This window comes from Haliotis rubra, unplaced genomic scaffold (assembly GCF_003918875.1).
Source record: "Haliotis rubra isolate DU_JTF1 unplaced genomic scaffold, ASM391887v1 Scf239, whole genome shotgun sequence".
In the NCBI taxonomy this organism is placed as follows: domain Eukaryota; kingdom Metazoa; phylum Mollusca; class Gastropoda; order Lepetellida; family Haliotidae; genus Haliotis; species Haliotis rubra.
In genome coordinates, this window is record NW_025766436.1 from 41001 (window position 1) to 113089 (window position 72089).

General features: G+C 40.0%; 1 protein-coding gene across 1 annotated transcript; it reads right to left on the reverse strand.

Annotated features, from left to right (window-relative positions):
• Positions 1-27813: 27813 nt before the first annotated feature.
• Positions 27814-45341, reverse strand: LOC124278510. Its single transcript, XM_046714212.1, has 4 exons — positions 45200-45341; positions 30250-30314; positions 29696-29914; positions 27814-29451 (listed from the first exon to the last, which is right to left on the reverse strand). Exons 2-4 carry the CDS (start codon positions 30305-30307, stop codon positions 28541-28543), a joined length of 1188 nt encoding a protein of 395 aa, XP_046570168.1. The 5' UTR covers positions 30308-30314; positions 45200-45341; the 3' UTR covers positions 27814-28540.
• Positions 45342-72089: the final 26748 nt, after the last annotated feature.

The window sequence follows — 72089 nt, forward strand, 5'->3', positions numbered from 1 at the left end:
GACATTACACTAGGTTGTATGGACATTACACAAAACAGTATAGACATAACACAAGACTGTTTGGACATTACACAAGACAGGATCGACAATACACAAGGCTGTATGGACATTACACAAGGCTGTATGGACATTACACAAGGTTGTATGGACATTACACACGGCTGTATGGACATGACACAAGGCTGTATGGACATTACACAGGGCTGTATGGACATTACACAAGACTGTATGGACATTACACAAGATAGTATGGACATTACACAAAACATTATGGACATTACATAAGGCTGTATGGACATTACACAAAACAGTATGGACATTACACAAGGCTGTATGGACATTACACAAGACTGTATGGACATTACACAAGACAGTATGAACATTACATAAGTCTGTATGGACATTAGTAGTATATACAATGATAGTCCTGGACCAAGTCCAACAAAAGCCTCTGCAAAGCCTTATTTCACAAATAAGGCTTTTGTCGGGCCCTTAGATATTGCTACCATTGTATCTACTACTTTTGAGTCCCCGTTGATTTCCCGCCCACACGTGGCACTATTGTGACACTATGCCACGTTGGCAGGAGGTAACATTGTGCCGTACGGTACGATCAATAATTCCTCTCTAACGAGCCCTCTCCCTGGCCCATCTCTCAAGTAGTACAAGTTCGGCTCGTCGGCTTTCATGTCCACTTTATCTATGTTGTAAGTTTTGACTGACCATATTGGGTCAGTGGCTCGCTTACGGCTATCACCCTCGTGTTCCCCCGGCTGGTATAGGTACCTCACTAGGGCCCTATCTGGTATCTGTTTCGCTTTCCCACGCAATGGTGCAGCCGACTCTGCCACTATTGATTTTAGTTTGATAACGTCTGCCGGCTTCTTACCAGTGAGACGGGTGATTTCATGGTTTATGGCAGACACCACCTTTGGTAGCCGCACTACCCATTCAGTCGATCGTTTTCCCTTGTTGGCCATGTCCCTCGCATACTGATGGCTGAATAAGCACTCAGCCAAAGTCCTATTGAATCTCTCAACTATGGCTTTGCTGCGATGGGCTCCGGCCGTGCCACGCCTGATCTTGGTATCGTGTTTATCAAGCAGGTGTGACACGACACCCATGAACTCCCGCCCGGGGTCAACTTGCAGCTCTGTTGGCCACGTCAGCGGACTGCGTTTGTATATGCGTTCGAATCCGCGGGCTACCTGGGCCGAGTCTTTCGTGGTCAAGGGTTCGGCTTCCTTGTAGCGACTGGCCACATCCACGACGGTTAAGGCATACTTGTACCTCTTGTCGTGGGGTAGGAATAGGAGGTCGGCCTGGTGAACGCTATTGGGTATGTTAATACCGAACTTCCTTCTAGGCACGTAGCGTGGTGCCGGTAAATAGATCTGCCACAGGGCTTGTTTTTCAAGCCACGCTTTGGCTTCCTCCGGGGGTACTCGCGCCATTTTAGCCAGCTTATGTACAGCGCTAGCTCCTTTCCAGTACCCACGCGGACTGTAGTAAATAGCCTCAAACTTTCTCTGGTTCCGTGACATCCCGATATATACACCTATGTTCTTGGTTCAATTTTCTCATGCCCGTACGCGTATGTGTTCATCCCATCAATAGCTATCCAACGTTTAGTGTCCATCGGTGACAGGGACGTCTTGTTTATAGTCAGTCCGTATATCCTATGCCCATCACTTCTCAGCGTGTTCATTTTATGCCTGAAGGTACGGGTCTTGAACAGGGCTCCCTTGAATCTGGCGTGTTTGATGTGTTGTTTCACCACGTACTTCTTACCACCTTTCGCCTTCCGGATCTCACCATTGTCGGCCTTCAGGATGGAGTACATCTTAGGCCTCAAACCTATGTACTCGGCTATGGGCGTGCCAGCACACTCGTCCTTCATCTTACCTAGGACCTTTTTATTTACCGTGCTGTGTATGGCATGGTCCTTGGGGTAGTCACTGGTGTCATACAAATCGAGGCGTTTTTTCATGTCCTCGTACACGTCCTCGGTTCGAATCTCCATCAGCAGGGAATCCGTGTCAGTGTACAGCACTTCACACCTGTCATCGTACTGTTTCTTAAGCTCGTTGTAGTAAAAGTCGTACATCAGGTGTTTGGATAAATCGAGGATGCTCATCCCCACGTAAACAGGCCGGTTGAATTTTATGTGGCTTTACTTCATGTGTAGGGCAACCAGGTCGTTGGTGAATATTTTGCTACAGGTGAATGCCGGACTGGCTATCAGTCTCCTGAGCTTGTCTTCCTCATTCGACCGAACCAGCTTCACGGTCACGCGTTTCCTCAGGTTCTCCATAGTCTTACCAAACACCGAGTTGTTCATGAGCTTGTAGAGGTTTTTCTCAAAGTCACTGGTGGCAAGCTTTCGGAGGTCTGTGTTCATTCTGATGTATGGCTCCATCCAAGGGCTTTGGTTGAACACGAGCACCCTGTGTATTTTGGTCAGCCTCATACCCAACGACAGGTACAGCTGTAGGTTGCGATAGTGAACTATGTACTTGGTCTTATTCATTAAGTTGGGCACGAGTTTTTCAACGTCTGTCACCTGCCCACCTAACAAGTTATGTTGGTACTCGGACATCCAGTCTGGGTTAACCCTCATACGTTCGAGGGCCAGGGGGGTAGCTGTTGTGTGATGTGTGTAATGCCTTAGGGTATTCCAAGTCAACCTCGAGGATATAACCTTTGTTCGAATCTGGTGCGATGCTCATAACATCGACCTCATGCGATGCCCATTCGAATCCCCCTGTGGGTAGATACTGGCTCATGGCCCAGCCGTACAGGTTGTTGGCGTCGAGGTAGAGAATATGATTGGTTGGCTTGTTCGAGTCGTAGCCCTTCACGTATTGATTATTTGCTTTCGCGTATCGTTTGGTTGCCATGGAAATCGCGCCTCGCAAGCCTTTCTCAATGAATAGGTGCATGTCGTAATCTGTGAGCAATTCCTACTTAACTCCGGTCTTTTTTCAGCAAGGCATCCCACGACACCTGGGCTGGTGTAGTACCATGCGGGGTCGAGTTGATACTGCTTGAAACATGTCCGCCTAAACGTCTCAAACACGTCGGCTAACAGCAGTACATCTGTCCTCAAGTACAGATCGTGATAGTCACCCAGATTCTTACAGCCCAGTTTATTCCATACGTTAATAGCGTGCGAGTAATCGTCTTGGGATATTGCCGAGTCGGTCAGATTGCTGTAAAATTCTCTGATGGGGGGTAGTCTGGTCTCGGCGAACTTGGCCCAGCCATCCATGTACTCATAGGGGTACACACCATTCCTCATCAGCAGGGGTCTAGTCTCAGCGTCGGTGTATCGATCGGTGATGGGGAAGGTATCGTTGGCCTTGACAAGACTGTCGAGTGACGACAGGAGGAACTGAACCGAGTCGATGAACCTCAGGCCGTTTAAGCTGAAGGAGATGTATCTCTCCATGTTGTTGGGGATGCACGTCAGGTTGCCGTCAACCCTCGCGATGGCCTGCATGAACAAGTGAGAGTCGTACCCTCTCAATTTGTGAAAGACCACGGGGATGTTTATTGTCTTGGGGTTGATTCTAAGCTTGAGGTTACACGCGCTGTGAGCGGCGCCTCTATACGTGGCAGTGATCTCTCACCGAATCACCGTTCAGTGGTGAGTCACACACGTGGCATTTAATGCTACAGGCGTGAGCTAGCCGGTCGGCTTGGGTCATACGCATTGGAGCGACTGTATACAGTGCATTCCTGATAATTTTTTCTTCCTCCTGCAAACACTTTAGAAACTTTTCAGCCGCGTCGGGACCCCTGTACACTACGGGAGCTTTCGTTTTCCCATCACAACGGACGACCACGTATCCAAACCCACAGGCCTCATGCTCCTGTGTTTTGTGTGTGAAGCTCTCGCCTGTGGGGATACCCCCGGCAACCTCAACTGGTTTGACCAAGGCTTCGAAGTCGGCGTAGATGATATAAGGCACAGACATTTGGTTCTTGTGGTTGTCGAATTTTAGGATATTGTCACCTTCCTTAGGCATGTCGACTCGTATGGCCGTCTGCCCCACACCTTGGCAATCCTCCCGGTGGGATTCTAATAAATCAGCTCGGCTGAAACCATGCAGGCATCGTACACAAAAGTGTTTTTTTCCCAACGTGTTTCGACTGGTCGTGCAATAGCCTGCTGAGATGTTTTATCCGCATGTAGTGATACTTTTCACCTCGCTGGGTCATGAATATATTGGTAACGTGGCGACCCTCCTCCCCCAACACTGGGCTGACCCTGTGCACTATTGTTGTGTTACCTTCGTGCCCAAAGACGTTTATGGCTATATTATTCTGTTTTTCTACTTTGGTGATCTGGGATATGGGGGTTGGTTCATCTATACCATCCCAATTGAGTCCATCGTCTTGGGGATAGCTAGAAAGCCTGTCTGAATGAGTGTCAACTGGATACAAGTCTGCCCTGATAGCTACCCTCAGGCAATCGTGTCCTCTATTCTTGACGTTGACCATGGCATGTTTTTTCTTATAGTAGGGGGGGCAAGTCTAGGTATGACCCGCCTCTGAACGGCACGTAGTTAGCTATGTCTAGATAGACATTATCGATTTTATCAACAACCCACCCGGACCCCATGTGTGTGTAGCGTTCTAGGTATTCTCGTATCTGCTGAAAACTGGTATCGATTGATGCGTCTATGGTCTCTGTGTGAGTCACAATTTCTTGTTTACCTCGGAAGTAAGGCTGAACGTACTCAGTGACCCCAGCAGTGGGGGTTCCCCCCCCACGTTCTTATCGAGTGACATTTTCACTGTGATCTGAAACTTTATACTTCCCAGATTGTTTAGTTCCTGGTTGACTTTATCAGCTATCAGATGCTTGATATCTGTGATGTCCATGTTCCTATCAACATGCATGCGCCAGCCTCTCAAATAGTTGCCTACAGCGCGCTCAGTGGGTATGAACTGTAGGTCAATAGCTCTATTCTGCCGTAATAGTTCTACAAGCTGTGGCTTCCTCATACGGGAATATCCGCCTAACACCAAATCGCGTACCGTGGGAGGGGCTTCTAGGCCTAGTAACCTCAACAAGGCTGATTTCCTCATCCTAGAGTAACCAATCACACCCCTCTGCCTCGCGATCTGCTTGAGCTCACGAATAGTAGTCATAGTTGCGTGCACACCTAAGTATATCAATCTCTAACTGGCTGCCGGCAACCTTGATAAAAAAAATAGTGAGGCGCTCAGAGGGTTATATCCTCTCCATCGCCCCAATCAGCTATACTTAGATGAACCGTTTCGATCCAGTACTTACACTGGTGGATATAGTATTCCTTGAAGTTGTGCAGGTATTCCTGTATACTTGTAAAACAATTTATCTGGTATTGAGTCGTGATGCCCCGCCCGCATGTGAAGGGGAGAGTATACTTAACACCCTCCTTAATCCATACCACTTCCAATATGACCTGAAATCTGAAGCGTCCCCATAAGTTCAGTTCCTCTTTGAGTATGTTTTTGACCAGAGATTCGATGTCCCTGGGCTCAATTTCCACAAACATAGTTATACCTAGGTGTTCACAGTCTCTAATTGGGGACTTATCCTGAGGAGGCGCCTACGTTCTTTTATGTAGGCCTTTTTATTCTCGTAGATGAGATGATGTCTGACTACGTTTGCTCCGTGAGCTTTGCATAGGCAGTAGTGCCCTTTAACCCCTATACCACACAGAACACTTGTAGTTAGGGCTTCCCATGTGGAAACAACAGTACCCCTCAGTCCTGCGTCTCCTACCACAGGCTTCTTTCTTCCCCATAAGTATGTATTCGCATCGGTACGGAGCAGGTCTCATCTTTAGCGTACTTATATGAGTACTTAGTCTAATTGTTTTGCAACCAACGCAGTCGCTGCTATACCCAGTGCGATGAAGACCAGTTCACGGTCCATTTGCCCCTTGGATGGTGTGTAGTACTGAGCGAGTGTGGGTTTATTGAGTGGTTCCAGCTGTTTACCTGTTAGTAGGTAGTATTCTCTCGCCTGAGTTGTTCGTTAATGTAATCGATCCTCTGGACACGTCTCTTCGCGTACTCGGATTGCGCTGCTTGTAATTGCTCAACCGCGAAGTCATGGCACTTCCTCTCTGCCTGAATCTCAGCCGCGTGTGACTCTCGTAGTTTCGAGAAGAGGAAATTACTCCCGGGAAAATGCCCGGGCATTTACTAACGCCCCACCGACCATCATGGCGATCGTAGCCATCCTATATTTACTTCATAATATTTTCAGGTAGTATCCCTTGTTTTACTAGGATGTCTTTTGTAGCCATCGCCATACCAAGGCTCATTATGAGCATACCCATATCCTGCAGGTTGAAATCTAGCTTGATAGTCGGTTGTTTAAGCACCATTTTGGTCAACCGAGCGTATCCTACGGCTAGACTGGCGGTGGCGTGGTATGCGTCGTTGACGAAAGTTTTCCCCTCAGACATTATGTATATGATATAAAAATATATATTTTATTGCATGATATGTGGGTTGACCTCTAGTTGCGGGGGTTTCTCCCTGGGAGGGTTTCCCTCCCTGGGCCGTGTATATAACCATGAGATAGCCACGGCAGCAGTTACGCCTACAACCAACAAGAGTCGAGTCTGGTTCACCGTGATACTTTTATGTTGGTGACACCACCTTTTTTTTTACCGGCAGCTACTCTCTTAGGGTTCTTCTGCCTGGTGACTGTAGGGGGTTGGGGTGGGTTCACCTCGGGAGGGTTCATCTCCCTGGGGGTCTCCCCCAAAGTGGGGGTCTCCTCCCAGGGGTTTGGGTCTCCTCCTGTGCAGTATCCATCTATACTATTATTATTATTTTTCCCCTCCTTAAATTGGCAATGCTTTGCCGTGATAATCGCTGCCGTCACCGGGGCTAACAACATACCGTATTTGTGGTACAGCACGCAGCTGATAGAGCCCAAGGCGTGTTCAATAAAAGGGTCTTTCTCAAGGTCTTCCCACAGGTAAAGTCGGCGTTCCTTGGGGAATTGGAAGAAAGTACGACGCTATACCAGTGTATATCTGGGTCATAGCCGATCCTATAGTTTTCGTCATCTCTGCCCCGAGTCTAACCTCGTATCTAGCGTACAGCTTATCGATTTCTTCGGCTGACATTTTGTGAATTTTATCGGGAGTGTAGTCCCCAAAGTAATGTTTGGCTTTGCCACCAACAGCCAATGCCACCAGTCTCTCTCGCCTGTCGTCACTCACCTGTGGTGATTGTGGCACCAACAGTTGTTCTAGCAGTTCATCACACTCCATCTTATAATGTAACAAGTAAGTTTTAGTTTTAACAATATAATACCCGATGCAGACACAACACAGCCAAATAAAGGTTAAGTTGCACACGACGAACACTTCAAAAACCATAGCTTAGCTTTGCTTAGCATTTGCTTAGCATTTGCTAAGCTTTGCTTAGCTTTTACTTAGCATTGCTAAGCTAAAATACCCTATAGGCCACGGGTTGATCGGTCTTGAGCACGAGCTTAGCGTGTTTAGTTTCAGCGAGCTGTTTCTTCACCCGTTCCGTTCTAATTTGCTCATCACATCGTTCTCTCTCAAACACTCCTCGAACGAATCCTTGTCCTTGCAGTGAAATAAGGCCACCCATCGCGTCTGCTCCCTGAGGTCTTTCAACACCGAGTTGAACTTCTGCGTTAGCACCCAGATGCTGTGCTTTGCGTGTCGGCCAGAGAAGGCCAGGTACGATAGCATGTCTCTCTTTTTTGTTATCTCACGATTAGCGCTGCAGTCGTCCAGTATGAACAGCGTCGACTCCCCTTTAAATTTCCCGTGATAAGCTTTCAACCAGTCCTGCAGACGTGTCCCCGGGTCGACTCTGTGTATGTCCGGGTCCGTCATCACCCAAGGTCTTTCCGTGTACATTTTATTCATTTGCAGAGTAGGGCACATGATAATGATGTTGTCGAACACATCCCTGTAGTACCCCTCCAACATATCCAACACGAAAACGGTCTTCCCACAACCAGTCTGCCCGCACACTATGGCGCAGTGTGGGTCGCGGGGCGCAAAATCAGCAGGCAGTGGCCTGCACCCATAAGATGGCTTGCTGCCATCAATATATGGCCTGCACGAATCTCCCATTGTCTATATATTAAGTTGCGCGTCCATAATCACTTACAGATATAATTTCAACTTGCCAGCGGGTTGAGCCTTCTTGGTGATCTGGATTGTTATCCCCCTCGCTGCCGTTGTCTATGCGGGATCGCATGTCCAACCATAGCGCGTACTTGGTGGTCAGATATTCACCGATCTGCACGGAGGATAGGTCCAGGTCCTTGATGACGTGTTGGTGCCGGGTCGGTAGTTTCATTATCTCATCCCACTGCTGGTGCGCCCTCATACCGGCACTGAACAGCTGATTGGGCACGCCCTCGATGGTCACTTCCACCTTTTCAATCTCGGGGTTGAAAAACTTCTCGCTGTCCCTTCGGAACGGCTCATAATCCTTCCCGGGGGACGACCAGGATACCTTTCATCGATCGCGCCGGCACGTTTAGGTTTATGTTCCACAGCGTGTCGCTCTTATCCCGATTGATCGCTCTATGCCTCAGGACCCTATCGTACAGGATGGCCACCTTCCCCGAGTACTGGCTTCGAACCTGCCTGGCCAGCTCCGGGCTAGTGACCATGTCGAACTCCAGAGAGATGTTGTCTATGGTGTAACTGGCCTCATCACCGTTCAGCGTATGCACTACTTTGCTGTAGTCGTTAAACGTGAGCTCGTATTCAAGCCTATCACCCAGCGCGGCCTGGTAAAACGGCGCGTGTCCCGTGAGCAACTCGAAGTCGAGCAGCACGCAGAACCTGTTCCCGTACGCTTGGGTGATGGCCTTTTCACCGTCCGTGATCTTGTCTAGCTGGTCTTGCGTGAAGCCGTGTCCCACGCGCAACCGGGTTGATTTGCTGATACTTTGATACACGTCATTGACACGTTCTCCCTCGCTTTTCCAGAGGTCCCTGTAGCAGTGAAAGACGTCGCTGTCGTCGATGCTCAGCACCTCGTTACCGCTGATCTTGATGGTGGTTTTCTTGATGATGGCCCGACCTACGTTCCGCACTAGCTTGCGTTTGTCGTTGTTGGAGGTTAGCGTGAGGTTGAGCGCCAGTCGAACCGTGCCTGGTACAATGAGGTCATTCTCGCCAAGGTTTGGGAATCTAACAAGCAGCGTTTGGTTCTGGTCTATCTTGCTGCGATTGTTGGTGATGGTCACCGACTGGCGCACGGCTCTTACGCCTAGAGGCTCTCTTGATCTTCTGAAAGGATCTAGTTTTCTACCATACATTGTTTTTTTAAATGAAATATATAAGTTTTAATACTAAATAATGGCTGAGTACATCCCTATGGATGATATGTGGGATGATAGTGCCCAGGCATTCGGAGAGGATGACACCACATTCACGAACAACCCCTTAAGTGCTGAACTTGTACAGCCGGCCGTCGATGATTATTACGACGCAGTTGAAAATAGAGACAACATCAAGCCGTTGGTACAAGACTATACCAAGTTTACCGTCGATAAGAAGGGCACGCTGCGATTGAAGGCTCACCCGGGGGTCGATATCATGAAAAAAGACGGGAAAGGACCACATGCTTTGTCAACAATAACCAGTCGCCCTGGTGGGAGTCAACTGGTCCGTGATGAACTAGGCTTCATAGATTAAGTTTCCCCCAAAGGTCGTCCAAGATCTGCAAGAAGCCAGGACCAATACTGGGGATGCTAAAGAAACGTCGGACAGTATCGAAAAAATATTGGCCACGTACCATGACAAACCCTTGCCGGGGCTCGAATTTCCCCTGAGGGAACTGCGAGGCCTAGACGAAGCCTTGAAACATGTACGCGGAGAGCTCGTTAACAACATGGGGAAACTGAACGAAGTCGACGAGCACATCGCTCGCGAGAAAATAAAACTCACCGAAACAGAGGACGATGATATGAAACGTCGTATCGAGGAGAGAATAAAAAACTGTTGGAATCCGCTTCCTCGAACCGGCAAGCCCTCCGATCCCAGATCAGTCGTGTACGGGAAACCATCGATCGAGTCCTAAATGAGGACACCACGCTAGCTGACAGGATCCGAATCCTCTTCCGAGAGCAAGGGATTACTATCGCCAGCATTTTGACTGCATTGGGCTTCATCATATCAACCCTGGTGGTGTCATTGAGTGGGGGTACCCCCACGCCTGCCGGCGGCACACCAACACCCACAGGTGGCGTCAAAGACTGGATAAAAAAACACCTGAAATCCCTCGGGGAGGCCCTGGCTAAACTGGCTGGTAAGGCCGCCGAAGCCCTGCCTGGCATCCTGGGTAGCATCGTCTCGTGGCTGCTGAGCGCTCTGGCTAAAACTGCCACATGGCTCAGTCAAAACCTGTGGGCAGCCATCGTCGCTGTGGCTGGTTTGGTGTACGTAGCGGCTAAGGAATTTTTAACCAAATGAGCCCCAACCCGACCATGACCCCGCCAACCACTAGGGCTGTTTTACGATCGATGTGCTGCTGCAGGTGTGGGGGTGTGGGTTGAACCCTAGGCTCTGGGGGTGGCGCCACTATACCCGTTTCACCGGTCGTAGGTGGTGGGACGTGGGGGACGTTGACATCAAAATTGACTCCCAACTTTTGGTCCGCCGTGGCTATGACTTTTTCGTTGTTGTAGCCCACAACTTTTTTTACTCTCAGTTGCATATCGCTCGGAGCCATGTACAGTCCCACGTCGAAGACGTAGTCGACTTTCGACCTGGCGTATTCCAACACGTCTTGGTAGCGTTTGATGGCACTCGGGAGATCAACTGGAGAATTGATAGCATCCTCAACGTTAACAACGAACTGTTTCTGAGTGTCGTAAGCAGTCACCTTACCGAGGATGTTGGAACGCGTTTGCGTCTGCGCACCCAACAGCGCCCACACGTACGTTCGAATCGAGTCGTTCAATCTGGTGACACCGGCACGAGTAAACCCTTTTGACGTGTCCAGCATGAACTTTTTCCAGTCATCCGCTGCCCCCTGCTCGAACCTCCAGACTCGGTAATCCTTGCTGTTGTCGAAAGCCATGTAACGGTCATCCCACTCGTTTGTTTCGATATGATACGACTTGAAACCCAAATCTTTCACCAGCTGTTTGCTGGCTTCCCCGATAGGCATATTGTGAGCGATGGGGATACCCAACCCGTGGTTCGGTCCCGGCAAACGCCAATCCGTCTTCGGGTTTAGTTCGAATTCGTTGCAAATACGTTCGTAGGCCCGTCTATCGTACTGGTTGTTTACTGCGTTCCATGCTTTGTCCTGTGGGACCGGAGCGCTGATCTCTTTAAGGATACGTCTGACCTGGTAGTACACGTGGAACGTGAACACAGACTGACTCAGAGGTCCACGCCGAGTGTCGGCCAATGTCACACCACACCCCGTTGTAGCGCACCACACGGCGAAGTTGAGTTGATTCTGCCAGAACTGTATTGGGTTGTTGAACCAAGCATGAACTACCTTAGCGTTAGTCACCGAAAACCTATACAGGTCGAAACAATCTATGAACTGGGCGTTGAAATACATCCCATCAGCGACCCACGATCTTGTGTGGGAAATCTATGTCCAGTTTAGGGTAAAACAATCCAGGGGAGTACATTTTAAAACTATTATATAATGAGCATATATACTCCAACATGTACATAACACTTCCAGGAATAACGAGCGGCGAGGCCGTTCAGCTGATGCACACGATCGATAACACGTCGGGTCAACTCGAAGTCGCACTCTGCGATATCACCTACCTACCGCGATGGACTAACATCAACGTCAACAACAACAAGCTGTTCGTCAGTGGCACCCGAAATCAGATAACTGACGGCTACTACAGCGTGTGCCCGCTAAGCGATGAGGTCTTCAAGCCCCTGGGAGCCGAACTCAAGATGAACGACTCAAACAGCACAGTTGTGTTAATCAACAACGGAAGAAACTCCTTGAGGCTCGGTCGGCCATTGGCTAGGACACCTGGTATGCCGCCGGACGAGATAAAACCAGCAACTACCGTCACAGGCACGAAGTTACCCGACCTAGTACCGTACCGGGAGCTGTGCATTCACCTCGGCCAGCTGAGCACAACAGACAACATTCAAGGGGGTCAGCCTTCCACGATACTGAGAGCCGTACCGGTGAAAACAGAGAAATACAACGACGGCAGAACCGAGTCGTTTTCACCGAGGCAGTATAAGAGGTTAACCCAGGGCAACATCCCTGAGCTGATAATATCGGTGTTAGATATAAATCATAATCCCGTGAATATAGGATACCTCAGAATAACGCTGCACATAAAATGACCAGCGCACAAGGCCCCGGAATGAAGTTGAAAAAATGTGTCAATGCGGGGATCTCCGACCTCGGGGACATACGCGGATTCGACGACCCCGCAGTAGATGGTAAATTGTACGCCTTGCAACTGAAAAACAACATTTACAAACGCGTTGAAGTCCCCTCCGGTGGAGCCCTAGGTGATATAGTAGATACCTCAAGAGCGGTCGTCAACACTCGGTACACCCTAGTCAACACCGGTGATGATAAATGGATAATATACCCATCGTTCGGGGGCAAACTGTTCGACTTAGACGATGTTGAGAGCACTACCGTCGCCCGAAACAACCCATATACGCTCGTCTTCACCGTAGATGACAATTGGGTGTTGTTACCCGATAAAGGCGACTGGTTTCTCAATATTAAGCTCGGCACCCCCTACGTGTTCACGGAGAACAAAGACAACTACCTAAACAAAGTCGTGAACAACGGAACACTGCTCGTGGCTTACGTCCCAGCTCAGAGGCGTAGCGTAATCATCAGCCCAGTCGCCAGTATGGCAGTCCACATGCTATCGAGTAAACCAGGAGTGCAAGACGTGACATTGCAGTTGGTGTCTGAATTCGAAGGCGTGGTCAACATCCTGACGAGCCTACCAGATAACGCCACTCTGATCATCAAAGTCTACCTAGGGGAATCATCGCGGGATGATGTCGAAATCGTGAAGGGGATCAAACTCAGGTGGGCGAAACAGCACCAGTATCACGTTTGCACCGTTTACGTGCAGGTGGGTGTCGACTCCAAAACCAGTCTGCAGGGAGTCACCGTGATCGTGGAAGACACGATATCACTAACCAAGATCTTCCTACCCGACAACATACACTTCATGGGGGTGAAGTGCACCCCTGAACTATTATCAGAAAACCAGTTGGAAATTATCTCGTAATAGTATTATAACAATGTCTTGGCTTCACCCCAACGCTACGCTTAACGACCTAGGGGACACGGAGGGATTCGATCAGCCTGGTGAGGAAGACACCGTATACATCCTGCACTTGAAAGACAACGTGTATAGGCGGGTGTCGTTATCAGATTTTAAAGAGCCTGAATGGTTAGTCAACTTAACCCTCACCTCACCTTATATCTCCTTGAAACAAAATAATACTATCTCCGAGATTAGGAACAACGGCATGATTATAGGATCGTTCGTTCCGGAATCTAGCGTACAAGTCATACCAATACCAGACCACTCAGGCAACATGTTAGCTTCCAGTGGGGAGGTGAAGACAGAGATCAAATTACTCGATTACCAAGAGGTTTTTAGAGATGTCGCGGAAAACTTCACATTCATCATAGACGTCTATCTCGGAGATATAAGTTTGACTGAGCCTTATTTTCGCATTATAGATGATATGATGATAGGTTGGAAAGACAGGTGTAATAACCAACGTTGCCGTATTATTAAGGTATCGGGAAACAGACCTTTAGCAAGCCATGATGTAGTTCGTCTCTTTAATGGAAGTAGACCTAAGACCCCACTTTTTATACGCAAGTTAATCTAAGTATTATCAGCTTTTAGTACATTAATCGAAGGTTAAATGAAACCAAATTAAAATATATATTATAGGATGGGGCTATACCCAGTCGTAGAGGAAGTAGCGAAGATCTTCCTACACTTCATGGGGGTGAAGTGCACCCCTGAACTATTATCAGAAAACCAGTTGGAAACTATATCGTAATAATATTATAGCAATGACCAGTCATCGTCCCAACACTACACTTAACGACCTAGGGGACACGGAGGGATTCGATCAGCCTGGTGAGGAAGGTGGCTCATACATCCTACACTTGAAAGACAACGTGTATAGGGGGGCGGCAATAGCCGATCATCTACCCAAAATCACACTCAGGGACCTAGGAGACACAAGGTGGTTCGATCAACCTGGTGAGGACGGTGCCTTGTACGTCCTGTCCTTAAGAAAAGGTGTGTACGTGCGGCCGCGTCTGCCAGACGACTTTATAGAGCCCAAATGGTTGATCAACATGACCCTCACCGCACCTTATATCTCGTTAAACAAAGATAGAGAGGTCTCCGAAATTAGGAACAATGGCCTCTTGTTTGGGGTTTTCTTTCCGAACCATAGGATAAGTACTCGGCTAACAGATGATCACACGAGTAACATGTTAGTTGTTTCAGGCCAGGAGGGCGAGTTAAGGTTTGACGCCCCCGATACCTCATTGGCCTTTATGACTGTGAGCTCAAGCTCCACACTCGCCATAGAAGTCTACCTCGGATCGGTTCGTAATAATACAGAACGGCAACTTTTACCTGGGGTGACAATACGCTGGGGCATCATGGGCAGGCACCAATGTTGCCGTATCATCATACGGCCGGACCCCTCAACGGGTTCTATAGTCCCCTCAGTAAGATGCCCCGATGATGTTCGTGTGGACGCAAAGTTACCTATTAGCCTCTTGCCTATTTCCTTGTACGATGATCTACACCTTATAAGCCTCAAATATACTTTGCAAGAATTCAATATCGGGCGAAATAAAGATCTTTTTTAGAATATATCATATACACAGGATGGGACTGTACCCAGTCGTAGAGGAAGTCGTGAAGACCCTGGAAACCATAGACGGGTTCCGCTTGAGACAGTTATGTGATGTAAAACACCAACTAGAACAAGACCGCGACACGCAGAAAGCACTATGTAAGAAGTACCATAGAGCTTTCAATGCCGTGGATGGGGCTGATACTGCCCTGATGGTAACCAGCATGGGACTAGGGGCGGTTACACAAGACTGTATGGACATTACACAAGACAGTATGGACATTACACAAGGCTGTATGGACATTACACAAGAGCAGTATGGACATTACACAAGACTGTATGGACATTACACAAGGCTGTATGGACATTACACAAGACTGTATGGACATTACACAAGACTGTATGGACATTACACAAGACTGTATATACATGGACATTACACAAGACTGTATGGACATTACACAAGGCTGTATGGACATTATGGACATTACACAAGGCTGTATGGACATTACACAAGACTGTATGGACAAGGCTGTATGGACATTACACAAGACTGTATGGACATTACACAAGACTGTATGGACATTACACAAGGCTGTATGGACATTACACAAGGCTGTATGGACATTACACAAGGCTGTATGGACATTACACAAGACTGTATGGACATTACACAAGGCTGTATGGACATTACACAAGACTGTATGGACATTACACAAGGACTGTATGGACATTACACAAGACTGTATGGACATTACACAAGACTGTATGGACATTACACAAGGCTGTATGGACATTACACAAGGCTGTATGGACATTACACAAGGCTGTATGGACATTACACAAGACTGTATGGACATTACACAAGACTGTATGGACATTACACAAGGCTGTATGGACATTACACACTGTATGGACATTACACAAGGCTGTATGGACATTACACAAGGCTGTATGGACATTACACAAGACTGTATGGACATTACACAAGACTGTATGGACATTACACAAGACTGTATGGACATTACACAAGACTGTATGGACATTACACAACTGTATGGACATTACACAAGGCAGTATGGACATTACACAAGGCTGTATGGACATTACACAAGACATTACTGTATGGACATTACACAAGACTGTATGGGACTGTATGGACATTACACAAGACAGTATGGACATTACACAAGGCTGTATGGACATTACACAAGACTGTATGGACATTACACACACTATGGACATTATACATGGACATTACACAAGACAGTATACACAAGACAGTATGGACATTACACAAGACTGTATGGACATTACACAAGGCTGTATGGACATTACACAAGACTGTATGGACACTGTATGGACATTACACAAGGCTGTATGGACATTACACAAGACTGTATGGACATTACACAAGGCTGTATGGACATTACACAAGACAGTATGGACATTACACAAGACTGTATGGACATTACACAAGACTGTATGGACATTACACAAGACTGTATGGACATTACACATGGACATTACACAAGACTGTATGGACATTACATGGACATTACACAAGACTGTATGGACATTACACAAGACTGTATGGACATTACACAAGGCTGTATGGACATTACACAAGGCTGTATGGACATTACACAAGACTGTATGGACATTACACAAGACTGTATGGACATTACACAAGACTGTATGGACATTACACAAGACTGTATGGACATTACACAAGACTGTATGGACATTACACAAGACTGTATGGACATTACACAAGACAGTATGGACATTACACAAGACAGTATGGCTGTATGGACATTACACAAGGCTGTATGGACATTACACAAGACTGTATGGACATTACACAACTGTATGGACATTACACAAGACTGTATGGACATTACACAAGACTGTATGGACATTACTGTATGGTCATCATTCTAGAAGATGAAGGACTTGATGAAAGTATGGACATTACACAAGACGACGAGTATGGACATTACACAAGACATTGTTAGAAAGAATGATATCAATATTTCACCGCTACGTTTTTATGCGATTCGGCGGTGTTCCAATGACGCCAGGTCTCATTTGAAGAGCATTCGGGACGTTCGGACTGTATTCGATGTACATTCGAATTGTATTCAAAGTGCAATCGAAATAGTCCGACACGTTTGAAGAATATTCCACCTAAATTCCAGCAGCAAGCGAAGTACATTCGAATCGTATTCGGGACATTCTTGCAGGATTTGATGTGGTTTGCCTTTTCGATTCTCCCTCGAATACGTTCAGAATACTTAGAATGCCGTTAGAATGCAGTTAGAATACTTAGAATGCCGTTAGAATGCAGTTAGAATACTTAGAATGCCGTTAGAATGCAGTTAGAATACTTAGAATGCAGTTAGAATGCACTTCAAATGCTGTTCGATATTTTTCCACTTCGAATGTACCGCGAAAGTTTTGGACATGTTCAAAACATTCGGGTATGTTACAAAAATTGACACAAATAGTTGGAGAGCATTCGGAACGGAGTAAGAAGTTTTACAATGCATTTGGAATTTCCAGGAATCTCCAGGAATTTTCATTCCGACAGCATTCCGGCTCATTCCGCCTCAAGTGTGAAGGGGTTACGGCAGATGGCAGAATATACCGAGAGAAGAAAGATTATGTAAACTACGTAACTGTAATTTAGTTGGTGACGAATTCCATTATCTTTTTAAATGTACGTCACTTAATTCCTACAGAAAATCATTCATCCCCCAAAAATATCACAATTGGGCAAATTTTTCAACATTTAACAAGGTCATGTCGCCTGTCGATTTTAAACTTAGCAAATGTTTATCACTTTTATCTCTCACTTGTATAAATTGTTACGTAAATAACTCATCATCATGACGCATGTTTATGTTTATGTACATTTGAAAATATTGTATATACTTTGCTCTTGTACCACCGACGGTGGTTTTATGAGAATAAAGAAGTTGAAGTTGAAGGTTATAAAGAGCTCTCCAAGGGACATAACTCTATGGCGTTCGCTTGAAATAATGTTCGGCCGGTAGAGGGCGCAAGAGTCGATTTTATACGAACATAATTTAATTTGGACTGAATTATATGGTAGCTTCCCAGAGGGCTGACACTTAACATTATTGAGGGAAATGCATTATTTATGGGAAGTGTAGTGTGCCTTTAAACAGTGGAATAACTACAAACTGGTCATGGAAACACGTCATTGATAGGCGTTTCTTTCTCTGTGCTCTATCTTTTCGCCAGCATTCTCATCATAGAAGAAACAGTCGCTTTGGATATTGAGTCAATACATGGTGATCATTAGCCCGACAACATCTCAAGAGACAAGGTAAAGGTTAGAGTGCTGTAGATATTGATATGATTTGAGCCGATAATTACCACAGGTAATCTGCCCTTGGCGTCTAGGAAACGATCGTTTAGCTTAAGCATCTGGATATCTACATTTCATGCGACGTTTGAGTTAAATGGTTGACTTACTAACTACACGGTAAAATTTACAGGTGACCCATTTTGTGACATTATGTTCATCTTCTGAGGGAATCATGGAAATATCAAAACAAGACTATGTAATTATTGTACAGGAACAAATGCACCAATGGGCCTGTATGAGCTCAAAATTACAAATGTACATGTATGTAATGAGTGTAGCGGTAGAATTATCTTATTATGGGATCATCTGAGACCTTTGTTAAGATGTAGCGAGTACTGGGAACTAATTGTTATAATAATGGGCATTGCAAAAAGATGATGAGGTGATTTAAGGATCGATCATGTTGCATACAGTATTGGCATCACGTGCATTCAAGGTTTGGCTCCCAGCCAACTATACTTCAGGATCCTTGATATGGTTGATGGCGCGTCTTCCTATGTTGACATTGCCCATAATATCAATTGCGGATTTTCCTGGCAAAGAAAAGGGCCCGTCATTAAGCGGGAATAATGTTGCTAGTGGTGTTACACGGTTAGTTACTAGCTCACTACCCAGTTCACACATACACATGTCGGAATAAGACACAAGATTTTATAATTCTAATTTAAACTCTGTGCAGGTTAAATATTATGAGGAAGTGTGTGTAACGTTAATTGTAGCAATAGACCGATCCAGTCTGTCAATCAAACCTGGCGCATGCGTCAATTTTGGCCAATCAGCAGGCCGGGCGCGCTGTGTGGATTTGTCAGACTTATTTCCGGGGTCAAGCGATGCTTCCGAAGCGATGTGCTTCGAATTATGCCATTTACACTCGCTATATTTATTACATATTGCTGCGATTTGATGTGTACCTTTAACAAAACCATTACGGTCAAGACAACAAATATGGAGGCGGATCAAGAAACGCGACAGGCCTAACGATCAGTTAAATGTCTGCACCATTGTTCAGGAAACCTACGTCTGCCTGCTGATGAGAATTTGCACGAATTTCCACACTTTTGCACATGTGCAAAATCATTACCAATTGATGACAACAAATAACAGTTTAAGACTTTGCAAGTGTTATAAACACGGACAATTCTTGTAACTACAAAATTGTTTTTGCTTAACGTTTTTAGTCACTACTAGGCATGGAGTTGGTACGCCATAAAGCTCAAATGAGACAGACGAGAAAGCCGAGACACAATGTAAACAAATCTCCATTTCGGTTAGGGTCAACCGAAATAGCAAAACTTGTTACATGAAAGAACAATGTGGCGGATATTGTCCCCTTCGCTCTTAGATATTCTTCAATTTGTCACACATTTTAGGATGTTTTAAGTTTCATAAGTACAATCTGAAGGCCTACATTATCTTGTTAACAGAGCAAAATATTCGAGGAGTAATATTTTTTATTCAAACGGAAATATTGCAGTGTCAGCAGTTGCCTATCATGCAATATCCAAGTATCAAAATTAGTTCATATGAGTGCCTATCAAACCATGCTTTAAATATTTCAGATTGTTTATAAAGAGTTGCATGGGACTTTGAATTGAATTACCTTCCTCCATGTTGATCGAATACGAAAACTATGTGAGAAGAATATAGTGACTTTCTGGAGTATTGGACGGAGTGAAATAAAGTGTATATCTTAATTATGAGAACATTTTGTTACCACATAAATTATTCACATATATTGATACATTTTAGGAGTAATATTACAACTGTAATTTTGATTAATTCACTGGAAAGGATAGCAAGGTATGTTTTAAGAATCTTGCTTTTTTTAGTAAACGTGGAAGGGTAATAAAATTAATAATAGGTTTGTTGATGGTTATTTGGAAAATGAGCTTCATATTAAATTGCACACTGGTTTGTAGGAGGTGAACGCTTCAAGACATTTCTGTTTTCCTAAATCTTTGTTATGACTTTTACCAAATTTTGAATCAACTTTACTATAGTATTTATGACACCAGTAAGTATCTCAGAAAAGGAAATAGATCAAAATCAGTGTTATGTCCTCTAGGGATATGGTCTCAGATCTAATAAAACAAAGATTATCATTGTTTAATTAAGAAGCAATAATGTCAATATGTAATTGTATTGACAAAAAGCTTTGAACATAGGATATATTCTTTGCACCTTATTTACACTAGTAGTTAGCAGTTAAACATCTCTGATGAAAAAACAATAGATCTACATTTGTATTTTGTGTAACATTCTATTTCAATGATAGTTAATTGTTCGATAACTGTGGATCCTCTGTTCCAAGATTTTGCATCACGTTTCCTATTTCTGGAAGATGGCTCAGCTAGTGTACAGGTGCAGACTGTATCTTGGATCTTTTTTGTGTTCTGGTGCTGTGACATACCTGTACATAAACGCTGGCAGTTCATGAAGTCCAGTATTGTGGAAGTTTGTATGTAAATTAGGATTCCACAACAAAGTACATATAGCAAAATAAAAAGGAAATGATGATTAAAAAAATGATTTCCATATATTCAGTGTCATTTTATCATGGTGTACAGATTTTGAAGAGAGAAACTTTACTGAGAATTGCTGCAGATCAGCTGTTGAATATTTGCTTCTGGGTATGTCCAGATACGTCCATGGAAAAATACTGTTTACAAGCCCAATTACCTTTTCCAGATTTCCAAATAAGATCAAATAGGTTATGCTGTGATTGATTTGTTTACATTAATTATATACAGACAAATAAGGTGCATGAAGTAGTAGACGGAAATATTTTCTGCTTTTTATTTACCATTCTCTTAATTCATTAAAAGATAGAAACCCATGTTTTCAGATTATTGAACTAAATTTGAACAACGCCAACGGATAAGTAAAGGCGCCACGCGCAGTGTTGATAATCTATTTGTAGATACCGAAACGATCTGCAACATGAACATGTGGTTGTGTTCACGAGTTTTATAAAATTATAAACCCAAACAACAAAATTCAGTTACTCTTCCCCTGCTAATATCTGTGACGGAGGTGAATTGCCAGGTAGATTAATAGACTAGACAAATTTCTCAGAAATGTGGAGTTTAAGGATGCATTTTTGAGAAAAAGCAAGCAAACAACATTTTCTGGGGTAGTTTTTCGTGCTGAATACGAATCTGTTGTTTGCTAAGCTCAAAAATGCCTAATTAGGTCACAAATTGGGTTCAAAGGTCAATGAGTGCAAAATTCAATTTAAAAAAAAAGTGTTTTATTTATCATTCTCCATCCATACAATGAACTCAGTTTACAATATATTGATTAATAATGGTACCACAGGATTTCAAAATGTTGGATTTCATGGAAATGCTGAAGGAAAAATTTCGTATTTTTGCAAATATCTCCCTTATGGAGCGACTTTTAGTTTTTGCGTGAAGAGCTACTTTTTACAAGCATTTTTGCTCAAAATGCAAAGCAAGGCTGAATCTTTTCCTTTTGTTGACAGAATTATATTCCAGGCAAACTGTTTAGATCACAAAATTTGCATATTAAGCGCATAATTACTTCAAAGGTTAATTAGTGTGACAGGATGCGATAGGCATTTTTACATGTATGTCACACGAATGCTTTTATACTGCTTCACATGCATGTCAAATGAAACTGCTTTCATTCATGCAGTGAGTTTGATTAATGATTTTAGCAACATAATTACCCACAGAACAGTTCAGGAAATCACAGGAACAGGTGGGAACCCTATCTGATAATGGCATTGATGGCACAGCTCTATGCTGGTTCAAGTCTTATCTGTCGTCCCGTCACCAGCAAGTACTGATAGAGGATCATTACTCTAATCCAGCTCATCTATTTTGTAGTGTCCCACAAGGATCGGTCTTAGGTCCGGTCTTGTTCAGTCTTTACATCAAAGATCTTGGGAAAATCATGGAAGCCCACCATGTTGATCGCCATCACTTTGCTGATGATTCCTAAAATGTACAAAGTCTTCTTACCCACTATGGATCAAGCAACACCCGCCTTGAACGACCTACAACAGTGCTGTAAGGAAACCAAGAGCTGGATGTTTGACAACATGTTGAACTTGAACAGTTCAAAAACAGAGTGCATTCTACTGGGTCCTGCAAAAGGTTGCTCCCAGTGCTCATTGAATGCTCTTGATTTTGATGGAGAAAGTATTCCATTCTCACAGAAAGTAAGAGATCTTGGTGTCATCCTTGACTCCGACCTCTCTTTGGATGATCACATACCACATCTCTCTAGGATCTGTTTTGCAGCTCTACGCAATATCAGTTCCATTAGGCAATACCTGACTATAGATTCGGCAAAAACTCTCACCTTATGCCATGTAATGACCTGCCTGGACTGTTGTAACTCTCTCCTAGCCGGTGCAAACAAATCACAAATCCAGAGACTTCAACGAATCCAAAATGCTGCGGCACGTGTCGTGACTAGATCGAAGAAGTTTGACCACATCTCTCCCATTCTTCAATCTCTTCATTGGCTTCCAGTCGAGAACCGGATCCGCTTTAAACTCCTCTACCTCACCTACCGCTGCCTGTCTGGATGCGCTCCTGCTTATCTCTCCAATCTTCTTATGCCATATAAACCAGCTAGATCCCTTTGTTCTCAGGACAAAAACCTTCTGCTTGTTCCTAGAGCAGATCATTCGCCTACGCAGCTTCAACAGCCTGGAATGATCTTCCCCTCTCTCTCCGGGACACCAGTGACTTCTCTAGCTTCCGATCAAAACTGAAAACTCACCTTTTCCTGATGTCTTTCCAACTTTGCTGAACTCTGAGCATACTTCAGTATGGATATATGCACGTTAGAAATGCCCTATTATTACTATTATTATTATAATGTGTCAAATACATAGTGTGAAGATGAAGGCGAAAGTGGAACATAAATGCATACAAGCCATGTGCTATGACTGAAGGATTGGCTGTACTAAAAGACTTTGATATCACATGTTTGGTTTTAGGAATCTTTGTGCCGGAGGATTTTGTTAGTTGATGCACTGCTTGTACTTTTTTTTATTAAAATGGTGCAGTGTGTGTGTACCAGGAGAGGTCATCAGTGGCGGTATATACGTAGCACTGGTGTAAGTTTGTTTCTATTCACGGGCCAAGGTTTATCATTTGAGCTTTGTATCATATGTCAGGAAACCAGTCGGTCTAAAAATACCTTCTACAACCAGACAGAACTGGGCATCTAATCCATCTTTGAGGCCACCCAGCTCAGGCACAAATTGAAACATTGCAAAGTTCGGTTATCTGTAGACAGGCTTTCGTTCCTCTTTGAAGAATCTCCTGACGGCAACCCTAATCTAAAATGGCACAAACTCTGTTATTCAGCATACACACATTAGGGAAAAATAAATGTAAGGCTTGCCAAGGAACAGTCCAATGCTTCACAAGGAAATGAACAGACTGGTGTTTCAGATGAAGGATACCGCTTTTTACGCAGGGGTACTTCAACAGTGGATTTGTACACAAATGCAAAATATGTACACAAGGCCTTTGTACGTATTGTAGACGTGAATGATTTAATAGCAGCCGAAGCATGCTGTCACATCTAAGTTAATTTCTGTGGGATGCCAAAAGGGCAGAAACTGACAGCAAATGAGCTGATATGGCCATGGCTGTGTAATGGTTGTGTAAGGAGTTATGTCACCGTGCAGAGAATGGACACATATTTGAATTGTCTGCTGTGTTCATGAGGTACAAAGAATTAGCCAGTGAGTCAGACTCTATTATCCCATCATCATATTTCAGTAGACAGGGGACTTCAAGGGACCTTTATCAAAGTGAAGTGGGGTCACTTATGAATTTGTTGCTCATGTCACTGGAGCACGTTGCTCTGAGACTCTGCAGTGATATGTCAGATCCGGGATTCAAATGTTGTGACGTGAGTGAAGAAGTAGAGTTGGCCAGTGTACCTCCTTCTGAAGAAGGTGAAATAGGCGTGTATCTGATGTTGAACGGATTAAGAACACAGGTGTTCGTAGTATGGGGCAAGACATGGTCTACAGTGTTTGCGGGGACAAGGAAGCACCACCTAAACATGTTGGTATGGGTATGACCCTTCATCAATCAACATGCACAGTCAAGAAAACTAATTGAGCTATACCATATAGAATGCTTGGCACATCATCAGTTACACCCGGGTTCTCCAAGCACTAGATCCACAAACTGGGGCAGTGTTTTCAAGGAACTTGGTCTTTGGGAGATTTTCTTTTTCTTTTTTTCTTGGGGGCAGGACACACTTTTTGTGAGAACATCAAACAAGATGGACTTGGTACCTTGGTGCGAAGTGCCCTGTACTTCTAACCCTTGTGTTCTTAACCCGTTCAACATCAGATGCGCCTATTTCACCTTCTTCAAACTCATTATAAACATAACTTTGGCCACCAAGTAAGATGTTCAGTGGCATGTACACTGGCCTACTCTGCTTCTTCACTCACGTCACAACATGTGACATGATATCACTGTGGAGTCTCAGAGCAACGTGCACCTGGGACAAGAGTCCACAATGCACTTGTTTCCTTTATCAAATGATAGGATGATAGAGTCACTGGCTAATTCTTTGTACCTCATGAACACAGCAGACAATTTAAATTCGTGTCCATTCTCTGCATTGTGACATAACTCCTTACACAACCAAGCCATGGCTATATCAGCTTATTTGCTGTCAGTTTCTGCCCTTTTGGCATCCCACAGAAATTTACTTAGACAGTCAATATGATAGCATGCTTCGGCTGCTATTAAATCATTCACGTCTACAATACGTACAAAGGCCTTGTGTACATATTTTGCATTTGTGTACAAATCCACTGTTGAAGTACCCCTGCGTAAAAAGCGGTATCCTTCATCTGAAACACCAGTCTGTTCATTTCCTTGTGAAGCATTGGACTGTTCCTTGGCAAGCCTTACATTTATTTTTCCCTAATGTGTGTATGCTGAATAACAGAGTTTGTGCCATTTTAGATTAGGGTTGCCGTCAGGAGATTCTTCAAAGAGGAACGAAAGCCTGTCTACAGATAACCGAACTTTGCAATGTTTCAATTTGTGCCTGAACTGGGTGGCCTCAAAAATGGATTAGATGCCCAGTTCTGTCTGGTTGTAGAGGGTATTTTTAGACTGACTGGTTTCCTGACATATGATACAAAGCTCAAATGATAAACCTTGGCCCGTGAATAGAAACAAACTTACACCAGTGCTACGTATATACCGCCATTGATGACCTCTCCTGGTACACACACACTGCACCTTTTGAATAAAAAAGTACCAGTGCAGTGCGTCAACTAACAAAATCCTCCGGCACAAAGATTCCAAAAACCAAACATGTGATAGCAAAGTCTTTTAGTACAGCCTCGATCCTTCAGTCATAGCACATAAAATGGCTTGTATGCATTTATGTTCCACTTTCGCCTTCATCTTCATACTATGTATTTGACACATTATCGGATAGGGTTCCCACCTGTTCCTGTGATTTCCTGAACTGTTCTGAGGGTAATTATGTTGCTAAAATCATAAATCAAACTCACTGCATGAATGAAAGCAGTTTTATTTGACATGCATGTGAAGCAGTATAAAAGCATTCGTGTGGCATACATGTAAAAATGCCTATCGCATCCTGTCACACTCATTAACCTTTGAAGTAATTATGCGCTTAATATGCAATTTTTGTGACCTAAACAGTTTGCCTGGAATATAATTCTGTCAACAAAAGGAAAAGATTCAGCCTTGCTTTGCATTTTGAGCAAAAATGCTTGTAAAAAGTAGCTCTTCACGCAAAAACTAAAAGTCGCTCCATAAGGGAGATATTTGCAAAAATACGAAATTTTTCCTTCAGCATTTCCATGAAATCCAACATTTGAAATCCTGTGGTACCATTATTAATCAATATATTGTAAACTGAATTGATTGTATGGATGGAGAATGATAAATAAAAAACTTTTTAAAAAATTTGAATTTTGCACTCATTGACCTTTGAACCCAATTTGTCACCTAATTAGGCATTTTTGAGCTTAGCAAACAACAGATTCGTATTCAGCACGAAAAACTACCCCAGAAAATGTTATTTGCTTGCTTTTACTCAAAAATGCCTCATGCATTCACATTTCTGAGAAATTTGACTAGTCTAATTGATTCGCAAGAAATTACGCTTCCTACAGTCTCAGCAGCTAGTCGAGACGATTTTTCATCGGGCATGTAACTCATTTTCACTCGCCAGTTGCAATCTGCCAGCTAAAATAAATTAAAAACCACATACGTATAACTTGCCTCTTTAAATAACATTCAAAACGACGGATACCAAAGTATCACAAGCAGAATTCATCAACAACATTCGCAATCACGTAACGTTTCGCCGGCGGTGACGCCATTGTGATTTGTCAGTGGTTGTCCCCCCTAACGTCAAAAACGAAGTGGGCGGGGCTTATCGGCCGGGACTGGATCGGTCTATTAGAATGAAGGTGAACTGCAGTTACTGAAATGAAATAATTTTCAAATTCTTGATTGATAGCCATCAACAACACTTGCCACAGCATTTACGCGTTTTAATGCGACACGTCTAGAGGTTGAATATATTTTAAAAATATAACAACAGCAGCTCAAATACGTCTTTAACTGTTATTGGATAAGTAAATATGTATCCTAAAAATAAAAATAAAACTAAGGCATGACCTATTTCGAATATTTTCCTGATACATATGAATGGAAAATCTTTTAATTAGAATAAAACTCATATAAAATATATAAACAATCCATAAAGGTTGGATGCTCAGCGCCAAGATTAGGTATTTCCGTATTGCTGGTTGTACAAAGTATACATATATCCACAAGCCCTACCCTTCCCCTCTTCCCCGTGTTGCTAGTTGTACAAAGTATACATATATCCACAAGCCCTACACTTCCCCTCTTCCCTGTGTTGCTGGTTGTACAAAGTATACATATATCCACAAGCCCTACCCTTCCCCTCTTCCCTGTGTTGCTAGTTGTACAAAGTATACACATATACACGGGCCCACCCCTTCCCGTCTATTGTCTATGTGTTGTTTATATTACAAAGTGTACACATATACACGGGCCCACCCCTTCCCGTCTATTGTCTATGTGTATTTTATGTTACAAAGTGTACACATATACACGGGCTCACCACTTCCCGTCTATTGTGTATGTGTTGTTTATGTTACAAAGTGTACACGTATACACGAGCCCACCCCTTCCCGTCTATTGTCTATGTGTTGTTTATATTACAAAGTGTACACATATACACGGGCCCACCCCTTCCCGTCTATTGTCTATGTGTTGTTTATGTTACAAAGTGTACACATATACAAGGGCCCACCCCTTCCCGTCTATCGTCTATGTGTTGTTTATATTACAAAGTGTACACATATACACGGGCCCACCCCTTCCCGTCTATTGTCTATATGTTGTTTATGTTAGAAAGTGTACACATATACACGGGCTCACCCCTTCCCGTCTATTGTCTATGTGTTGTTTATGTTACAAAGTGTACACGTATACACGAGCCCACCCCTTCCCGTCTATTGTCTATGTGTTGTTTATGTTACAAAGTGTACACATATACACGGGCCCACCCCTTCCCGTCTATTGTCTATGTGTTGTTTATGTTACAAAGTGTACACATATACACGGGCCAACCCCTTCCCGTCTATTGTCCATGTGTTGTTTATGTTACAAAATGTACACATATACACGGCCACACCTCTTCCCGTCTATTGTGTATGTGTTGTTTATGTTACAAAGTGTACACATATACACGGGCCCACCCCTTCCCGTCTATTGTCTATGTGTTGTTTATGTTACAAAGTGTACACGTATACACGGGCTCACCCCTTCCCGTCTATTGTCTATGTGTTGTTTATGTTACAAAGTGTACACATATACACGGGCCCACCCCTTCCCGTCTATTGTCTATGTGTTGTTTATATTACAAAGTGTACACATATACACGGGCCCACCCCTTCCCGTCTATTGTCTATGTGTTGTTTATGTTACAAAGTGTACACATATACACGGGCCCTCCCGTTCCCGTCTATTGTCTATGTGTTGTTTATGTTACAAAGTGTACACATATACACGGGCCCACCCCTTCCCGTCTATTGTCTATGTGTTGTTTATATTACAAAGTGTACACATATACACGGGCCCGTCCCTTCCCGTCTATTGTCTATGTGTTGTTTATGTTACAAAGTGTACACATATACACGGGCCCACCCCTTCCCGTCTATTGTCTATGTGTTGTTTATATTACAAAGTGTACATACATCCGGGAGAACTATCAGCAGGGCTGTTAACCCCAGGAACACAATCCCCACATAGCCCATGGTCACTGACGAAGGACGATCGTCTTTCGCACTCGTCTTCTTTCGTACTGTCTTAGATAATGTCGCCACATTGACTTGTAATTTCTCCACTATCTGTTTGATGTAATCATTGCGGTCGACTACACGCTCTGTTTGAACCCGCTTCCTACAGAAACAGGTGCGAGTTGATTTCGCTAAAACGACAGAATCGGTGTGGTCGACTTTGTTCAGCGGCGTAGAGGAACTGATTGCCTGTGTCGGAGACAGTGATGTCGTGGTATTCACGTCTGACCACGCTGCTGACGCAAGAGGCGCTACAGATGCAGTTTGTGACAGAAAACCTGTTGAGCTAGATCCATCATGAAGGGAAAGGGTAGCAGAAAGGTTGTACGATGAGGACAATACACCATAAGGCGATGAGACGTCTAGAGTCCATGGTGAGGCAGTGTGTGTTTGCGTCAGCCTGTCTTGTGATGATGGTGTGATGTCCTCCAGCGACGACATCGTCCACGTTAATGATGATACTCCCTGTCCATAAGACGAAAACAGCTCGAGTCCTCGTGAGGAAGGAGACTGCTCTACTGTCGACGTTTCCAAATCTGTACTTATCACAACGTTGCTAGATGTGACGCTGGTGCTGTCTTGTGATGATGGTGTGATGTCCTCCAGCGACGACATCGACCACGTTGATGATAATACTCCCTGACCATAAGACGAAAACAGCTCGAGTCCTCGTGAGGAAGGAGACTGTTCTACTGTCGACGTTTCCAAATCTGTACTTATCACAACGTTGCTAGATGTGACGCTGGTGCTGTCTTGTGGTGAAGATGATGGCTGAACTGAAGATAGAACATACGGCAGAATGTAAAACCAATGTCAATAAAATTGTCTTTGAATTTAATCCGAAATTAAGATACCCACAATGTGCAATGCTATGCATCTCATTTGATCGGGACAGCAGTTATGGGTTGTCAAAAATGGTACCTAAGTTTGTACATAGTTAACGACGGTCATGATGACCTTGTCATCAAAGCCTCAAGGTTGCGTCTTGGGACGAAATGTGATGAAGATGATGTTATGTACCTATTCCAAACTGTACGTAGAACTCTGCCCTGCATCCGTCCGACACCCAAATCTTTGTTTCAGTGTAACCGAAACTAACTGTCCGAATGCATTCTGAACTAGACAGCTGCTTCTTCTTCGTGACGCCAATCACTCGGCTGTTGTTGTCAAGATCCGGAATGTTGCACTCGGAGTAGGCGAAACCGTTAGACGAGCACGTCACATCAACCGTCTTGCACTCTTGACAGGAACAAAATCATCAGTTTGAATATGCACCACAATGCTTACGTACACATCATCTTGCATTCTGCACTAGTTTCTCAGTTAGCCAGTGTCGCAAGTTAAGTATATATTATTCTTTTTACTTATTCTGCTTCACAACAAATGCATTTTCCGTCTCTCTCTGTCTCTATCTCTGTCTCTCTCTCTCTCTCTCTCTCTCTCTCTCTCTCTCTCTCTCTCTCTCTCTCTCTCTCTCTCTCTCTCTCTCTCTCTCTCTCTCTCTCTCTCTCTGTGCCAAATTTGTGAATCAAGAAACACAATAACCAAGGTCCCAACAGAACCTGTTTACATACCAGCAACATGTAGCCAGAGGAGGGACACCACCAGGATCCGCTGACAGATCATACTCATGACCTCCCTGAAAGGACATAAATAATCTAATTAGAGCGTGTTTCTTTTAACGTCACTATTTTACCTATGAACGTTTTGTGAATAATCAATACAGGCCACACTAAGCAGAGTGTTTTGATATGTCTATAATACATTGCAGAATACCTGAATACAGCACTAATTATTCATGTTATGTGTTAAATGTTCACCGCCATGAACTTTACTCGTGGGACTTGCCTTGCATACATTAATATCGCTTTAAACCTTTTATAGCACCAGGACCTAAGCCACTTTGACTACTCCGAAGAGATAAGGCATTAAACGTACATTAACTGGTCTCAGTTATATTGGTAGAGCAACAGTAGATAAAAGAAATATATGGAAAGTAAATTATAGTCTAAAGGAACCCGTTTTATGAACTACTAAACACAGTAAACTATTAATCTGGCTAACGACATCATGCTGGGGGCCTTCTGTTATTGAACCATTTTGCTGTTTTAATCACCCTCTGTTCCCCACTTTAAATATGCTCTAATTAACAAAAGCTTTTTGGACTGCTGTAAACTGAAAGATAAAATACCCATTTAATGCACTCAGAAATGAAACATATGTTATATTTGGGATTACAGGTTTGGTAACTGACCCAGAACTGCGTGTTACATCTCTGACGGGGACAAGAACATAGTAGGGGAGATATTCTGGAACGGTTCTCAGACTCTGTCACACGGTGTTATGGTTTGGCATGTGTTTGAATATGTAAGGGTTGAAGGATACTGTTTTGATCTAGTACTATATTTTGTTTATAGCATGTGTTTGAACATGTAAGGGTTGAAGGATACTGTTTTGATCTAGTACTATATTTTGTTTATAGCATGTGTTTGAACATGTAAGGGTTGAAGGATACTGTTTTGATCTAGTGCTATAATTTTGTTTATAGCATGTGTTTGAATATCTAAGGGTTGAAGGGTACTGTTTTGATCTAGTACTATAATTTTGTTTATAGCATGTGTTTGAATATGTAAGGGTTGAAGGGTACTGTTTTGATCTAGTACTATATTTTGTTTATAGCATGTGTTTGAATATGTTAGGGTTGAAGGGTACTGTTTTGATCTAGTACTATATTTTGTTTATAGCATGTGTTTGAATACGTAAGGGTTGAATGATACTGTTTTGATCTAGTACTATATTTTGCTTATAGCATGTGTTTGAATATGTTAGGGTTGAAGGGTACTGTTTTGATCTAGTACTATAATTTTGTTTATAGCATGTGTTTGAACAGGTAAGGGTTGAATTATACTGTTTTGATCTAGTACTATAATTTTGTTCATAGCATGTGTTTGAATATGTAAGGGTTGAAGGGTACTGTTTTGATCTAGTACTATATTTTGTTTATAGCATGTGTTTGAATATGTTAGGTTTGAAGGGTACTGTTTTGATCTAGTACTATATTTTGTTTAAAGCATGTGATTGAATATGTAAGGGTTGAATGATACTGTTTTGATCTAGTACTATATTGTGTTTATAGCATGTGTTTGAATATTTAGGGTTGAAGGGTACTGTTTTGATCTAGTACTATAATTTTCTTTATAGCATGTGTTTGAATATGTAAGGGTTGAAGTATACTCTTTTGATCTAGTACTATAATTTTGTTTATAGCATATGTTTGAATATGTAAGGATTGAAGGATACTGTTTTGATCTAGTACTATAATTTTGTTTATAGCATGTGTTTGAATATCTAAGGGTTGAAGGGGACTGTTTTGATCTAGTACTATAATTTTGTTTATAGCATATGTTTGAATATGTAAGGGTTGAATGATACTGTTTTGATCTAGTACTATAATTTTGTTCATAGCATGTGTTTGAATATCTAAGGGTTGAAGGATACTGTTTTGATCTAGTACTATAATTTTGTTTATAGCATGTGTTTGAATATGTAAGGGTTGAAGGGTACTGTTTTGATCTAGTACTATATTTTGTTTATAGCATGTGTTTGAATATGTTAGGGTTGAAGGGTACTGTTTTGATCTAGTACTATATTTTGTTTATAGCATGTGTTTGAATACGTAAGGGTTGAATGATACTGTTTTGATCTAGTACTATATTTTGCTTATAGCATGTGTTTGAATATGTTAGGGTTGAAGGGTACTGTTTTGATCTAGTACTATAATTTTGTTTATAGCATGTGTTTGAACAGGTAAGGGTTGAATTATACTGTTTTGATCTAGTACTATAATTTTGTTCATAGCATGTGTTTGAATATGTAAGGGGTTGAAGGATTACTGTTTTGATCTAGTACTATATTTTGTTTATAGCATGTGTTTGAATATGTTAGGTTTGAAGGGTACTGTTTTGATCTAGTACTATATTTTGTTTAAAGCATGTGATTGAATATGTAAGGGTTGAATGATACTGTTTTGATCTAGTACTATATTTTGTTTATAGCATGTGTTTGAATATGTTAGGGTTGAAGGGTACTGTTTTGATCTAGTACTATAATTTTGTTTATAGCATGTGTTTGAATATGTAAGGGTTGAAGTATACTCTTTTGATCTAGTACTATAATTTTGTTTATAGCATATGTTTGAATATGTAAGGATTGAAGGATACTGTTTTGATCTAGTACTATAATTTTGTTTATAGCATGTGTTTGAATATCTAAGGGTTGAAGGGTACTGTTTTGATCTAGTACTATAATTTTGTTTATAGCATATGTTTGAATATGTAAGGGTTGAAGGGTACTGTTTTGATGTAGTACTATAATTTTGTTTATAGCATGTGTTTGAATATCTAAGGGTTAAAGGATACTGTTTTGATCTAGTACTATAATTTCGTTTATAGCATATGATTGAATATGTAAGGGTTGAATGATACTGTTTTGATCTAGTACTATAATTGTGTTTATAGCATGTGTTTGAATATGTAAGGGTTGAAGGATACTGTTTTGATCTAGTACTATAATTTTGTTTATAGCATATGTTTGAATATCTAAGGGTTGAAGGATACTGTTTTGATCTAGTACTATAATTTTGTTTATAGCATATGTTTGAATATGTAAGGGTTGAATGATACTGTTTTGATCTAGTACTATAATTTTGTTTATAGCATGTGTTTGAATATGTAAGGGTTGAATGATACTGTTTTGATCTAGTACTATAATTTTGTTTATAGCATATGTTTGAATATGTAAGGGTTGAAGGATACTGTTTTGATCTAGTACTATAATTTTGTTTATAGCATGTGTTTGAATATGTAAGGATTGAAGGATACTGTTTTGATCTAGTACTATAATTTTGTTTATAGCATGTGTTTGAATATGTTAGGGTTCAAGGGTACTGTTTTGATGTAGTACTATAATTTTGTTTATAGCATATGTTTGAATATGTAAGGGTTGAATGATACTGTTTTGATCTAGTACTATAATTTTGTTTATAGCATGTGTTTGAATATGTAAGGGTTGAAGGATACTGTTTTAATCTAGTACTACAATTTTGTTTATAGCATATGTTTGAATATGTAAGGGTTGAATGATACTGTTTTGATCTAGTACTATAATTTTCTTTATAGCATATGTTTGAATATGTAAGGGTTGAATGATACTGTTTTGATCTAGTACTATAATTTTGTTTATAGCATATGTTTGAATATGTAAGGGTTGAATGATACTGTTTTGATCTAGTACTATAATTTTGTTTATAGCATATGTTTGAATATGTAAGGGTTGAATGATACTGTTTTGATCTAGTACTATAATTTTGTTTATAGCATATGTTTGAATATGTAAGGGTTGAATGATACTGTTTTAATCTAGTACTATAATTTTGTTCATAGCATGTGTTTGAATATGTAAGGGTTGAAGGGATACTGTTTTGATCTAGTACTATAATTTTGTTTTATAGCATGTGTTTGAATATGTTAGGGTTGAAGGGGTACTGTTTTGATCTAGTACTATATTTTGTTTATAGCATGTGTTTGAATATGTAAGGGTTGAATGATACTGTTTTGATCTAGTACTATATTTTGTTTATAGCATGTGTTTGAATATGTTAGGGTTGAAGGGATACTGTTTTGATCTAGTACTATAATTTTGTTTATAGCATGTGTTTGAATATGTAAGGGTTGAATGATACTGTTTTGATCTAGTACTATAATTTTGTTTATAGCATGTGTTTGAATATGTAAGGGTTGAATGATACTGTTTTGATCTAGTACTATAATTTTGTTTATAGCATGTGTTTGAATATGTAAGGGTTGAATGATACTGTTTTGATCTAGTACTATAATTTTGTTTATAGCATATGTTTGAATATGTAAGGGTTGAATGATACTGTTTTAATCTAGTACTATAATTTTGTTCATAGCATGTGTTTGAATATGTAAGGGTTGAAGGGTACTGTTTTGATCTAGTACTATATTTTGTGTTACAGCATGTGTTTGAATATGTTAGGGTTGAAGGGTACTGTTTTGATCTAGTACTATATTTTGTTTATAGCATGTGTTTGAATATGTAAGGGTTGAATGATACTGTTTTGATCTAGTACTATATTTTGTTTATAGCATGTGTTTGAATATGTTAGGGTTGAAGGGTACTGTTTTGATCTAGTACTATAATTTTGTTTATAGCATGTGTTTGAATATGTAAGGGTTGAATGATACTGTTTTGATCTAGTACTATAATTTTGTTTATAGCATGTGTTTGAATATGTAAGGGTTGAAGGATACTGTTTTGATCTAGTACTATAATTTTGTTTATAGCATGTGTTTGAATATGTAAGGGTTGAATGATACTGTTTTGATCTAGTACTATAATTTTGTTTATAGCATATGTTTGAATATGTAAGGGTTGAATGATACTGTTTTGATCTAGTACTATAATTTTGTTTATAGCATATGTTTGAATATGTAAGGGTTGAATGATACTGTTTTGATCTAGTACTATAATTTTGTTTATAGCATGTGTTTGAATATGTAAGGGTTGAAGGATACTGTTTTGATCTAGTACTATAATTTTGTTTATAGCATGTGTTTGAATATGTAAGGGTTGAAGGATACTGTTTTGATCTAGTACTATAATTTTGTTTATAGCATGTGTTTGAATATGTTAGGGTTGAAGGGTACTGTTTTGATCTAGTACTATAATTTTGTTTATAGCATATGTTTGAATATGTAAGGGTTGAAGGATACTGTTTTGATCTAGTACTATAATTTTGTTTATAGCATATGTTTGAATATGTAAGGGTTGAATGATACTGTTTTGATCTAGTACTATAATTTTGTTTATAGCATGTGTTTGAATATGTAAGGGTTGAAGGATACTGTTTTGATCTAGTACTATAATTTTGTTTATAGCATGTGTTTGAATATGTAAGGGTTGAATGATACTGTTTTGATCTAGTACTATAATTTTGTTTATAGCATATGTTTGAATATGTAAGGGTTGAATGATACTGTTTTGATCTAGTACTATAATTTTGTTTATAGCATATGTTTGAATATGTAAGGGTTGAAGGATACTGTTTTGATCTAGTACTATAATTTTGTTTATAGCATATGTTTGAATATGTAAGGGTTGAATGATACTGTTTTAATCTAGTACTATAATTTTGTTCATAGCATGTGTTTGAATATGTAAGGGTTGAAGGGTACTGTTTTGATCTAGTACTAAATTTTGTTTATAGCATATGTTTGAATATGTTAGAGTTGAAGGGTACTGTTTTGATCTAGTACTATATTTTGTTTATAGCATGTGATTGAATATGTAAGGGTTGAATGATACTGTTTTGATCTAGTACTATATTTTGTTTATAGCATGTGTTTGAATATGTTAGGGTTGAAGGGTACTGTTTTGATCTAGTACTATAATTTTGTTTATAGCATGTGTTTGAATATGTTAGGGTTCAAGGGTACTGTTTTGATGTAGTACTATAATTTTGTTTATAGCATATGTTTGAATATGTAATGGTTGAAGGATACTGTTTTGATCTAGTACTATAATTTTGTTTATAGCATGTGTTTGAACATGTAAGGGTTGAATGATACTGTTTTGATCTAGTACTATAATTTTGTTTATAGCATATGTTTGAATATGTAAGGGTTGAAGGATACTGTTTGAATATGTAAGGGTTGAATGATACTGTTTTGATCTAGTACTATAATTTTGTTTATAGCATATGTTTGAATATGTAAGGGTTGAATGATACTGTTTTGATCTAGTACTATAATTTTGTTTATAGCATATGTTTGAATATGTAAGGGTTGAATGATACTGTTTTAATCTAGTACTATAATTTTGTTCATAGCATGTGTTTGAATATGTAAGGGTTGAAGGGTACTGTTTTGATCTAGTACTATATTTTGTTTATAGCATGTGTTTGAATATGTTAGAGTTGAAGGGTACTGTTTTGATCTAGTACTATATTTTGTTTATAGCATGTGATTGAATATGTAAGGGTTGAATGATACTGTTTTGATCTAGTACTATATTTTGTTTATAGCATGTGTTTGAATATGTTAGGGTTGAAGGGTACTGTTTTGATCTAGTACTATAATTTTGTTTATAGCATGTGTTTGAATATCTAAGGGTTGAAGGATACTGTTTTGATCTAGTACTATAATTTCGTTTATAACATATGTTTGAATATGTAAGGGTTGAATGATACTGTTTTGATCTAGTACTATAATTTTGTTTATAGCATGTGTTTGAATATGTAAGGCTTGAATGATACTGTTTTGATCTAGTACTATATTTTGTTTATAGCATGTGTTTGAATATGTTAGGGTTGAAGGGTACTGTTTTGATCTAGTACTATAATTTTGTTTATAGCATGTGTTTGAATATGTTAGGTTTCAAGGGTACTGTTTTGATGTAGTACTATAATTTTGTTTATAGCATATGTTTGAATATGTAATGGTTGAAGGATACTGTTTTGATCTAGTACTATAATTTTGTTTATAGCATGTGTTTGAACATGTAAGGGTTGAATGATACTGTTTTGATCTAGTACTATAGTTTTGTTTATAGCATATGTTTGAATATGTAAGGGTTGAAGGATACTGTTTTAATCTAGTACTACAATTTTGTTTATAGGATATCTTTGAATATCTAAGGGTTGAAGGATACTGTTTTGATCTAGTACTATAATTTTGTTTATAGCATATGTTTGAATATGTAAGGGTTGAATGATACTGTTTTGATCTAGTACTATAATTTTGTTTATAGCATGTGTTTGAATATGTAAGGGTTGAATGATACTGTTTTGATCTAGTACTATAATTTTGTTTATAGCATATGTTTGAATATGTAAGGGTTGAATGATACTGTTTTGATCTAGTACTATAATTTTGTTTATAGCATATGTTTGAATATGTAAGGGTTGAATGATACTGTTTTAATCTAGTACTATAATTTTGTTCATAGCATGTGTTTGAATATGTAAGGGTTGAAGGGTACTGTTTTGATCTAGTACTATATTTTGTTTATAGCATGTGTTTGAATATGTTAGAGTTGAAGGGTACTGTTTTGATCTAGTACTATATTTTGTTTATAGCATGTGTTTGAATATGTAAGGGTTGAATGATACTGTTTTGATCTAGCACTATAATTTTGTTTATAGCATGTGTTTGAATATGTTAGGGTTGAAGTATACTCTTTTGATGTAGTACTATAATTTTGTTTATAGCATATGTTTGAATATGTAATGGTTGAAGGATACTGTTTTGATCTAGTACTATAATTTTGTTTATAGCATGTGTTTGAATATGTAAGGGTTGAAGGGTACTGTTTTGATCTAGTACTATAATTTTGTTTATAGCATATGTTTGAATATGTAAGGGTTGAAGGGTACTGTTTTGATGTAGTACTATAATTTTGTTTATAGCATGTGTTTGAATATGTAAGGGTTGAAGGATACTGTTTTAATCTAGTACTATAATTTTGCTTATAGCATATCTTTGAATATCTAAGGGTTGAAGGGTACTGTTTTGATCTAGTACTATATTTTGTTTATAGCATGTGTTTGAATATGTTAGAGTTGAAGGGTACTGTTTTGATCTAGTACTATATTTTGTTTATAGCATGTGTTTGAATATGTAAGGGTTGAATGATACTGTTTTGATCTAGTACTATATTTTGTTTATAGCATGTGTTTGAATATGTTAGGGTTGAAGGGTACTGTTTTGATCTAGTACTATAATTTTGTTTATAGCATGTGTTTGAATATGTTAGGTTTCAAGGGTACTGTTTTGATGTAGTACTATAATTTTGTTTATAGCATATGTTTGAATATGTAATGGTTGAAGGATACTGTTTTGATCTAGTACTATAATTTTGTTTATAGCATGTGTTTGAACATGTAAGGGTTGAATGATACTGTTTTGATCTAGTACTATAGTTTTGTTTATAGCATATGTTTGAATATGTAAGGGTTGAAGGATACTGTTTTAATCTAGTACTACAATTTTGTTTATAGCATATGTTTGAATATGTAAGGGTTGAATGATACTGTTTTGATCTAGTACTATAATTTTGTTTATAGCATATGTTTGAATATGTAAGGGTTGAATGATACTGTTTTGATCTAGTACTATAATTTTGTTTATAGCATATGTTTGAATATGTAAGGGTTGAATGATACTGTTTTGATCTAGTACTATAATTTTGTTTATAGCATATGTTTGAATATGTAAGGGTTGAATGATACTGTTTTAATCTAGTACTATAATTTTGTTCATAGCATGTGTTTGAATATGTAAGGGTTGAAGGGTACTGTTTTGATCTAGTACTATATTTTGTTTATAGCATGTGTTTGAATATGTTAGAGTTGAAGGGTACTGTTTTGATCTAGTACTATATTTTGTTTATAGCATGTGTTTGAATATGTAAGGGTTGAATGATACTGTTTTGATCTAGTACTATATTTTGTTTATAGCATGTGTTTGAATATGTTAGGGTTGAAGGATATTACTGTTTTGATCTAGTACTATAATTTTGTTTATAGCATGTGTTTGAATATGTAAGGGTTGAAGTATACTCTTTTTGATCTAGTACTATAATTTTGTTTATAGCATATGTTTGAATATGTAAGGATTGAAGGATACTGTTTTGATCTAGTACTATAATTTTGTTTATAGCATGTGTTTGAATATCTAAGGGTTGAAGGGTACTGTTTTGATCTAGTACTATAATTTTGTTTATAGCATATGTTTGAATATGTAAGGGTTGAAGGGTACTGTTTTGATGTAGTACTATAATTTTGTTTATAGCATGTGTTTGAATATCTAAGGGTTAAAGGATACTGTTTTGATCTAGTAGTATAATTTCGTTTATAGCATATGTTTGAATATGTAAGGGTTGAATGATACTGTTTTGATCTAGTACTATAATTTTGTTTATAGCATGTGTTTGAATATGTAAGGGTTGAAGGATACTGTTTTAATCTAGTACTATAATTTTGCTTATAGGATATCTTTGAATATCTAAGGGTTGAAGGATACTGTTTTGATCTAGTACTATAATTTTGTTTATAGCATATGTTTGAATATGTAAGGGTTGAATGATACTGTTTTGATCTAGTACTATAATTTTGTTTATAGCATGTGTTTGAATATGTAAGGGTTGAATGATACTGTTTTGATCTAGTACTATAATTTTGTTTATAGCATGTGTTTGAATATGTAAGGGTTGAAGGATACTGTTTTGATCTAGTACTATAATTTTGTTTATAGCATGTGTTTGAATATGTAAGGGTTGAAGGATACTGTTTTAATCTAGTACTACAATTTTGTTTATAGCATATGTTTGAATATGTAAGGGTTGAATGATACTGTTTTGATCTAGTACTATAATTTTGTTTATAGCATATGTTTGAATATGTAAGGGTTGAATGATACTGTTTTGATCTAGTACTATAATTTTGTTTATAGCATATGTTTGAATATGTAAGGGTTGAAGGATACTGTTTTGATCTAGTACTATAATTTTGTTTATAGCATATGTTTGAATATGTAAGGGTTGAATGATACTGTTTTGATCTAGTACTATAATTTTGTTTATAGCATATGTTTGAATATGTAAGGGTTGAATGATACTGTTTTAATCTAGTACTATAATTTTGTTTATAGCATATGTTTGAATATGTAAGGGTTGAATGATACTGTTTTGATCTAGTACTATAATTTTGTTTATAGCATATGTTTGAATATGTAAGGGTTGAATGATACTGTTTTGATCTAGTACTATAATTTTGTTTATAGCATATGTTTGAATATGTAAGGGTTGAAGGATACTGTTTTGATCTAGTACTATAATTTTGTTTATAGCATATGTTTGAATATGTAAGGGTTGAAGGATACTGTTTTGATCTAGTACTATAATTTTGTTTATAGCATATGTTTGAATATGTAAGGGTTGAATGATACTGTTTTGATCTAGTACTATAATTTTGTTTATAGCATATGTTTGAATATGTAAGGGTTGAATGATACTGTTTTAATCTAGTACAATAATTTTGTTTATAGCATATGTTTGAATATGTAAGGGTTGAATGATACTGTTTTGATCTAGTACTATAATTTTGTTTATAGCATATGTTTGAATATGTAAGGGTTGAAGGATACTGTTTTGATCTAGTACTATAATTTTGTTTATAGCATATGTTTGAATATGTAAGGGTTGAATGATACTGTTTTGATCTAGTACTATAATTTTGTTTATAGCATATGTTTGAATATGTAAGGGTTGAATGATACTGTTTTAATCTAGTACTATAATTTTGTTTATAGCATATGTTTGAATATGTAAGGGTTGAATGATACTGTTTTGATCTAGTACTATAATTTTGTTTATAGCATATGTTTGAATATGTAAGGGTTGAATGATACTGTTTTGATCTAGTACTATAATTTTGTTTATAGCATATGTTTGAATATGTAAGGGTTGAAGGATACTGTTTTAATCTAGTACTATAATTTTGGTTGTAGCTATCCAAGAATAATACCCTTTGAACTGTATATTAAATATGGATCTCGTGAGCAGTAGTGTTGTGGTGCAATCACAAGGGCATCTGTTATTTCACCCCAGTCAGATTTTATTCAGTGGTTTTACTCCGACCCCACGAGAGGTTTATGTTTACAGCTGTTGGCAGGTACATCGCCAACTTTTTGTTATTTGTAGCATGTCAAATTCGGACCGCGAACAACATCGCAGGTCCTTTCATTGTTCTTTTGTGTTTTCGTCATCATTCGTAATACAACATATTGCATGTACACACCCTCCTTAGGGACAGGCGTTACTTCCACATAAAGGTGACACGTCATGAGATATCACAAACATCCAAGGTGGCATTAAACCTAGCTCAGTCAAATCTAAGGAACAATCAAACAATTTTGTGTCGAAGTTGAAGGGACTTACGAAAATACTTCGAGTTATCGGATTTTCGAGACAACCGTAAAAGATGACAAAATAGGGAATACGCAAATACACAGCTTTTACTTCGAGACAACCATAAAAAGATGACTAAATAGGGAACACGCAAGGACAAAGCTTTTACTTCGAGACAACCGTAAAAAGATGACTAAATAGGGAATACGCAAGGACAAAGCTTTTACTTCGAGACAACTGTAGAAAGATGACTGAATAGGGAATACGCAAGGACAAAGCTTTTACTTCGAGACAACCATAAACAGATGACTTAATAATGAATACGCAAATACACAGCTTTTACTTCGAGACACCTATAAAAAGATGACTAAATAGGGAATACGCTAGGACACAGCTTTTACTTCGAGACAACTATAAAAAGATGACTAAATACGGAATACGCAAGGACACAGCTTTTACTTCGAGACAGCCATATGTTCGACACATCCCGTGTTTGACTCTAGTTTCCTGATTATGTCAACTTACATATATTTTTCAAAAGGTCAAGTACCAGACGGCCTGAGATTGCCTGGAGCGACCACATAAACTGAGTAAATAATTTCACCTGCTGAACTGACATGGGAGGAACGTTATTGTCCTTATATAGAGCATTTTGTAATTGAGACCTGAGTTTACTGTGTTTTTTCCCCTCTTAAACCTAGATTATTGTTCTGATGTATTGTCTAACAGCTACCCCGGCTGAACCTTGCCAACGTGTCTCAGAATATTCTCTTTATTGTTCACTGAGTTTGAGCATCTCCTGTACAGCCCTTGGAATACGTCGTTGGCACAGCGTTCAGTCATGCCAAGGGTCAAGGTCATACTCCATTCAGTTAGTTGTTAGTTGATTGTACTTGACTGCGTGTTAGCGCACCCCGACGTTGTTCCTGATCTTTGATCACTGCATGTCTTATCTAGGCATGATTATTTACATGCCCTCATTGAGAACGAACTTGCTGATTGCGGTGTTCGCAGAAATTCGAAGTTCCACAATGACGTCAGGTTAAAGGTTTCACACGCATGTCCAGGCTTTGTCAGAGATAATCTGATGTTCTTTGAAACATTATGATTTTGTAGGAGCGTTTTTTTGGTGGAATATATGTTCGATAAAAAGGAGCTATATTTTATTTAAGTTTGAAGAAAAGACACAGCAGATTTGAGCCCATGTTTGGGCAAGTCATCTTGGAGAGGATAACCATTTGTAACTAGATTCCAGTAAAAATCCACGTCCCTTTTACTATTTTCAGAGCTGATTTCGTATCCGTTGATATGTAGACTTCAAATAAAACTCTTTTCGGGATTGTAAGTTATCAGCCAAAAGTTTCACATATTCACTTAAGATTGGTAAATTAGTGCTTTTGGAACTTTCCAATACAGTTTCCATGCCAACCGATGTATCACTACCACAAATCTTGATAAACAACCCGATCTACCAGCAACTGGTCATTTATATAGTAAATATGGAGTAATGGATTAAACACGAACCCAGCCTTCATGTATCTGGTTTGGATATTTCCCTATTCAGAAATGACCTTTTATACTTTTATACTGTCGTACACACGCCCACTGTGACATACACGAGCGAAGGATTTTAATGACAAATTATAATAGAGTTAGTTTTCTTTGTTTTGTATTTTGATGGCTAAGTTAATTTAGTTTGGGCTATTAAACGACCAGTTTGAAACCATCGACTGGTACTCATTAAGCGATTTGCTCTCATGAAAAAAAAACCCGCAAATATTTAAACACATCTTTGTCAAACAGTTGTATTGAACTGATGAGTGATATCTGTCTATAATTAGAAACGATAACTGTGATCACTGTGACATAACGTTTGATTTTCTAATGGAAAAGTATGTTATGTAATGTAATGACATATTAAACAGCAAATAGTATGTATCGCTGATCGCATACAAAGACAGATTCTGTACCGTATGGAAACAAACACTATGTGCTACGGTTGTTTGGTTTGTCTATGGGGTTGTTGCTTTTGTTTGTTTGTGTGTTTGTTGATATTAGTCATCACCAATATAATATTGCAAAAAACAGTAAATTATTCCGGTCTTATGAGTCTTTTCCGTTTCTTGTGTCATTGTGCCATGCTCACGGCAATGACATGTAGGCTGTTTGAACATGGTTTTGGCCACCCACGTGAAAACTTGGTCATAAAGCGCGAAAAAGCGCGAAGCACAGCAATTATAGACCGTTTGGCTCAAAAGCGGACCGATGAATTGCAATCTAACTCGAAAACTAATAACCGTAAAATACTCAATAAAACACTGATCATAATGAAAACGTCAGACCAACTCTGAGAGGTGTTGCAGAATTTATGTCCTAAAAATTAAAAAGTTGTTTAACAAACTATCATTAAAATATCGACACAGTTCACTATTTGTTACGAGGGAGGAGTGCAGAGAAAGGGACAGCCAGGTGTGCGAGAAAGGATGGAGACGGCACAACACAGGTTAATGAATCAATAACTTTGTCGGCACTTGTGCACGTGCTTCTCTAACAACTGGCGTTTCACTGAGTATTATATGTTTATTAGTTTTTGATTAGATTGCAATTCATCGGTCCGCTTTTGAGCCAAACGCACTATACATGCAGCAGGTCACGTGATCACATTAGTGATCGCAGGTGCATTGTATGAAAGCACACAAGAATCGTCAAACAGGAAAAGTTTAATGAAAAAAGCGAGTATCACAAATCAGCAAAGCGAGCGTGCCATGGGTAGGCTTATGTTGGAAAGCTGTCTGCGAGTGGAGACCAATCAGTTGCACCTCACACCTAAGGTGATCTGCAACGGTATCTGTGGAAGTGTTCTCTGAGACTGTTATGGAACTGGCCGGATCTCCAGATTTCTGTGACTGCCAGAACACAATTGTATATAATCCATGGAAGGGTCACGGGACAGTTTTACGGTGACGCTACACCACAGCAATTCACAGTTGGTGTTTCGAGTATAGGGCTGTGCTGAACAATCTCATAGGTATGCGTCAAACATGGATCCGATCGCATACATGGCGAGACCGCTGCGTTTTCGAGAAACTGATTGCGCTCCTACGCCATCCCGCTCATTGCATGGCCAGCAATGAGTCCAATTCTCGCAGGATTCAAAAGCTGGACCCACCAGTCCTCACTTTACAACAACCGATACAAGGAACACATCAAACAACATCATTTACAAATACACTACTAGATGAAGTGCAAACCCCGATTTAGTGATGGTATGAAAGCGTGTATCAGCTCGTTGTATGTTTCATAATTTGCCACCAAAAGATGGTACGCTGAAGTTTTGGTTGGCTGTATCGTTATTAGATACGAAAGAAAGATGGAAGAAATATTTTGGATGATGTATGGAACCTCATCAGCGAGTCATATTTTTGTAAAAACCCCAGATAAATATCACCTTTAGGTATCACTCAACAAATAATTGCATGCTATGTTTCAAGGAACTAAATTGGTAGATATGTTTAAAAATGTAACTAGGCGTCTTACCTTGTCACTACAATCTGACGTATTTAAAGTATCCTTTCATCAACTGGCCTTACGTCAATGTACATCATCAAACGTCTTCCCTAAAGAATAACAGTGAACACCTGCGCTTAAGAGAATCCACTCTGAAACTGGCAGTATCCCTAGTGCTGTGTGCGGCCTGTCACTGGTGATGTCGCAGTGTGGCACCGATGTAGTCGATACAATGATCACAGCCTTCACAGATCGATCGTGTCCAAACGTAATTCTTGACAGGATTCAACACTCCATATATATTTAACATCGCTGATCCTTACAATGGTTTGTAATAATATGATTAAAATAAAGTTGTTCCAGTTCGTTTCTATATTTGGATAAAGAACATGAACATGAACTTTGCCCAAGTTGAAATAGATTCAACTTAATGTTTGTGCAGAGTATTTTCCTCGTTCTTCCCAATGTATAAAGAAGCTTATTTTGGAGTATACAATGGTTCCTTGGTCGGCCGGATCGTAACAGAAACCGGATCTTGTGTGTTTTAGACATTTTCCTACACATGCTAACTATGTGTGTTCCGGTATGTGGTGTCTCACCGGTCGACACAGCTACTTTACTGTGGACACATATGCTTTAAGGTATGATCTCGATCGCAGCAAGTTTTTAGTAAATGGAAAAGAGTAATGATGATTTATGGCTTTTACCCTGGCTGTTACTTGTTTTACTTATATCAAATGTCCTTTAACTGCCAGACACACGACGTAAAAACCCCTTTTGAAGAGAAGGGTATTGATATGCCAAAGATATTCCACACAGATGATATATGATACGATGACATTTTGTTTAATTTGTTAACATCATCTGATTAAACTTGTTATTCCGTTCCGTTGTTGAAAATATAATATACCGACAAGGGAAACCTTGTACGATATTGATGAGTTCATAAATTACATAAATTTGCCTCCAAGTTAAGTAGCATTTGGAAAGACACATCCAAGTACTGGTCGTATGACTCACTTAATTAATTCCAGTTATGTCTTCAAAAGACGGAACGGAGATCAGAACACGTGTATTATAATGGCATATAGACAATCGGGTACACAGTTACCGATTTTGTAATTACCTCTCTATTCTGTCTCATTATGATATAGATTGACGCTCACACAGTGTCAGACTTGTACATGACACAGTGGTCTAATTATTCTGTATGGGAGTTAGAGAACACTACCTGATTCCTATTTATTCGGTATCCCATGGCAACTGTTAACAAGATCACATAAGTGCATTCACTTGAGAGCCGTGATATGTTAAAGAGTCAGGCAATTGTTCTATTAATCTTAAGAAACACATGTACATACATCTAGAGTTAAAATGCTTCCCTTGTTCCAGTGCCCTGACGTGTATTCTATCTCTTCGTTGGTAATGCAGGACAGCAACTTAATGTTAGTCAAAAAGGCAAAGCGAGTACATGTAATGAAAGACAAAGCCTGAGTATTTGTCTGAGTATTTGGGGGCGCGGTGGGCGAACTGGCTAAAGCGCCAGGCTAGTGATCCAGCGAGCTTGAGGTGACGGGATCGAGCCCACCTGTGACCGGGTGTAAAAATCTTGGAGTCAACTTTGTGTGCACACTCTTTCAGTGTTGTCACAACCCCTAGTGTACAGTACACAACCCTGTGCACTTAAAAGAACCCACGAATCCGTTGGTATATGACCAGATGGTGGCCACATGAATACGTGCAAACACCCAGCTGCGGGTACAGCAACGTGCAGTGAACTTGGACAAAGTACTGTGACTATGTGTCCCAGTCCACCCAGCTGTGAATGGGTACCTCGTAAGGATGGGAATGCCACAATAACTCGGTGCGCCTAGTGGCTGCAAGGGCTGTATGCTCCCCAGGGAGTTGAGATTGACAATACGATGTGCCGTTGAGATTGACATCCAGTGAACGAGGGAAAAACAAAGCGCATTTGAGCAGCTGAGCTGAGCTGGATATCGGCGCTATACAAATGTAAGTATGTATGTATGTCCAGTGTGTACATGTAATGAAAGACAAAGCCTGAGTATTTGTCCAGTGTGTACATGTAATGAAAGACAAAGCCTGAGTATTTGTCTAGTGTGTGCATGTAATGAAAGACAAAGCCTGAGTATTTGTCCAGTGTGTACATGTAATGAAAGACAAAGCCTGAGTATTTGTCTAGTGTGTGCATGTAATGAAAGACGAAGAGTTAGCACCTGCCAGACATGCTAATTATAAGTGTGTACATGTTATGAAAGACGAAGAGTTAGCATTAGTTGTCAGCCATCGGTATTTGTCTAGCATCTGTAAAAGACATGCCTGAGCATGTGTACATGTTATGTAATGAAAGACGAAGAGTTAGCATCTGTGAGACATGCTAAGTGTGTACATGTTATGAAAGACGAAGAGTTAGCATCTGTGAGACATGCTAAGTGTGTACATGTTATGAAAGACGAAGAGTTAGCATCTGTGAGACATGCTAAGTGTGTACATGTAATGAAAGACGAAGAGTTAGCACCTGTGAGACATGCTAAGTGTGTACATGTAATGAAAGACGAAGACTTAGCATCTGTGAGACATGCTAAGTGTGTACATGTAATGAAAGACGAAGACTTAGCATCTGTGAGACATGCTAAGTGTGTACATAAGTGTGTACATGTAATGAAAGACGAAGAGTTAGCACCTGTGAGACATGCTAAGTGTGTACATGTAATGAAAGACGAAGACTTAGCACCTGTGAGACATGCTAAGTGTGTACATGTAATGAAAGACAACAACTTGGCATCTGTAAAATAGACTAAGTCTGTATCAACAACGTAGTGTTTGCGAGGTTTGCTAATTGTGTATATGCAAATAACATGAAAGCACGTGGCACCTGGCTGAGTAGCCTTATAGCCCTGTTCCGATATATCTTTATGCAGCTTTGTTCAATGATTTTTGTAGGCCACTTGTACTCCATATCCTGCCTTTAAAGTGCGTCGATGCAAACTGATGCCACGTACGCCAATACTATTCATCACTGACTGATACCGGATATGCTTGAGGATGAGAATGGAGCTTACCCGGTCTGTGAAGTTCCTGATCTGGCGAACTAGTCTGGTAGTCAGGCCTGACAGTGGAGAGCAGTAATTATTGAGTATCTTTGTGTTTATGTGAGTTGTCAAATACGGGATCTCAACATCGTTGTCATGGCAACTACCCCTTTAAGAGGGCAAGTGCCTTCTTTGTAATTGACCCGTGAAGATCCGGAATAGAATAGGTCTTCACCAACCCATGCTTGCCACAAAAGGCGACTATGCTTGTCGTAAGAGGCGACTAACGGGATCAGGTGGTCAGGCTCGCTGACTTGGTTGACACATGTCATCGGTTCCCAATTGCGCAGATCGATGCTCATGCTGTTGATCACTGGATTGTCTGGTCCAGACTCGATTATTTACAGACCACCGCCATGTAGCTGGAATATTGCTGAGTGCGGCGTAAAACTAAACTCACTCATTCACTCTCTGTAATTAAATGACTAAAACTTATAGGTCCGACTGATTCATTTCATTTATTGAGGTTCATTTCTTTAAACTTTATACACAAACAGTACAGTATTGATTTTGTATCTGTATATATTTATTACGGTGACATATATTAAAAAGATCAGTTTCATGCAAGAACTATTTTCATCAGATTCCAGTACAAGGAGCTGGAACAACAAGTATTCAGTTTGGCCTTAGTAACCCATGATACGAACAGTGTTTGATCCCAATCACATATAGTGCAGAAGCATTGACACCATACGTCTTTTGTAAAAGAGTTATTTTACAGAGTTCTGTCACAGTTCAGACGCTCCAACCTTGGTAAACTATCCACTATGTTTGATATATTGGTGTTCTACACTGTAACGTACCCACTTGAGTTATGGCACTGATCGACGAAAGCTATCTTATCCAGAGTATGTTTTGCATTCACACAATTACGGACACTATACACACAGAGTTCATTACTAGCAGTAAACACAGTAGTTTGTGACTCATAAGGACAATGTGTCTATGGAGAACGTTTGCTGTGGTTCATAGTGACTATTGATGAAACAGAACACGTACTCAATCGATTGAAAATGCTCTGAACGCTGTAAGACCAACAGCTAAAGGTGCATTGTATGAAGAGCCTTACTTGGAAGGTGTACGCTCTATAAGACCAACAGCGGAAGGTGTACTGTATGTAGAGACAATACGTGGAAGGTGTACGCTCTATAAGACCAACAGCGGAAGGTGTACTGTATGTAGAGACAATACGTGGAAGGTGTACGCTCTATAAGACCAACAGCGGAAAGTGTACTCTATGTAGAGACAATACGTGGAAGGTGTACACTCTATAAGACAAACAGCGGAAGGTGTACTGTATGTTGAGTCATTACGTTGAAGGTGTACGCTCTATAAGACAAACAGCGGAAGGTGTACTGTATGTAGAGCCAATACTTGGAAGGTGTACACTCTATAAGACCAACAGCGCAAGGTGTACTGTATGTAAAGACAATACGTGGAAGGCGTACACTCTATTAGACAAACAGCGGAAGGTGTACTGTATGTGGAACCAATACGTGGAAGGTGTACACTCTATAAGACCAACAGCGGAAGGTGTACTGTATGTTGAGACTATACGTGGAAGGTGTACGCTCTATAAGACCAACAGCGGAAGGTGTACTGTATGTAGAGACAATACGTGGAAGGCGTACACTCTATTAGACAAACAGCGGAAGGTGTACTGTATGTTGAACCAATACGTGGAAGGTGTACACTCTATAAGACCAACAGCGGAAGGTGTACTGTATGTAGAGACTATACGTGGAAGGTGTACGCTCTATAAGACCAACAGCGGAAGGTGTACTGTATGTAGAGACAATACGTGGAAGGTGTACGCTTTATAAGAAAAACAGCGGAAGGTGTACTGTATGTAGAACCAATATGTGGAAGGTGTACCCTCTATAAGACCAACAGCGGAAGGTGTACTGTATGTTGAGACTATACGTGGAAGGTGTACGCTCTATAAGACCAACACCGAATAGTGCACTGTATGTAGAGACAATACGTGGAAGGTGTACGCTCTATAAGACAAACAGTGGAAGGTGTACTATATGTAGAATACCTGGATCGTGTACTCTCTATAATACCAACAGCGGAAAGTGTACTGTATGCAGAGCCCTTACTTGGATCGTGTACACTCTATAAGACCAACCGGGGAAGGTGTACTGTATGTAGAATACCTGGATCGTGTACACTCTATAATACCAGCAGCGGAAGGTGTGCTGTATGCAGAGCCCTTACTTGGAAGATGTTCACTCTATAAGACCAACCTGGGAAGGTGTCTTGTATTTAGAATACCTGGATCGTGTACACTCTACAGTACCAACAGCGGAAAGTGTACTGTATGTAGAACCAATATGTGGAAGGTGTACGCTCTACAAGACCAACAGCGGAAGGCGTACTGTATGTAAAGACAATACTTTGAAGGTTTACGCTCTATAAGACCAACAGCGGAAGGTGTACTGTATGTGGAACCAATACGTGGAAGGTGTACACTCTATAAGACCAACAGCGGAAGGTGTACTGTATGTTGAGACTATACGTGGAAGGTGTACGCTCTATAAGACCAACAGCGGAAGGTGTACTGTATGTAGAGACAATACGTGGAAGGTGTACGCCTTATAAGACAAACAGCGGAAGGTGTACTGTATGTAGAACCAATATGTGGAAGGTGTACGCTCTATAAGACCAACAGCGGAAGGTGTACTGTATGTTGAGACTATACGTGGAAGGTGTACGCTCTATAAGACCAACACCGAAAGGTGTACTGTATGTAGAGACAATACTTTGAAGGTGTACGCTCTATAAGACAAACAGTGGAAGGTGTACTGTATGTAGAGACAATACGTGGAAGGTGTACTGTATGTAGAGCCCTTACTTGGAAGGTGTACACTCTATAAGACCAACCGGGAAGGTGTACCGTATGTAGAATACCTGGATCGTGTACACTCTATAATACCAACAGCGGAAAGTGTACTGTAAGCAGAGCCCTTACTTGGAAGATGTTCACTCTATAAGACCAACCGGGGAAGGTGTACTGTATGTAGAATACCTGGATCGTGTACACTCTATAATACCAGCAGCGGAAAGCGTACTGTATGTAGAACCAATATGTGGAAGGTGTACGCTCTACAAGACCAACAGCGGAAGGCGTACTGTATGTAAAGACAATACTTTGAAGGTGTACGCTCTATAAGACAAACAGCGGAAGGTGTACTGTATGTAGAGACAATACTTTGAAGGTGTACGCTCTATAAGACAAAAAGCGGAAGGTGTACTGTATGTAGAACCAATATGTGGAAGGTGTACGCTCTATAAGAACAACAGAGGAAGGTGTACTGTATGTTGAGACTATACGTGGAAGGTGTACACTCTATAAGACAAACAGCGGAAGGTGTACTGTATGTAGAGACAACAGCGGAAGGTGTACTGTTTGTAGAGACACAATATTTGGAATGTGTACACTCTGTAAGAAGGTGTACGCTCTATAAGACCAACAGCGGAAGGTGTACTATATGTAGAACCAATATGTGGAAGGTGTACACTCTATAAGACCAACAACGGAAGGTGTACTGTCTGTAGAGACAATGCGTGGAAGGTGTACACTCTATAAGACCAACAGGGGAATGTGTACTATATGTAAAGACAATATGTTGAAGGTGTACGCTCTATAAGACCAACAGCGGAAGGTGTACTGTATGTTGAGCCAATACTTGGATTGTGTACACTCTACAAGACCAACAGTGGAAGGTGTACTGTATGTAGAATACTTGGATTGTGTACACTCTATAAAACCAACAGCGGTAGGTGTACTGTATGTAGAATACTTGGATCGTGTACGCTTTATAAGACCAACAGCGGAAGGTGTACTGTATGTAGAATACATGGATTGTGTACGCTCTATAAGACCAACAGCGGAAGGTGTACTGTATGTAGAATACATGGATTGTGTACACTCTATAAGACCAACAGCGGTAGGTGTACTGTATGGAGAATACTTGGATCGTGTACGCTTTATAAGACCAACAGCGGAAGGTGTACTGTATGTAGAATACATGGATTGTGTACGCCCTATAAGACCAACAGCGGAAGGTGTACTGTATGTAGAATACATGGATTGTGTACACTCTATAAGACCAACAGCGGAAAGTGTACTGTATGTAGAATACATGGATTGTGTTCGCTTTATAAGACCAACAGCGGAAAGTGTACTGTATGTAGAATACATGGATTGTGTACGCTTTATAAGACCAACAGCGGAAGGTGTACTGTATGTAGAATACTTGGAGCGTGTACGCTTTATAAGACCAACAGCGGAAGGTGTACTGTATGTAGAATACTTGGAGCGTGTACGCTTTATAAGACCAACAGCTGAAGGTGTACTGTATGTAGAATACTTGGATCGTGTACACTCTATAAGGCCATCAGCGGAAGGTGTACTGTATGTAGATACAATACGTGGAAGGTGTACACTCTATAAGACCAACAGCGGAAGGTGTACTGTATGTAGATACAATACGTGGAAGGTGTACACTCTATAAGACAAACAGCGGAAAGTGTACTGTATGTAGAATACATGGATTGTGTACACTCTATAAGACCAACAGCGGAAGGTGTACTGTATGTTGAGCCAATACGTGGAAGGTGTACACTCTATAAGACAAACAGCGGAAGGTGTACTGTATGTAGAGCCAATATTTGGAATTTGTACCCTCTATAAGACCAACAGCGGAAAGTGTACTGTATGTTGAGCCAATAGTTTGATTGTGTACACTCTATAAAACCAACAGCGGAAAGTGTACTGTATGTAGAATACTTGAATCGTGTACGCTTTATAAGACCAACAGCGGAAGGTGTACTGTATGTTGAGACTATACGTGGAAGGTGTACACTCTATAAGACCAACACCGGAAGGTGTACTGTATGTAGAGACAATACTTTGAAGGTGTACGCTCTATAAGACAAACAGCGGAAGGTGTACTGTATGTAGAACCAATAGTTGGATTGTGTACACTCTACAAGACCAACAGTGTAAGGTGTACTGTATGTAGAATACTTGGATTGGGTACACTCTATAAGACCAACAGCGGAAGGTGTACTGTTTGTAGAGACAATATTTGGAATGTGTACACTCTATAAGACCAACAGCGGAAGGTGTACTGTATGTTGAGCCAATACGTGGAAGGTGTACACTCTATAAGACAAACAGCGGAAGGTGTACTGTATGTTGAGCCAATAGTTGGATTGTGTACACTCTACAAGACCAACAGTGTAAGGTGTACTGTATGTAGAATACTTGGATTGGGTACACTCTATAAGACCAACAGCGGAAGGTGTACTGTTTGTAGAGACAATATTTGGAATTTGTACACTCTATAAGACCAACAGCGGAAAGTGTACTGTATGTAGAGACAATACGTGAAAGGTGTACACTCTATAAGACCAACAGCGGAAAGTGTACTGTATGTTGAGCCAATAGTTGGATTGTGTACACTCTACAAGACCAACAGCGGAAGGTGTACTGTATGTAGAATACTTGGATTGTGTACACTCTATAAGACCAACAGCGGAAGGTGTACTGTATGTAGAATACATGGATTGTGTACACTCTATAAGACCAACAGCGGAAGGTGTACTGTATGTTGAGCCAATAGTTGGATTGTGTACACTCTACAAGACCAACAGTGGAAGGTGTACTGTATGTAGAATACTTGGATTGTGTACACTCTATAAGACCAACAGCGGAAGGTGTACTGTATGTAGAATACTTGGATTGTGTACACTCTATAAAACCAACAGCGGTAGGTGTACTGTATGTAGAATACTTGGATCGTGTACGCTTTATAAGACCAACAGCGGAAGGTGTACTGTATGTAGAATACATGGATTGTGTACGCTCTATAAGACCAACAGCGGAAGGTGTACTGTATGTAGAATACATGGATTGTGTACACTCTATAAGACCAACAGCGGTAGGTGTACTGTATGTAGAATACTTGGATCGTGTACGCTTTATAAGACCAACAGCGGAAGGTGTACTGTATGTAGAATACATGGATTGTGTACGCCCTATAAGACCAACAGCGGAAGGTGTACTGTATGTAGAATACATGGATTGTGTACGTGTACTCTATAAGACCAACAGCGGAAAGTGTACTGTATGTAGAATACATGGATTGTGTTCGCTTTATAAGACCAACAGCGGAAAGTGTACTGTATGTAGAATACATGGATTGTGTACGCTTTATAAGACCAACAGCGGAAGGTGTACTGTATGTAGAATACTTGGAGCGTGTACGCTTTATAAGACCAACAGCGGAAGGTGTACTGTATGTAGAATACTTGGAGCGTGTACGCTTTATAAGACCAACAGCGGAAGGTGTACTGTATGTAGAATACTTGGATCGTGTACACTCTATAAGACCAACAGCGGAAGGTGTACTGTATGTAGATACAATACTTGGAAGGTGTACACTCTATAAGACCAACAGCGGAAGGTGTACTGTATGTAGAATACTTGGAAGGTGTACACTCTATAAGACCAACAGCGGAAAGTGTACTGTATGTAGAGAATACTTGGATTGTGTACACTCTATAAGACCAACAGCGGAAGGTGTACTGTATGTAGAATACTTGGATCGTGTACACTCTATAAGACCAACAGCGGAAGGTGTACTGTATGTAGAGCCAATATTTGGGAATTTGTACCCTCTATAAGACCAACAGCGGAAAGTGTACTGTATGTTGAAGCCAATAGTTTGATTGTGTACACTCTATAAAACCAACAGCGGAAAGTGTACTGTATGTAGAATACTTGGATCGTGTACGCTTTATAAGACCAACAGCGGAAGGTGTACTGTATGTTGAGACTATACGTGGAAGGTGTACACTCTATAAGACCAACACCGGAAGGTGTACTGTATGTAGAGACAATACTTTGAAGGTGTACACTCTATAAGACAAACAGCGGAAGGTGTACTGTATGTAGAACCAATAGTTGGATTGTGTACACTCTACAAGACCAACAGTGTAAGGTGTACTGTATGTAGAATACTTGGATTGGGTACACTCTATAAGACCAACAGCGGAAGGTGTACTGTTTGTAGAGACAATATTTGGAATGTGTACACTCTATAAGACCAACAGCGGAAGGTGTACTGTATGTTGAGCCAATACGTGGAAGGTGTACACTCTATAAGACCAACAGCGGAAGGTGTACTGTATGTTGAGCCAATAGTTGGATTGTGTACACTCTACAAGACCAACAGTGTAAGGTGTACTGTATGTAGAATACTTGGATTGGGTACACTCTATAAGACCAACAGCGGAAGGTGTACTGTTTGTAGAGAACAATATTTGGAATTTGTACCCTCTATAAGACCAACAGCGGAAAGTGTATTGTATGTTGAGCCAATAGTTGGATTGTGTACACTCTATAAAACCAACAGCGGAAGGTGTACTGTATGTTGAGCCAATAGTTGGATTGTGTACACTCTACAAGACCAACAGTGTAAGGTGTACTGTATGTAGAATACTTGGATTGGGTACACTCTATAAGACCAACAGCGGAAGGTGTACTGTTTGTAGAGACAATATTTGGAATTTGTACACTCTATAAGACCAACAGCGGAAAGTGTACTGTATGTAGAGACAATACGTGAAAGGTGTACACTCTATAAGACCAACAGCGGAAAGTGTACTGTATGTTGAGCCAATAGTTGGATTGTGTACACTCTACAAGACCAACAGCGGAAGGTGTACTGTATGTAGAATACTTGGATTGTGTACACTCTATAAGACCAACAGCGGAAGGTGTACTGTATGTAGAATACATGGATTGTGTACACTCTATAAGACCAACAGCGGAAGGTGTACTGTATGTTGAGCCAATAGTTGGATTGTGTACACTCTACAAGACCAACAGTGGAAGGTGTACTGTATGTAGAATACTTGGATTGTGTACACTCTATAAGACCAACAGCGGAAGGTGTACTGTATGTAGAATACTTGGATCGGATACGCTCTATAAGACCAACAGCGGAAGGTGTACTGTATGTAGAATACTTGGATCGTGTACATTCTATAAGACCAACAGCGGAAAGTGTACTGTATGTAGAATACTTGGATCGTGTACGCTTTATAAGACCAATAGCGGAAAGTGTACTGTATGTAGAATACTTGAATCGTGTACGCTTTATAAGACCAACAGCGGAAGGTGTACTGTATGTAGAATACTTGGATCGTGTACACACTATAAGACCAACAGCGGAAAGTGTACTGTATGTAGAATACTTGGATCGTGTACGCTTTATAAGACCAACAGCGGAAGGTGTACTGTATGTAGAATACTTGGATCGTGTACGCTTTATAAGACCAACAGCGGAAAGTGTACTGTATGTAGAATACTTGGATCGTGTACACTCTATAAGACCAACAGCGGAAGGTGTACTGTATGTAGAATACTTGGATCGTGTACGCTTTATAAGACCAACAGCGGAAGGTGTACTGTATGTAGAATACTTGGATCGTGACTCTATAAGACCAACAGCGGAAGGTGTACACAATATTTGGAAGGTGTACACTCTATAAGACCAACAGCGGAAGGTGTACTGTATGTATGTAGAATAACTTGGAAGGTGTACACTCTATAAGACAGTGGAAAGTGTACTGTATGTTGAGCCAAACAGCGGAAAGTACAAGACCAACAGTGTACTGTATGTAGAATACATGGATTGTGTACACTCTATAAGACCAACAGCGGAAGGTGTACTGTATGTAGAATACTTGGAGCGTGTACACTCTATAAGACCAACAGCGGAAGGTGTACTGTATGTAGAATACTTGGATCGTGTACGCTTTATAAGACCAACAGCGGAAAGTGTACTGTATGTAGAATACTTGGATCGTGTACACTCTATAAGACCAACAGCGGAAGGTGTACTGTATGTAGAATACTTGGATCGTGTACACTCTATAAGACCAACAGCGGAAGGTGTACTGTATGTGAGAATACTTGGAAGGTGTACACTCTATAAGACCAACAGCGGAAGGTGTACTGTATGTAGAGACAATACTTTGAAGGTGTACACTCTATAAGACAAACAGCGGAAGGTGTACTGTATGTAGAACCAATAGTTGGATTGTGTACACTCTACAAGACCAACAGCGGAAGGTGTACTGTATGTAGAATACTTGGATTGGGTACACTCTATAAGACCAACAGCGGAAGGTGTACTGTTTGTAGAGACAATATTTGGAATGTGTACACTCTATAAGACCAACAGCGGAAGGTGTACTGTATGTTGAGCCAATACGTGGAAGGTGTACACTCTATTAGACAAACAGCGGAAGGTGTACTGTATGTTGAGCCAATAGTTGGATTGTGTACACTCTACAAGACCAACAGTGTAAGGTGTACTGTATGTAGAATACTTGGATTGGGTACACTCTATAAGACCAACAGCGGAAGGTGTACTGTTTGTAGAGCCAATATTTGGAATTTGTACCCTCTATAAGACCAACAGCGGAAAGTGTATTGTATGTTGAGCCAATAGTTGGATTGTGTACACTCTATAAAACCAACAGCGGAAGGTGTACTGTATGTTGAGCCAATAGTTGGATTGTGTACACTCTACAAGACCAACAGTGTAAGGTGTACTGTATGTAGAATACTTGGATTGGGTACACTCTATAAGACCAACAGCGGAAGGTGTACTGTTTGTAGAGACAATATTTGGAATTTGTACACTCTATAAGACCAACAGCGGAAAGTGTACTGTATGTAGAGACAATACGTGAAAGGTGTACACTCTATAAGACCAACAGTGGAAAGTGTACTGTATGTTGAGCCAATAGTTGGATTGTGTACACTCTACAAGACCAACAGCGGAAGGTGTACTGTATGTAGAATACTTGGATTGTGTACACTCTATAAGACCAACAGCGGAAGGTGTACTGTATGTAGAATACATGGATTGTGTACACTCTATAAGACCAACAGCGGAAGGTGTACTGTATGTTGAGCCAATAGTTGGATTGTGTACACTCTACAAGACCAACAGTGGAAGGTGTACTGTATGTAGAATACTTGGATTGTGTACACTCTATAAGACCAACAGCGGAAGGTGTACTGTATGTAGAATACTTGGATCGGATACGCTCTATAAGAACAACAGCGGAAGGTGTACTGTATGTAGAATACTTGGATCGTGTACATTCTATAAGACCAACAGCGGAAAGTGTACTGTATGTAGAATACTTGGATCGTGTACGCTTTATAAGACCAATAGCGGAAAGTGTACTGTATGTAGAATACTTGAATCGTGTACGCTTTATAAGACCAACAGCGGAAGGTGTACTGTATGTAGAATACTTGGATCGTGTACACACTATAAGACCAACAGCGGAAAGTGTACTGTATGTAGAATACTTGGAGCGTGTACGCTTTATAAGACCAACAGCGGAAGGTGTACTGTATGTAGAATACTTGGATCGTGTACGCTTTATAAGACCAACAGCGGAAAGTGTACTGTATGTAGAATACTTGGATCGTGTACACTCTATAAGACCAACAGCGGAAAGTGTACTGTATGTAGAATACTTGGATCGTGTACGCTTTATAAGACCAACAGCGGAAGGTGTACTGTATGTAGAATACTTGGATCGTGTACACTCTATAAGACCAACAGCGGAAGGTGTACTGTATGTAGAATACTTGGATCGTGTACACACTATAAGACCAACAGCGGAAGGTGTACTGTATGTAGAATACTTGGATCGTGTACACTCTATAAGACCAACAGCGGAAGGTGTACTGTATGTAGAATACTTGGATCGTGTACACTGTATAAGGCCATCAGTGGAAGGTGTACTGTATGTAGAAACAATACGTGGAAGGTGTACACTCTATAAGACAGTCAGGAACACCAGGAAAGAGCTTCACACAATGTGTCCATGTGGAGAAACGAACCCTGGTTTTCGACGTGAAGCGCGAAAGCCTTGACTATTGGGCTACCCCTTGTGAACAACAGTGCCCTGGTATGTTTTCTGGTAGTTAAACTTATATAGGTGAGATGGGTTCTCCTTGCCCGTTCTTTTGAATGAAATGGACAGTTTCGATCAATGATGTCGTCTATTAATTGGACACGACCCCCCGCCCACTTCTATTACTGGCATGAAGAGCAAACATCCACACCGAATGCCCTTTCAAGTACTCGTTAATTGACTCATGTAAGCAGTCAAATACAATAGAGACTCGGCAACTATCTACAGCCTACCTATCCATCCACTTGATACGTATTTAGAGGTACTTCAAAACCACTTGTCGAACCTCTTGACACACCTACTGGTGTTTCCAGTGTTTGAAGCAGTATTGTGTGGCAGATGTTGCTTTGTTTCACAAACGAAGCATGGATTCACTTTATCGTAAATATTAGTACGTGGGTGTCCTGCATATAGTGCTTCATGTCAATGATAATAAGAAATTAGATCTAAACGTTTAATAGATGAAATGAGAACAAACACATATATCGATAGTTTAACAATATAAACATAGGTGCAAGGAGTAGTGTATTGTAGAAGCATGGGTCTTGTAAGTCATACATACAATCTTTTGGATCTAAATGAAGTTCCATTTGGATAGTCTACGATTTGTCTTCACAGAAAGAAAACACTAATTCGAAATTCTTTATAATTTTAGCCTACGTTGCATTCAGATATGTATACATCGGGTCTTCCGATTTCCTAGAAACATCCCGTTACGTCTTAGAACACTGTTAAAATTAAAAAGCTCAGTGGTTAAAGCATTTTTTAAAAGTGTAATTAATGCCACTTCCGGTTTCGGGAAGCACCAACTGCTGCCACCACTACTACTACTACTACTACTACTACTACTACTACTACTACTACTACTGCTGCTGCTGCTGCTGCTGCTACTACTACTACTACTACTACTACAACTACTACTACTACTACTACTGCTGCTGCTGCTGCTGCTACTACTACTGCTGCTGCTGCTGCTCTACAGTATTTGCAAGTAAACAACATGTCGACATGGCTGGGCTGGGTTTTTGACAATATAATTGTGAACTATTGTAGAAGATATTTACGCAAAAAGAATGCATCTCTATTCACTGATGTGTTTTGTGAATGGTTACTTGTCCGAATGTCTGATCGGTTTGGCAAAATGGATACAATATGGCCAAAACATTATGTTTATTACTTATCTGCTTTAATGAATAATAGCTTATCCCCTTCAACTGATATGAATAGTTTGGCCAAAGACCTTACTGATGATTTGACTTCAACTATGGAGCAATAACGCCAGTAGAACCTGGAAGGGTCGCAAAGAGTGTTGGGAGGTCGAAGTGCTAACAGGCTTGAGTGAAACAGCAGTCTGGAAATGCTTGTCAGAGAGTCTTGCATTTTACTGAGCACATGCTTTCGGATTTCAACCATCCCCGAACCTGTGATGGGTTCACAACTAACCCTCAGGCTGGTGAAGTGCTGTTGATTGACAAGTGCCTAAACATAAGCATGGTAGGTGTGATTGGCCAGAGGTGCCGAACCTTTAGGATCGTGATTGGTGTGTTAGATCGGACGGGGATACCTGACATTTAGTATCGTAATGGGGCGGCTGATCTGCAAGGAGATCAAAGGGGTAACATTGAGTTTGGGGTAACCTAACCCTAAGGATCGGATACATCTGAAGCAAGAACCACCACCAGCAGCCTGAACTAATTAACGCCATATCAACTGAGGTCGGAAGACTTATTGTTTTTGTCCTTGTTCATCTGTGCATGTTGGGGTTCCATGTTGTAAGGGGAAGAGAGATTGAAACTTTTGGCATGAAATGTTTACAAAGTCAGAAACAAACTGTCAGTATCTGTATATATAGTGTAGACGGTGTTCAATGTTATCATACACTGCCTGTATTCACTGCTCTGGCAATCTCATCCTCTGCCAAAAGATATCTATTAAACTTTAAGTGAGAATTCGCCCGCTAAGATTTGATGGTTACATTTGTATTGATGGGTTGTTTTGCTAAACAACTAGGTTTCCATCCCGATTGCGATTACTGCATTTCAGACCACAATTTGACAAGAATAATCAACACAGAACATAATTCGCTTCATTTCACTTTATATTTCTCGTCCAATCCTAATATTGAGAAACGTGTCCTGGCACACGAATCACATTCACCGTACGTTCCAAATCGTCAATCTTTAGAGTGCAAGACCGTCGGGTCACATGAATATATTGCAGCGCACCGGTTTCACCGGTACATTTCATGTCTCTTTGTATTGTAGACATAGTGTATTCAGGACATTAATTGTTTATCTGTAGATACAATAGGTAACACGATTCATCAAAAGGTTTTGTCAATATTTTAAACGTGCGTCCACTGTATCAACTGTATCAAGAGTTAAGCGTAGAACATATCCAATCGAACTAACACAACAATGCAATGCATCATGAATCTCTTGATTTAAAAATTCCCGGTATCGTGGTCTAGTTGTGTACCCCGTTATCCTGGTCTAACTGTGTACCCCGGTATCCTGGTCTAACTATGTACCCCGGTATCGTGGTCTAACTGTGTACCCCGGTATCGTGGTCTAACTGTGTACCCCGTTATCGGGGTCTAACTGTGTACCCCGGTATCCTGGTCTAACTGTGTACCCCGGTATCGTGGTCTAACTGTGTACCCCGTTATCGTGGTCTAACTGTGTACCCTGTTATCGTGGTCTAACCGTGTACCCCGTTATCGTGGTCTAACTGTGTACCCCGTTATCGGGGTCTAACTGTGTACCCTGTTATCGTGGTCTAACTGACAGTGTGTACCCTGTTATCGTGGTCTAACCGTGTACCCCGGTATCGGGGTCTAACTGTGTACCCCGGTATCGTGGTCTAACTGTGTACCCCGGTATCGGGGTCTAACTGTGTACCCCGGTATCGTGGTCTAACTGTGTACCCCGGTATCGTGGTATAACTGTGTACCCCATGGCTGGCATTTTTGCTGTAACGATGTTTCATGATGTCACCCTTTACAATCTTCTCCATCTTTTTCAATGGTATTCTTTGATACGTAGTTGTTTTTTTCTTTTTGCCAGGGTTTATTACACCATAACCAAATTGACTAAGTCGCACACTATGATCGCGATAAGCCATTACTTTATGTCGCGTTTACGTTGTAAAAGCTCTATATTTTCAGGTTGACTTCAATGCACAGATACTCATGCATATATAACTTTGCAGACCAATTACCTGATTGATTGTATTGATTGTACTTATGACATTCAATTTAATGAGCAATTTCTTCATACCGTAAAGACACATCTGCCGCAATGACAGTGTCTGGTCGATCAGAAGATATCCGGCTGGTTCGTTAAGGATGTGTGGACAGCCGATTTGTACATATACATTATAACTGACAAATTGTTCTGCTTGCATAGGTCAGGAAAAAACAACAACAAATAAATAACAGAACAAACCGCTATAGTTCCATTGTCATATAGTAACAGCCAATAGGACTCTAATACGCAGTAACTCTATTAAAGGTCACATGCAACGTAAAACACAACTTTGCAGATTCTGATACCTTTCGGTATGGACATACCGAAACAAAGCGTCAAAAATGCAAATTCAACTTATAAAGTTGAAAAATAACGCGATGAAAAAAAACGCGCGAAATCGGAGTTCAAACGTTTCACTAATTTTCCCCAGACTTTTCTGGGGAATACGGGTTTCAACAGCTGGGCTGCGCTCATAGCACGTGCGCAAGTAAATAGGTTCGCGCAGCTTGGAATCGGGTTGTCGGGTGAATACTCGGTGAAGGCTTTGGTGTGAGCTATTTTTCTAATGTTTTGTTGATATCTCACAGGCGCGAGCTTTTTATATGTTATGACAGTAAATTAACTGTTTATATAATTTCATTTGTCTATTTCACCACACGTTCTTCTTACCGAGACACTTTCTCAGTTCGATACTTAAAAGCAATGTCATTATTTAGCGTTGACAGAATTTCTGACTGTGATATAGATATGTCGCTGTCACAGACAAAACTCAATGTCTTGTTTTATTGACACCTGTGTGTCTGCCTGCCTGTCTGCTAATGACAATATTCAATACACAGCTGCTATCACTGACCACATGCAATTTGAACTTAACACCAATCAGGCTATACACCATAAACAAAATGCATTGATTTATGGCCCGAGTTCGGTCTCTGTCACATTATGTAATTACACAGGCAGGCAGGTGTGATACTTGAACACATGACATGTTATGAGGTCTGTTGATTGCAAAATGTTATACACAAAAAATGAGCATGTATTTACAAAACCCAACATCTCTCTCTCTCTATATATATACACACAACCAGCCGTTACACTTGAGTGCACACCCACCCGCTCTGACTGGGTTCGGTATCCCGGCTGCTTCGTTTCTTGGGAAGTAAACCGAAGTACACAATTTTGCACTTTCGATTTGCGATTGTACGCTTATAATTTTGTTTATATATTTTTTCGTAACCAGCAATGTATATTATATGTCATGAAAAAGTGATAATTGTGTTTTAATTATGTTTGATTTTTTGGTTGCATGTGACCTTTAAGTTCTTCAGATCTTTTCGCGTGCTATCATATTCAGAAACAATCAAGCAAGTTCCATTTATTTACTTACAGAGGAAGCATGGCACAAGGGGAGGTAATCACAGTTTTACAATGTCAGGCCAACATGAAATGTTCTCAAATCTTATAACGGTATATTTTCAAATAATTACTTATGATTGATATTTTATCAGTGTGTCAATGAAAAAATAGATCATTATTCATAACTTCAAAAACAGAGAGTGTGAGTACTCGCCACTCGTATCAGGCTCAGATGTCCACTTCAGGATACTTATTTGTACATTGCTCATGTCTATACATCTGTCTTCATCATACGCCTTGATCGGATGGCTAGAAAATACTAACCCCGAACATATTTTGCCCAAAGAGAATATTTACATGTGTCAAACATGTGACGTCATTGCTGACCCAGTCTTATCTATGTACATACACCATGCTCCATTTGCTCGTGGGATGTGCTTTCTCGGTGGCGACGTGCCGCCAGTGGGTGTTGTTACTCAGGTTCTATTGTGTGCAAATGATATCGAAACGAACCCAGGGCCTGTTTCGCTTGAACAAGTGAGAGATGATATTTTAGCGGAAATTCGTGACGTCAAGTCGGATTTGTCTGCTCAAATTAGTGCCTTGAAAACTGAAGTGAGCACAATCGGTTCTAGATGTGATCTACTAGAAAACTCTATGACTAAGATTAAATCAGATATCGACAGAACAAATCAAAATTGTGATATCATACATGATGATGTTGACGCCGTCATGGAGAGAGTTGACGCTATCGATGAACGTCTAGTAACGGTGAATGATGAGTTGGACAAGCTTGAATCCTTCAGTCGTCGTGATAACGTTGTTATCCATGGCGTTCCGGAAGCAGAAGGGGAGAAATCTATCTCATGCAAGGATACTATTCTCTCTCTATTCTCCGCTCATTTGACGTTTAAAACCTGGCAACCATCTGACGTTGTCCGTGCCCACCGCCTTGGACGTAAGCGTCCAGACTCTGCCAAACCACGCCCGATCATTGTGAAAATGCAAGTGTCTGACGATAAGGTCCGAGCACTGAAAGCCAGGCCTATTCTGAAGGAAAACGGATATGGTATATCTAGCGATTTGACCTCACGCCAACGTCAGCAGCTGCAAGCTCTTAAAGGAACTGGCCAGTTTGGCTATTTCAAGAATGGAAAACTTATAACTATCCGTAGTGTGAACGTCCATACGCCGTTACATCCCCAGACTAGATTTACGCAACCCAGACCAAATTCTGCAACTAAAGCTAACCAGGATATCTCACAAGCGCCGTCAAACAACGCATAGGAACCCGGCCGAGGCCCGGAACATTTACCACAGGGTCACTGTTCGACTGACACCGGTAGTAAACATAATCGTCATGCACGGACGACCATTGACAATGAGACACTCACTTTTCTGAGCTGGAACATTAATGGTCTGAGAGATAAGGTTGATGACATCGATTTCTTGAAATACCTGCGCAGTTTTAACATAATATGTTTATTTGAAACATTTGTGGAAAGCATGAATTATAATTGGCTTGAAGGTTATGATATATTTTATAGCCCTGCAATCAAGCTATCAGACTATGGCAGACATTCCGGTGGTGTTTGTATATGTATCCACCATGGTCTTAGAAACTTATGCGAACAAATAACAACTGATCTCGATAACTTTCTATGTCTCAAACTTGCTAAGGAATTGTTTTCTCTAGATAAAGACGTCAACCTGATATGTACATACATCCCTCCAACAGGATCAACTTACTATAAACATAAGACTTATAACTGTAATATTGAACAACTAGAACAATATCTTTTAGATAACCTTCAAGGCATGACTGAGTGTCATACTCTTATTTGTGGCGACTTCAACGCACGTACAGGTAAAGAAAATAACTTGACTTTGTCTAATGATGATGATGTGAATAATGTATTTCATGATGTTGATGATGACGACTACCCTATTGAAGATCGTAATTCCCATGATAATGTTATTAACGGTTTTGGTAGATTGTTGTTAGACTTATGTTATGCCTTCAAACTGTTCATAGTGAATGGTAGAGTACACGGAGACGAACAAGGCGAATATACATACAATGGCCAGCAGGGTTCCAGTGTCAACGATTATTTTGTTTGCTCACCTGACTTTTTCCCATTTATACATATGTTAAATGTTGGTGAAAGGGTGGAATCTGATCATTTACCGTTGGAATTGACTTGCCAATTAGCAGATATGATAAATATGAGTGACGGTTGTACAGATGTCTATTCTAAAGAAAGATATATCTGGAACGAGTATTTTAGTAAAACATATTTAGATAATTTGCAGAGTAATATTACTTCTTGTTACGAACATCTCCTGTCAAAACTTGATTGTGATCTGAACGGTGCTTTAGATGATTTTGTCCACGTTATACTAGAATCAGCAGAATGTATGAAGAAAACATTTAAGTCAAACAAACAGAGCAGTAAGCCAACAGTAGATAAAGACTGCAGGACTGCTAGACGAGATGCTCGCAAAGCACTGAGAAGTTTTCGGTTTAGACGCACTGAGAGTAACAGACAATATTTTTGCAAAATGAGAAATAGATACAAAACTTCATGTAGAATATATAAAGGTAGGTTGCGTAATCAAAACCTAAGAAGACTTAATGAGTGTGTCCATAATCCCGCTAAATTTTGGAAACAAATCCGTTCCTTTAGAAATCGAACTAATCCTAAAATAAATATTTCCAAACCTGAGTGGTTGATTCATTTTAAGAGAGTGTTCTCAAATGATTCTATTCTTCAGAACGATAACATTGTTTTTGATGATGATGTTCGTGATCTCAATCTTGATATGGAATATGAAAGTATCGATAAATTGATTTTAGAAACACAAATTTCTGATGATGAAATTAAAAATGCGATTACTCATTTAAAGAGTGGTAAGGCAGCTGGACCTGACAACGTTGTGATTGAAATGATAAAATGTTCTCAGGTCGAGTTAATGCCCTTCCTACGGAAATGTTTCAATTCTATATTTGACAAAGGTGTATTTCCAGATAACTGGTCTCGTTCAATTATTGTTCCATTACATAAAAAAGGAGCTTTAGACAACCCGGATAACTATAGAGGTATATCGTTAATGAGTATTTTAGGCAAGGTATTTACAACCATATTAAATAACAGAATTTCAAATTGGTCAAATATGAGAAACCTGATTCCCGAATGCCAAGCCGGTTTTAGGAAAGAATATTCAACTGCAGATCATATTTTCACATTATATGCCATAATCCAAAAATGTCTTTCACGAAGTAAGCACAAATTATATGTTGCTTTTGTTGATTTCAAGAAAGCTTTTGACTCTGTAGATCGTTCCAAATTGTGGTATTGTTTAAAAAATCTGGTTTACAAGGAAAAATGTATAATATTCTAAAGTCAATGTATTCTAACATAAAATCGTGTGTACGTTGTGGTAATGATGTAACCGACTTCTTTGATTGTCCCATAGGGTTACGACAGGGCTGTATCTTAAGTCCAATGTTGTTTTCTTTATAAGTGAACTGTATTACGATATTACAATCTCTGGTAAACACGGCGTTCAAATGTTTCCTGATATGCTTGAAATTTTCATCCTACTTTTTGCTGATGATGTGATCTTGGTGTCCGATACTATTATTGGCTTACAAAATCAACTCAATATCTTAGAACGTTACCAAACGACTGGAAACTCTTTGTTAATTTCGAGAAAACAAATATTGTAATCTTCAGAAGAGGCGGTCCCGTCGCTTCAAAAGAGAAATGGTTTTTCAATGGCAAGTTACTGACTATCGCTAATCACTATACCTACCTTGGTCTTATGTTTTCTCACACGATGAATTTTAAAAAAAGTGTTCTTTATTTGCAATCACGTGCAAAGAAGGCTTTCATAAATGTTATGTCTGTTTCTCAGAATATAGGTGCCTTCACTCCAAACATATTTTTCAAACTATTTGATTCACAAATTCAACCGATTATGCTTTATGGGTCAGAAGTTTGGGGGTTTCAGCGTCAAGAATGTCTTGAGAAACTTCATCTCTTAGCTTGTAAAAGATTTCTAAATGTTGGACAAGCAACGCCAAATTGTATGGTTTATGGGGAATGTGGGAGATTTCCAGTTTATATAAATTCACAAATCAGATGTTTGAAGTATTGGCTTAAGATTCTGGAAATGCATGAACAACGAATACCTAAAATAGCTTATAATATGCTTGTTCATCTTGATAGCATGGGCAAGACAACTTGGGCTTCACATATTAGAAATCTTTTATTTTCCCATGGCTTTGGATTTGCATGGTTAAATCAGACAGTGGGTAATGTAACTCTGTTTCTTAAACGTTTCCGAGAACAGTCAATTAATATGTTCTATCAAGAATGGCATTCGACTCTCGAAAATAGTTCAAGGTATGATCTATATAGGTCCTTTAAGAGCCTTATCCAACCAGAAATATATTTATCTGTATTGACATCAAGAAATATCAGACGCACATTTGTTCAGCTCCGACTAGGTTTATTAGATTTAAGTATTAATAAAGGTAGAAGATTGTCTATAGACAGAAATATGAGAATTTGTCCATTATGCACTTCATCTATTGAAGATGAAATTCATTTTATATTTGTATGTCCATATTATGATGATCTTAGAAGAAAATATATTTCAAGTAATTATCTATCAAAATATCCAACAATAGCCTTTGTCTCAATTCTCACTTCCAGAAATGAAACTGTTATCCGCAACCTTTCTCTATTTGTAAAACATGCTGTTGTCTTGAGAAATGATAGGTTATCTAAGCAATAACCATTATAATTGCCATTGTATTATGTACTGTAATTATGTATTTGTATGTAACTCCTTGTATATGGGCCGGAGGCCTTGAATACAATAAACTTGACTTGACTTGACTTGACATATATCCTTAACTATTTTTGTCCAGTAATGACATTTTTAATCGATCTTATCAATTTGATAAGATTTGATGTCAGTGCAGAAATACACAGACATGTGACATGGCATCTGTGACTATTTCCCCGCCCCAGCTTCCCTCTGCATTTTGTTTTCCTGTTTTACTCAAATCAAGGGACAAGTTGCCAGCATGTTCAATCCTGATTTGAAAATGTACTGATGACCTCTTTTCCAATAATACAACGAGGTATGAGTATCTTCATTTCATCCAACCTAACTTGGTTTTACGCCACTTTTAGCAATATCCCAGCAATATCACGGCGGGGTACACCAGAAATGGGTTTCACATATTGTACCCGTGTGGGGAATCGAACCCGGGTCTTCGGCGTGACGAGCAAACGCTTTAACCACAAGGCTACCCCATCGTCCCTGGGGCTGTGTTGAGAATCAGTATAGATCAGTATGACCATTCTACAACGTGAAGACATATGTTTGTTCTTCAAGTACACTATGGCTGTGGTCGTATGACAAGGGTATGTAGTGTATAATGTGCTCTGTTTCAATGTTTATATAATTGAAGAAATGAATCAAAGAACCTGTCCCTGCTGACACTGAAGTTGTCAGTCAAGATGTATACACAAGAAAACAGGAAAAACATTCATATTTCAGTGCAACCATAAATTAAGGATAACACTGACAGGGGTGAAACTTAAATTTCACACACGCTCAAGACTTTCACACAGTCAATGTCAGTAACGGGTGTGGCCACCGTTTGTCTCGAGCACAGCTACACATCTTCGTCTCATCGATAAGATGACCTTCCCCATGGGAGCTGGCGGGATCTGACATCATGTTCGTTGCAGAACGAGTTCCAACTGATGGACGTTATTTGGTTAGCCACAGCGAAATAGATCCGGAGACGGCCACGACAGGACAGAGATGTTGTTTTCTGGAGTTTAAAGTTGTAAAATGTGAAGACGTTGATCTGATCTTATGTACACAATCTCTCTCTCTCTCTCTGTCTGTCTCTCTCTCTCTCGTGGAACCGTCACGTTTTCAGCATTTTCATTTTCAAGTGATTTTCAGCAAATGGTGTGTGACGTAATCGCTCAGGGGTGCACGTGTTTCTCGGTGTGCATCACGTTTATCTGTCATAGTCCCATTACTTCAAACACAGTTTGCATATTCCATGATCAATGATAATAGGGTGATACCTTTCTAATGGATTTCAGTATATGTACAAAAATGAATAAATAAATAGTTTAAAATGGGATAACAAATAAAGAAGAACGCAAAATTGAGCAAAGTCTCGTTATCTCGCGATCTCTAATGCCCAATACAATGTCCCATACATTTAAATGAACTCAACACTCGCACAAAGTTTAAAGATAATGTTCACATGTAATAATCAATACTATACTTTTCTCATGATTAAGCTGAGCGATGTCGATAACGCGGTGCTCAGTTCCATCAGTTTGTTGCACTTTTTCAGCGTTCAATTGATGCTAGCAAAACTACGTTAACTGAGCGAAATAGATACATCAAACATCCCTGAGTAAGATCGGTCTATCATCCGACCATACTGTTGATAGGAATGTCAAAATCATGAATAAAACTGTGAAATATCGTCATTATCTAAACGCTTCCACAGGCGCATATTCCAGAAAAGATGTGAAAAACATGAAGCTGCGTCAAATTTATAGATGAACATTATTTCCTCGATGCTCATTAATCAGATGAACCTTCATTTAGTTCAATTCACAAGTGACAACAGAAAATACAGAATCATTTTCAATGACTTCAAGGACGGAAAACGTGTTTTATATTTCATAAGAGTATTATGGAACGCTGCAGCGATTCGGTAGAGAAATACTATTGTGCCATTGTATTCCTTATATGAAACTATCAGTGTATAACATTAGCATTCAGATGTTGTTATAAAATGAGATAACATTTCCCAACATTATCGTGTAGTATGACAAGAGATGTTGTTGTGTTCGCTGTGACAGAAAGGATAACGCTGTGTTGATTTGTTTGTTTAACGCCGCACTCACAAATATTCAAGTTATAGACGGCGGTCTGTAAATAATCGAGTCTGGACCAGAGAATCCAGTGATCAACAGCATGAACATTGATTTACATTGACACAATGTGGATACAATGACATGTGTCAACCAAGTCTGCAAGCTTGACCAACCGATAGTCTCCTCTTGCACAAGCATGGGTTGCTGAAGACCAATTCTAACCCCGATACAACTATTGCTAGTCAACAATTCAGAAATATTCATCAAGGTGGATATTATTTGTCATTTAATCTAATATTCTCATAATTAAAAACTTAAAACCCATTTACATTCTCACAAGAATCGATTGTACAATCATGGTCACGTGCCTGAGAACCACGAAAGTGGAAAACTCTCTCGAAGCGAATGTTGTTTCTTCCGCAACGTTTAGTGAGAAACCCGTAATCTATCAATTTGCTAGGACGTTAGTCGTGCTTTAGTAGAACCAACTTCCATCTGTGTCGAAACTTTATGGTTTTAGAGAATTATTATGTGATTTTGGTTCTTTTCTCACTTCCATGATCATTTAGGCCTTGATAATCCACGCGTACAGCGGGAACGTTTGTGTGGAAGGTCAGTGGTAAGCAGTATGGCGTCTCAAATAACGTTTTATCATTATTTTAAACACATTTTATTGAGGAGAAACAAATGGATGAGGCACAAGTAAAACACGAACGAGGTCGTCTCCATTATACAACTTATCAAAACGTGATGAGTGAATAATGCTGAGCGAGAATATAGAATTAACACATCACAAACGTACGCACCTACACACGCACACAAAGTATGTTATGTTGGCGTCCTTCCAAGAGTAGACGTATATGAAAACTGACAATGGATACTATGACAACCATTTCATGACGTGCTTTCCATGTTAACAACCTTTGTACTCTGTCCACACAGCCGCAGGTACTTCAGACGTGCAATGCCCGTATCTCGACCATTCCGTCGACTAATAACAGATACAACATAATTAATATATGACTAAACAGAATATTGGTCAATATGATTCTTGGTACACGGGACAGTTGGATTAACGTTAAGTATATTTATCAGTGTTGCTTATATTGTTTTGCAATAATATATACTGAACCGCGAAAGAAACGCGAGATATCCAAATGTTATTTCAAAATGGTAAATCATAACAATTTTTTGTCGGGGATGAAACTGTAAATATCTCAAGACAAACTGATGCGTGTCTGCGACTCCA

What these genes read in the sequence shown, in the direction of transcription:
- LOC124278510 (XM_046714212.1), bottom strand. Translation starts at nt 30,307, where the DNA reads ATGAGTATGATCTGTCAGCGGATCCTGGTGGTGTCCCTCCTCTGGCTA. An exon ending in CCTCTGGCTACATGTTGCTG is followed by an intron (nt 29,915 to 30,249) that starts GTATGTAAACAG and finishes GTTCCTGTCAAG; the next exon opens with AGTGCAAGACGGTTGATGTG. An exon ending in CTACGTACAGTTTGGAATAG is followed by an intron (nt 29,452 to 29,695) that starts GTACATAACATC and finishes TTCTATCTTCAG; the next exon opens with TTCAGCCATCATCTTCACCA.